General features: G+C 39.5%; 1 protein-coding gene across 6 annotated transcripts; it reads left to right on the top strand.

Moving 5' to 3' along the window:
- Positions 1-36,161: 36,161 nt before the first annotated feature.
- C1H20orf96 (chromosome 1 C20orf96 homolog) lies at positions 36,162-66,935 on the top strand. Of its 6 annotated transcripts, none has more exons than XM_016428577.2 (11): positions 36,162-36,277; positions 36,882-36,927; positions 37,563-37,677; positions 40,001-40,125; positions 41,162-41,320; positions 44,641-44,740; positions 50,679-50,836; positions 50,934-51,035; positions 51,189-51,275; positions 51,879-51,997; positions 66,760-66,932. In XM_016428577.2, the coding sequence occupies exons 1-11, from the start codon at positions 36,261-36,263 to the stop codon at positions 66,827-66,829; spliced, it is 1,098 nt and encodes a 365-aa protein (XP_016284063.2). In that variant the 5' UTR covers positions 36,162-36,260; the 3' UTR covers positions 66,830-66,932. The 6 variants fall into 6 exon arrangements, with proteins under 6 accessions (XP_016284063.2, XP_007474542.2, XP_007474543.2 ...); XM_007474480.3 differs by lacking the exon at positions 66,760-66,932 and adding an exon at positions 64,145-65,504 and having other exon boundaries at positions 36,164-36,277; XM_007474478.3 differs by lacking the exon at positions 66,760-66,932 and adding an exon at positions 61,075-61,363 and having other exon boundaries at positions 36,166-36,277.
- Positions 66,936-72,089: the final 5,154 nt, after the last annotated feature.

Here is a 72,089-nt window from a genome sequence, read left to right as displayed (position 1 = left end):
AATAAATAGATATTGCATGAAAGTGATGGTACAACCGATTTCAGACTATTTAATGTCTTGGGGAAGAAGGGAAAGAGAGAGAAAATCTGAATCCTAAACTGTCAGAAAACAATTCTCAAAAATTGTTTTTTTTTCATGTTACTGAGAAAATAAACAAAGAAAAAAAATTAAAATCCTGTGTCAGAAAAACTGAAAATCAAAGAAAACATAGGACCTTGGCTTGAGGTGGAGGGGATGATGACAACTGACATTCTTAAGGGAAGGCAGAGCTATTCAATCCTGATTTTGTTTCTGTTTTCTCCGAAAGTAGGACAACTTTACACTGAACCTGTCTGAATAGCAATGACTAACAAAGAGAAAGAGATAGCATGAGGACAAGTATCTGCCATTGATAAATTTGAGTCACTTGTCCCAGGTCCTCTGGTCCTGAAAGAACCACCAGTTGGTACTGCTGAGCCTGAGATATCTGAGGGATTAGAGAAAATAGGAGAGGTGTCATAAAATTGGAAAAGGACAAATGCCATCCTGAATTTCAAGAATGGGAGGGGAACAGAGTCTTTGAAATGTACATTTGTGAGTGACTTTGATGCCTGGAAAATTTCTATAGCAAATCCTCACAGAAGCTATTGTCAAATGTCCAGAAAGGGAAATCATCATTCCCAAGAACTGGGATGGCTTCACCAAAACTGTCATGCCACATAAAGCTCATTTCCTTTTTGGGGCCAAGATTTTTAACCTAGTAGATGAAAGGAAAACTGTGTATGTAGTTTACCTAGATTTCAGGAAAGCTTTTGGCAGATTATTTCATAACATTCTCATGGAGAAATATGGATTAGACAGTAATATAATCACATAGTTTCAGCACTGATGTGTTGACTGGATTCAAAGATTAAGTGAAAATGGTTCAATGTCTAGATGGTACATCTGGTCTTGTGCTGCTTAACATTTTTAAAATTTTATTTTAAAAATATTTTTCTATGTTTACATGATTAATTTTCTTTCTCTCCCCTCTTCCCTCCCCCCCTCAAAGTTGACAAGCAATTCCACTGGGTTGTACAAATATTATCACTTATATCTATTTCCATATTATTCTTAACATTTAAAAAAACCCTTACTTTCTGTCTTAAAATCAGCCCTGTATATTGATTCCAAGGCAGAAGAGTAGGAAGGGCTAAGCAATTGGAGTTAAGTGACTTGCCCAGCGTCATACAGCTCAGAAGTGTCTGATACCAGTTTTGAACCCAGAACCTCTAGCTCTAGGCCTGGCTCTCAATCCATTGAACCATCTTGCTGCCTCTTTATTTAACATTTGAATCAATGTCTTGCATAAAATCATTACACCTGCTCATGACACATGGCTGGGATGAATAGGTAAGACATACTCTGAATCCAAAAGGATCTTGAAAACTAGAACATTGGGCTAATTTAATAAGATGAAAGTCAAAAGGGATAAGTGTTAAAGTACAAAAAAATTAACTTTAGAAGTATAATATGGGGAAGGTGTAGATAGGTATGAAAGTTCTGAAAAAAATCTGAGGGTATTAGTGGACCACAAGTTCAGTAAAAATCAGTAAGGATATGGCTTAAAAGTTCCTTCTTGAACTTGTGTTAAAAAGAGCAGAGCTTCCAAGAATTGGAAAGTGATAGACCTAATGTTCTCTTCTGGGCACTACAATTCAAGGACACTGATATATCGGTGAGTGACCAAAGAAGGACATTCAGGATGGTGGAAGGTCTTAAGTCCTTATGAAGGTTTGAAGAAGGAAATGGTACCATTTAACCTAAAAAAGAGAATATTTGATAGCTCTCTTCAAGTATTTGGAAGGCTGTTATATGTTACATGGATTAGATTTTTTTTTCTCATTTAGCCCCACAGGGTAGAAAAGAATGATGAGTAGGAGTTTCAAAGTTACAGAGGAAAATCAGCTTTGATCTCAGGAAAGTCTTTCTGACCATTAGAGCTATCTTCAAGGAGAATGGCTTAGTTTCAGAGGTGTCCAACTCCTTCTTCTTGGAGGATTTCAAGGAGGTCTCCACTTTGTTAAGGTAAGAATTCCTTTTGGAGATGGGTGGTTCTTTCTAAGTCTCAAATTCTGAAATTTTGTGAAAAATTTCAGGACTAAATGGCAATAATTATTTTTATTGTAGGCTGTAAAGCACAGATGCCAAAGGGAGCTAGATTTATGATGATTTTCCTACTATCTTTTGAGTTTCATTTAAGGTCTTGGATACTGTCCCTTGGACTGTATGTATGGTTCCCAACCGGTGGGCAGAAGACCTCTGGGGGGGCTTCAAAATTATATGCATGGGTCTAAGATTCCATATATATACACCAGGTGTTATCACTTTTATTTTCAGTTAGCTTCAATGAAATTTGAACCATAATTCAACTTTATATATATATGAACATTAAAAAGGAGTCACCCATACTTCAAAAGGCTGGTGGGGAGGTCCAGTGCTTAGCACAGAGTCTGCACATAATAGGCACTTAATTAAATGTTTATTAACTAATGGAATAAGAACTCCTGGACTAGGGGGCAGCTGGGTAGCTCAGTGGATTGAGAGCTAGGCCTAGAGATGGGAGGTCCTAGGTTCAAATCTGGCCTCAGACATTTCCCAGCTGTGTGACCCTGGGCAAGTCACTTGACCCCCACTGCCTAGCCCTTACCACTCTTCTGCCTTGGAACCAATACACAGTATTGACTCCAAGAAGGAAGGTAAGGGTTTAAAAAAAAAAAGAACTCCTGTACTAGATGATCTCTGAGGACCTGTCCAGGCAACCACATGGCCCAGTGGGTAAAGCACCAGTTTGGAAGACTCATCTTTCTGAGTTTAAATCTGACCTTGGACACTGACTAGCTATGTGACCCTGGACAATTAATTTAACCCTGTTTGTCTCAGTTTCCTCATCTGTAAAAAGAGCTGGAGAAGGAGATGGCAAATTACTCCAATATCTCTGTCAAGAAAACCCTAAATGGGGTCACGAAGAATTGGACATAATTGAACAACAAGTTCCTGTCCAGCTCTAAATATAGATCTATTCCAGTCCTCTGATTTTATAAGTAAAGAAAAAGTTCTGGCTTTGTCTCTCAAGTAGGCATACAACTCTCAAATGATTATCAGATTTAAAACTGGAAATGACTTAGAGCAGGGAGATTCTTTTTTATGACATAGAAATAATTTTTAACTTTTCTTTTCTGATATTTTTTGATTCAAATTTCCTCCCTCCCTCCTTCCTCCTCTCCTCAGATGGTAAATAATCTGATATAGGTTATACCAGTGCTGTCATGCAATACATATTTCCATATTCTTCAGGTTGTGAAAGAAGACATATACCATATACAAGAAAAAATCCATAAAGGAAATAAAGTGAAAAATGGTATGAGGACTCCAAGAGCTTCTTCTATGGTAATAGATAGCATTTTCCATCATGAGTCCCTTGTGGTTATCTTAGAACCTTGCATTGCTGATAGTAATTAAGGTCTTCACAATTGATTATTGAACAATAGTACTGTTACTGTATACGGATGTTTTCTTGGTTCTGCTCACTTCACTTTGCATCAATTTATATCAAGTTTCTAGTGTTTTCTGAAACAATCCTGTTTGTCAGTTCTAAGGCAGAATAGTATTCTGTTAACAATCGTATACCACAACTTCTTCAGTACAACAATTCTACAGCCAATGGACAACCCCTAAGTTTCCAATTCTTTGTCATCACCAAAAGAGCAAGCAGGGAAATTCTTAATCTGAAGAAGTTGGATGAAGGGTCTATGAACTTGGTGAGAAAGAAAACTACATCTTCATATTTAAGAACCTCAAACTGAAATTTAGAATTTTATTCAATTATTTAAAACTTTTTTAGAGGGGCATCTGGGTAGCTCCTAGCTTCAAACTTGGCCTCAGATACTTCCTAGTTCTGTGACTCTGGGTGAGTCACTTGACACCCACTGCCTAGTCCTTACCACTCTTCTGCCTTAGAACTAATATACAGTATTGATTCTAAAATGGAAGGTAAGGGTTTAAAAAAAACAAAAAAAAACTAAAAAAAAAATCCTCTTTTAGTACTGAAAAGGTCCGTAAAGGCAACCAGATCACCAATGGGGTTCATGATACAAATATTCCATACAGATATTCCATAGAATGAGGAAAATGACTGAGAGGGAGATTAACTTTCCAAGTCAAGGAAGGTCACTGACTACAATTGCCTAACTCTTTCTTTTCTTTTCTTATCTAAACGTCTACCTTCTGTGTTAGAATCAATATTAAGTATGGGTTACAGAGCAATAAGGGCTAGGTGATTGGAGTTAAGTCACTTGCACACTGGAGTTACAGATAGAGGTAGTGTCTGAGGTTACATTTGTTTTGTTTGTTTGTTTTCCAGGCTGAACTGGGTTATACTTGTATAATCATGCAAAATTTACTTCCATGTTCACAATAATATTCTTTTTTTTTAAATTAAAAATATTTTTCATGGAAAAGACCTCCAGGAATTGATGCAGAGTGAAAGGAGCAGATGTGAATCTTAAAACTACTCAGACTCTACTTTAGAAGATTTGATTAAGGTATTCCCCATTTTTAACAATGGAGATACTTAATCAGGAATGTATTGGGAACCTTTAAAATTACTCCACCCTACTCAGACAGTGCCTTAGGGGAAGATAAAGTTGCAAATTCCTGAAATGTCCCTAACTCATACTTATAGTAAAGCTAGAACCTTAAGCTAGGTCTATTTTTAGATCTAATACAAAAAGGTGCTAAGTACCTATAAAGGTTAAATTAATCACTAAAAGGTCAAGAAACTTACAAAAGGCAAACTTAACAAAGAGGTGTGAAGTACTCAGAGGATTTAATCTAACCAGAGAAGGTGAGAACCAAAGAAGATGAGAACTAAGAATGGGCAGTCCTGGGGAAAAGTGTCTACTGTGATTGGTAGACATGAAAATTTAGGGGAGGTGACATAAGAGAAAATTTCTTTAAAAGGAAGGGGTAAAAGGAAATTTGGTAGTTGGAGTTCGGAGTTGAAGTGAGGACATTTTGAATGGAGTTCACAATTGAATTCAGTGTGGAATTAGACTCTGAACTCAGTTCAGGAGATTCAGTGGAGGACTGGAGCTTGCTTGGAGATGATCTTGTGGTGAGTGAAAAAGACTGACTCACTCTCTCTTAGGCTCAGGCCGAGGCCATTTTGCCCTAGGCCCTTTTCTACTGCTTGGCTATTCTCTCTCTCTCTCTCCCCCTCTCTCTCCTTCCCTTAATTCCTTAATTTATATTAATTAAAATCTCCATAAATCCCAGCTGACTTGGGTATTTTCATATTTGGGAATTTCCCATGGCGACCACTTATTTTATATTTTAAGTCAAAACACTAAAAATTATCTTTACAGTTTGGCCAAAACCTTTACAGAGTTTGGCATTTATAGTTTTTAACATTCTCACAGAACCAGGAGAACATTTTACACAGAGACTGATATACTGTGGTACAATTGAATGTAATGGACTTCTCTAATAGCAGCAGTGCAATGATCCAGGATAATTCTGAGGGACTTATGAGAAAGAATGCTATCCACATTCAGAGAAACTGTGGGAGTAGAAATGCAGAGGAAAACATGATTTGATCATGTAGTTTGATAAGGAGATGATTAGGGTTTTGATGTTAAAAGATCATTCTATTGCAAGTATGGATAACATAGAAATAGATTTTGAACAAAGATACATGTGGAATTGTCACATGGAAATTACAGCTCTGGGAGTGGGGAGGGAAGAAGGGTGGGAAAGACCATGAATCATGTAACCATGAAAAAATATCCTAAATAAAAAAATATATTTTTCCATGATTCATTTTCTCTTCCTCCCTCAGGTTACATTTGAACCCACAACCTCTTGTCTTCAGGCCTGACCCCATTCCCTGAGCCATCTTAATCTCTCCTCTTGTTCTTCCCATATTATTGTGGGAGGAGACTTTGGAGAACACCACCCAATCCCTCCTCATTTTAATTTGGGGAAACTGAGGGCCGGGTCACACAGACGATAAATTAGAAGATCTGAGACTGAATCCCATTGTGGGGAAAAATGCTAATAAACATTCCATGCATCAGCCCTTCTCTTTTTAGAGTTCAGTTTATTCTTGAATGGAATGGGTTTGTAGTAAGTCTCTTGCCCTGTTTTTGTCTCCCGTCCCTAAAGGTGTAAGAGGAGAGGACTTGGGGAGGTGATCTCAAAGGGGGAGTCCAGCTCCTTTGGTCACTGTTCCACGTGAAGGCCCTTTCAGCTGCGACATTCATTCTCCAGTTTTGCGGCCAGGATTGGTGAGTCGAGGGACGAATCTCTTTGGGCGGGCGTCAGGACGTTCCGGGAGTTGATGTAACCGCGTAGCATCCTCTGCCTTTGTTAGGAGGTGCTCAGAGCCGGGCTGCGGACCTGAGATTGGCAGCTCGGGTGGGGCAGGGTTCATTCTGGACCGGAAATCTCCTCCCTCCCTCTGCTGGGAGCACAAGATATTCCCCGGGAATTGCCCCGCGAGTCCCCCCACCTCGGAAGCGAGAGCTCCAGCAGGTGAGAGCTGCTCCTCTACCGCCCCTCCCTGGACTTTGCTCTGCAGAACCTGATAAGAGTTATGGGCGTGGCCCGGAGCTGGCGGCCCGGGCCTGCGCACTGGCTTGGATTCTGGCCAGAGGCTCGAGTATAGCCTTTGGTGAGCCTCCTCGCTGCTGCAGACTTGGTCCCAGAAACCCCTTCTGGCGAGATCTCTGCTCACGGACCCTGGATCTCCCATCTCCAGGCCTGGCTGTCTATCCACTTAATCACCTAGCTGCTCCTACCCATTTATACTTCTTGTCAAATGCCCCGTTTTTCTGTGAGGCAGGAGCCAGTTGTCTGGGCTAGAGAGATGGACCTGGGCGTCTTATTTTATTTTTGTGGCTTTTTTTCCAACTCAGATTTGTAGGGTTACCGGATCCCAAGATTTAGAGTCGGAGAGAAACCTTTGAGATCATCTGGTCTAATTCTGCAGTATCTCTTAGCCCCACTTTTACAATGGAGGAAACAGACTTAGGAAGGAATTTTAACCCACTGAGAGTTTGGTTATTCATTAAGAATTGCGATTGATTAATTACTATTATTGATTGATCTGATTTAATAGTAAGAGATAGTCCCAGCTATTAATAGATTTAGCAGCTGAGTAAAACAAACTTTAGCATTTAGGATTAATGGAAAGGTAATCATTTAAGTATAGGAAGATAATCATTTATCTTTTGAGAATCACTGAAAGTGATTGTGGGTCAGACTATCTGGGACTCACCTGCCATGGGTGAGTATGCTAGCTAATGACCTTTCCCTTCCGAAATACCCTTCCTTTCCTATTTCTTGACAAGTGAAGGGCAAACGGGCCAGGGGGATGGAGATTTCCTGGGCTACTGAGACTTAAGGTCCTCTTTTCCCAGGAGGTTGTCAAAACCCCCTTTCGAAACAAGATAACCACCAATCCAATGTTAGGATTATCCATGGCTCTTTCATAGACGCCCCACCTTGCACATTCCTGTTTGTTTTTTGTGGTTTACATTATTCACATTGTGATTTTGATGTAACCCCCCTGCTCCACCCCAAACCTGGTCCTCTTTTTCTATGAAAATCATGTGGATGCTAACACTCAGCAAACTGGGTGTGTCTGCAGACCCACTGACTTTGTATAACTCGAGCCTCATATTAAAACCAACCCAGATCCTGGGTTCATGTACTCCGAAGTTTTGTTCTATTCTCTTTTTTTTTTTCTTATACCATGGTTACATGAAGTTACTAGATAGTTCCCAGCCTTCTGAACCTAGAGATGTAAAATCCCAGACTTTCAAGGGGTGAAGGAATCTTGTAGAATCTATCATGTAATAATACTTTTATAAGGATCCACTCTTACCCAAGCAAATGTTTTTCAGCCCTTACTTGGAGAACCTCAGTGAAGAAAAACCCATTACTTGGAAAGGCAGTGAGTGTGGTTTAATGATTGGAGTGCTGGACTTGAAAGGAGGAAAGCAAGGGTTAAAATCTAGTTTCTGACCCTTATTAGCTGTGGGATCATAGACATTCTCTCTGAGCCTGTTTCCTCATCTGAAATGAGGATGATGCCTCTGGTAGCTGCTTGAAATGGTTGTGAATTCTGAATTTTAAGTACTATGTAAATATCAGTTATTATTACTTAAGGCAGATCGTTCCTCCATGGGGAAGTTCTCACTGAAATTTCTCAGCATGTCTCTGTACAACTTCGAATCATTATGATTAGTTCTTCTCTCAGTGACTAAGCAGAACAAGTCTAATCTTTCCTGGGACAGCCCCCTCAACTACTTTAAGACAGCTGCTATATATCTCCTTTAACTCTCTCTCTCTTTCTCTGTCTGTCTGTCTGTCTGTCTGTCTGTCTGTCTGTCTGTCTCTGTCTCTGTCTCTCTCCTTCCACCCCCTCTTAAAAATAAACCCATCTTCAACAATGGTTCGAGGGCAGAGGTGCCTTCAGAAGGGCCAGGCAATTCAGGATAAGTGACTTGCCCAGGGCCACACAGGAAGTATTTGAGGTCAAATTTGAACCCAGGATCTCCCATCTTTAGGCCTGGCTTTCAATCCCTTGACCTACCTAGCTGCCCCTTAAGCCTTCTGATTTTAAGGCTAGATATTTCTAGTTCTTCTTAGATGGAGAGATCTCAAGACCCTAGAACATTCTGATCACCTTTCTGGGGACAATCTTCAGCTTATCAATGCCTTCCCCAAAATGTGCCTCATAGAACTGAATATGACAGTGATGGGCAACCTTTTTAGCTTTGTGTGTCAAACTTCGCCAAAAAACTGAGCATAACTCGGGTAGTGTGTCACTTTGAGAAAAAAATGCCCTCAGCATGCGGCCCTATACTTCTCTGTATGCGGCTGTGTGTCATAGAAAATGGCTACGTGTGTCAGTGCTGACATGTGTGCCATAGGTTCGCCATCATGGGAATATGATAATCCTGATTTTGTCTGACCAGGGCAGAATACTGTAGGAGTGTGTAAACCTTAAAATTCCTTAGACTTATAAATGTTGGAAATTTCACCATTGGGAAATTTCATACTTGAAAAATTTCCTATTGATAGTGGGTCTTGTCTATTGGAATGTGAACCCCATTGGCATGGGAGGTTCCTCCTCCTCCCTTCTTAAGATTACTTTAGGACAGAAACCTTTTGCTGAACAATGGAAAGGACTTTGACCTATGCTTAAGCATAGAACAGGAATTTCTTTTTGTCATGATTGATTTTAGAATTGATACAATAGAGATACTTGGAATGACAGAATCAGGTCTTGGAAAATACAATTTCCACCCCACTCAGTCCTAACAGGATTGAGGAAGGGCTGCAGCATAGATCAAAATTTAATTATTCCAATCTCTACCCTACTCAGGTTAACAGGATTTAGGAAGGGCTGTAGCAAAGGATCAAAGATTTAATTATTTGAAAATATGACCTTCAACAGACATGTGCAAAGCCAGAGACCTCTGGGCGGTCCTGGGTTAAGCTAGAGCCTCCATTGGCACAGGGAAATTGATGGACAGTGATTGGTAGATATGAGAACTGAGGGGAGGGAACTTGGATGGTTTCCTTAAAGAGAGAGGGGTCTGAAGACTCAGGGGTGGTGGTTGAGGAGTTTGTCTAGGTGGTTGGAGTGTGCTCTGAGAAGCTTGCTCTGAAGGAAGCTGAAGGTGGGGGCCTCTGAGACTGTTTCTCTATTTTGGTCACGTGAGTAATAGGGACTGATCTCTTTTCTTTGCCCCAGCTATCTAAGGGCTTGGGCCTTTTGGCCCAGCCTAAACAGAAGGGGTATTTAAGCCCTATTCCCTTCTCTCCCTTCTCTCTCTCTCTCTCTAATTCCTTTCTTCCTCCTGTTGTAATTAAACTCCATAAAAGGTTGACTGCTGACTTGAGTTTTCATTTAGGAATTACATAGCTGAATTCCTTGGCGACCTTAAATTAATATATATCAGTCTTTTAAAGTGATTTCCTTGTCACAAGTGTCACCATCCTAGTCTTAGATACTATGCCTCTCAAAAAAGCTCATAGGAGGTTTTTGACTATATGGAACTTGCTGTTCCATAAAACCTTCATATCTTTATCAGATGTACTGCATTCTAGCCACTCCTTTTCTGTTTTGGATTTGTGAAGCTGACTTTTTTAACCTAGTTGTAAATTTCATTTTACTAGATTAGCCCTCATATTTTATCCTGTTTAATTTTATCAGGGAGAAGGGGCAGGTATCCTGACTTTTTACAGTATATTAACTGGCCTTCCTAGCTTGATGTCATTTGCAGATTTGATAAGGATATTATATATGCTTTTTTCTAATATTTCTTCAGAACTTCAATAATCTGTGATTTTATTAGGGACAGGTTCCTCCTCCTCTGATAACCACTGAGAATTGCTGCAGATGAAAACTGAATTACTCTTTAGTTACTCTGATAATGAGCATCTTGGAATTTAGCTAAGCTGCTTGTTATATATCGATGAATAAGCTCAATCAAATGGCACTCAAAGCATTTTTTAACTTATTGGTACCTTTCAGAACTTATGTTTCACTGGTATAGCCCTCAAGAACCCAGGATCATCTCCACCTCTAATGAGGTCCCAGAATAGGAAAGCTTGGAGCCAATAACAGATCCCTAAGGTGCTCTAATGGAAAACTCCCTCTTAAAATGGTACCAAACCAATTACAACTCTTTGGATCTGTTCATTGAATCATTTGCAAATCTATGAAAATAAACTATCATCTAACCCATGTTTCCCTAGTTTGTTCATGAGAATAGTGTAAGAGACTTTGTCAACTACTTAGCTAAAATGTATAGCATCCTCTGATCTACTAGATTAGGTTACTACCTAGTCAAAAACAAAGTGAGGTTATTCTTGTATTAAATTTTTTTAACTTAAAATGTTTTCATGAGTTCTAAATTTTATTTTTTCCTAGAATCAAACATTTTTTTCCTCCCTCCTACCTCCTCCCCACTGGGAAAAAAAGCAAAAGAAAATCCCTCTAACAAATAAGCATAACTAACTAAAATTCCCATATCATCTATGTCCAAAATTTGGGTCTCATTCAGCATGTTAGTTCATCATCTCTCAGTCAGTAAGTAGAAAATATTTTTCATTGTTGTTCTTTTAGGTTCATGATTGATCACTGGGTTTATCAGTCTTCTTAAATCTTTCAAAACTGTTCATTTTTATAATATTGATATTAGAGTATGAATTATTCTTCTAGATCTACTCACTTTGTTCTGCATCAGTCCATACAAGTCTTTCCAAGTTTCTTTTTTGTTTGTTTGTTTTTTAACCCTTACCTTGTGTCAAAGAATTTGTATTAATTATCAGTTCCAAAGCAGAAGAGCAGGAAGAGCTAGGGAATTGACGTGTTATGTGCCTTGCCCAGGGCCACATAGCTAGGAAGTGTTTGAGACTAAATTTGGAACCAGGCCCTCCCATCTCCAAGCCTGATCCTCTATTCTTTTGGGTTACCTAGCTGCCCCTCTTCCCAGGTTTCATAATTTTTTATAGCACAATGGTGTTCCACTACATTCATATGCCATAATTTGTTTATTCTCCAATTGATGGGAACTCCCTTAATTTCCAAGTTTCCACCACAAAAAGAGCTACTATATTTTTGTACCTGTTATAGAATCTTTTTCTCTTTCTTTGATCTTCTTGGCATATGGGCCTAGAAGTGAAATTATTGGGTTAAAGGAACCATTAAGTAACATTTGGAGCATAGATATGAATTACTTTCCAGAATGACTAGTACAAGTGCCTGTTGGCCCCTGAAACATTTATCATTTTAATATTCTTGGTTAACTTTGCTAATATGGGGGCAGGGAGTAGAAGCTCAGAGTTATTTTAATTTGGGTTTCTGTAATTCAATACTTATCAAAATGTAGCTTGGGGATCCCTAGGGGGTTTATAAGGTCAAAACTATTTTCATAATAATAAGACATTTTAATTTCTAATATCAGTAAATATGACCTACACAAATAAAAGCTCTCTGGAGGTCTTTGGTAATTTTTAAGAGAGCAAAAGGTTTTGGGGATTAAAAGGTTTGAGAATTATGAGTTATTTGGAGCATTTCGTCATATGATTGTAGAGCCTGCATTTCTTCCCTTGAGAACTTCCTATTCATATCCTTTGATCATTTATCTGCTGGGGAATGGCTCTTATACATTTGAATCACTTCTTGAGTTGTTCTTGATGAAACCATATTGCCACTCTGTGTTCATTGGTTCCTTTTCAAACTTCTCTTTTGTGAGGGATTTTAGAACTTTTCCAGAAATCAAACTCAGGCTTACTGCCTATATTTTATTGAGGATACTCCTTGGTCTTTTTAGAAAATCTGGACTGCACTTTTCTAGTTCTTCTTCATGAGCTTTTAGAGATCACTGACAGTGGGTGAATCACTGAACATATTCAGCTAAGTCCAAATCTAGTGTTCATCATCTGAAGTTTAGAGAAAGAGAGGCATAGGCCAGAGTAGCATGTGAAACCACATTTCTGTATCTTATATTTCTAGGTAGGAACTAACATATTTTTGTTGGAGTTAAAAAGTAATTTTCCTGGGGGAAATTGGGTGGCTCAGTGGATGGAGAACTAGACCTAGAGGCAGGAAGTCCCAGGTTCAAATGTGACACTTCCCAGCCACGTGACCCTGGGCTAGAAGTCATTTAACCCCCATTGCCTAGCCCTTACCCATCTTCTACTTTGGAACCAATACTTAGTATCAATTCTAAGATTGTTCATTTTAGAAAAACAATTATGAAAACATTGGTTTCATTCCATCCCCCTTTGCCATGGTTACTCATGTGACCATAGTAAAATTACTGACTCTCTCTGGGGCCTGTTTGCTCAAATAGTCTCCTTTGCCTGGAATGTCCCTCCTTCCTTCTCCTCCACTGAAGAGCCAACTTTCAAGATCAAGCTCAAATCTCACCTTCAAGATGAAATTCCTGCTCACTTGATGCCCAAATTCACAGGATTATGAGAAAGCATCAGAAGTACTGAGTTCAAGTTCAAAAACCCTGAATTTCTTCATTTGTAAAATCACAGAATTGTATAGTTGGAGAGGACCCATGTATGCATCTGTTATAATCCATACTTAAAGGAGTTCCTACTCCACAGCATATTTTACAAGTGGTAATCTAGACCCTTCCTGATGACCTTCAAGGAAGGAAAACACACAAATCCATGCCCCTCACCCCTCACCTCCGCCTGACTTCCTAAAGCAGTACATTCCACTTCTGGATAATTCTAATTGTTGGGAAATTTTTCCTGACACCAAATCTAAACTGGCCTCTTTGCAACTCCCCCTACCCCCCAATTTATCTTGGGGCAGAAGCCCTTGGTTTGGCCCTTGTGCAACTAAATAGCCCTTCTAATACCTGGATATGGCTATCACATCTTCCTGAGTCTTCTCTTCATGCTAAAAACCCTTAGTTCCTTTAACTAATCATCCTATAACCTGGTCTCATTGCCCTTCACCATTCTGGCTGCTCTCCTCTGAATACTATGTTAGTAGTGATTTTCCTAAAGAGTGGCTCCCAGAAGGGAATCTAACATTCTATATGTGCTTTAACCAGGATAGAATGCAGAGAGACTAGCCTTATTCCTGGAAACTGCTCCCCTTCTAATGTAGCCCAAGATCGCATTGACTTTGTTGGCTGTTACACCACACTTTTGTCTCAAGTCAACCTTTCAGTTCACTAAAATGCTCAGAACTTCTTCATACTGCCATCTAACCAAGCCTTCCCATCTTGTATTGGTGAAGTTGCAGAGAGGGGTTTCCATTTATTGCTATGGAAATATATCTTACTATATTCAGACCAGTGTTGTAGCCTGAGAATGTTGGCTATCTTTCCCAGCTTGGTGTCATCTGCAAATCTGATAAACTTACTTTTGTCCTAGTTGACAAAAATGTTGACTAGCACAGGGCCAAGTGTAGATCCTTGGGGTATTCTACTGGCAATCTTCCACCATGTTGACATTGAACCATTAACCATTTCTCTGAATCTGGCCATCAGCTGGTTCTGAATCTATCTAATTTTTTTAAAACCCTCTAGTTTATATCTTCATCTCTACAAAAAGATAATGGGAGATACTTTGTCAAAAGTTTTGCTGAAAGCCAAATAAACTATTATGGAATTGCCTCCATCTTAGTAACTGTCAAAAAAGGAAATCAGGTTTCCTAATTTCCCTTCTTCTGTTGCTGCCATGATTGTCTACTTTTCCTTGGAAATCATCTTTGTTCTCTTCTCCCACCACCCTTACATCTAATCATTTGCCAAATGCTGTGGATTCTTCCCTCCCTCCCTCTCTCCCTCTCTCCCTCCCTCCCTCCCTCCCTCCCTCCCTCTTTCACTCTCTCCCTCTCTCCCTCCTTCCCTCCCTCCTTCCCTCCCTCCCTCCCTCCCTCCCTCCCTCCCTCCCTTCCTTCCTTCCTTCCTTCCTTCCTTCCTTCCTTCCTTCCTTCCTTCCTTCCTTCCTTCCTTCCTTCCTTCCTTCCTTCCTTCCTTCCTTCCTTCCTTTAACTGTGTCAGTTAAAAGAGTGGTTGCCTTAAACTGTGACTGTGAAAATATGGTTTCAAATAAAAAATATAGTGGTCACCATGGGAAAATTCCCAAATATTAAATATACCCAAGTCAGCTGGGTTTTATGGAAATTTTAATTAATACAATTAAGGAATTAATGAAAGGGAGAGAGAGAGAGTAAGAGGAAATAATGAGAGAAGGGCTAGGCCAGCCTAGGCTTAAGCCTTAAGAGAGAGATCAGTCAGTCTTTAATCCACTCACCACAAAATTTGTCCCAGGCAAGATTCTAGTGTTCAGAGAGACCCACCAGTTCAGCTCCTCAGCTCAACTAATTTCAGCCACTGAGCCCTCTAATTCAGCTTTGGCAAGTTGCCCCCCTTTCAGAGGCCTTCTGGACTCCTTTTAAAGAAAATTTTCTCCTATGTCACCTCCCCTAAGTTCTCACATCTACCAATCACAGTAGATGTTTTCACAGGACTGACCATTCTTAATTCACACCTGAGTAGACTAAACTTCATACCTCTTTTGTTAAGCTTGTCCCTTGCAAGTTTGCAAGTTGCCTGATCTTTTAGTGATTAATTTGACCTTCATAGGTACTTAGTACCTTTTTGTATTAGATCTAAAAATAGACCTAGCTTAAGGGCTTGGCCTCACTATAAGTATGGGTTAAGTACTTTTTCATTGTTCAGTAAGGAGTTCACCACTTTATCTTCCCCTAAAGTATGCTTAAGTATGGGTGGAGTAAGGTTAGAGTTCTCACATTCCTGATCAAGTACCTTCATTGTTTAAAATGGGGAATGGTCTTAACCAAATGTTCTAAGGTAGAGTCTGAGAATTTTTAATATTCACAAGTCTGAGAAATTTTAAGATTCACACTTCCTCCCTCCCTCCCTCTCTCTCTCTTTCTTTCTTTCTTTCTTCCTTTCTTCTTATATTTGTTAGTTCCAAGGCAGAAGACTAGGTATGGACTAGGCAATGGGGGTTAAGTAACTTGCCTAGGGTCACATAGCAAATATCTGAGGCTTGCTTTGAACCCAGGACCTCTAATCTCCAGGCATTCCTCTCAATTCACTGAGCCACCTAATTGCCTCCTGTTGATTCTTTCTGGTAGTATATCACTTCTTTTTCCTTTTCAACTCTGATGGCTGTTACCCTGGGTCAGTGAAAACTAACCAATGGCATGTGTGCCAAAGATGGCGTGAAGAGCACTCTCTGTGGGCATGCACCCCGCTCTCTCTACCCCATTCCCCCCCCCCAGTTCATTACTAAAAGGCAGAGGGCCTCTGGTGGAGCTGCGTCCCTCCTCTTCTCCACTGTGCCTGATGACATTTTTCCACATCCCCTGCCCCTCTGCCCAGCAGCCAATGGGAGCACACAGGAGGTAAGGTGGGTGGCTCACAGGTTGCAGAGCTGGAGAGGCCACTCCCCTCCCCCTCTCTATACTCCATGAGGACATTTCTCATTTCCCCCACCCTTCTACCAAGTAGTTCAATGGGAATGCTTCCTCCTTCCCCTGTGTGGGGTAAGGGGGTGAGGCAGGATGCACCTGGCACTCAATAGGGTGAGGCCTGGCACTTCATCTCTAAAAGGTTCACCATCGCTGCCCTAGGTCATATCCTTTTGCTGGACTATAGAAAACTCAAAGACCATTTTAAATGGTCTCCCTGCCCTTCTAACCCAACCTGTAAACATTGCCCAAGTTATTTTCTTTATGCCCAGCTGAAACCGAGCCCTTCTCTTCCCTTGTATGGACATTTTTAAAATCCAAATTCCTTCTTTTGGCATTGGGCAGGGAGGTTGTCAAAAAGGTGAAAGGCAGTTGTTAAGAAGGGACTGCTGTTGCCAAGGTGGTTGGTTGCCCAGGACAGTGAACTGAAGAGGAGCCCTGCTGCCTGAGGAGGAAGCTGGGGTTGATGTTATTATTCCAGGCAATGAAGAAAACATCCTACTGGCCAAAGCTACAGCTGATAAATGCCAGGGTGCTTTCTCTAGCTGATGCAGCCTTCTGTGGTGCAGGTATCTAGGGACATCCACAATCTGCATCACTCCACCTTTCCAGCCTTATCTCTTCTGATTCCCTTCTATACATGCTAGGCTTCAGTCAAGCTGAGCTACCACTCACCACCCCTCTTAAATGTGCCCTGCACTCCCCATCTTCCAATGTCTGTTCTTCTTCTCCTTCTTTGCCTTTTCTAAACAGTTTTTATTTCTTAAAAACCTTACTTCCATCTTGAAATCAATATTATGTATTGGTTCCAAGGTATAAGAGTGGTAAAGGCCAGCAATGGGGTTAAGTGACTTGCCCAGGGTCACAGAGCTAAGAAGTATCTGAGGCTAGATTTGAACCCAGGACCTCCTGTCTCCAGGCCTGGTTCTCAATCCACTGAGCCACATTCAAGATTTGTATCCCAAGTCATCTACAGTAAGTAGCCAAGAGATCACAAGCCTCTTGCAGGCTACCTGTCCTGGGGTATGTTCATGAGACATTCTGTATCGTCCTATCCCAGCAGTCAGCCCTCTTACTCCTTGGGAGCCCTATCTGGGTGATGATAACTTTCTTCCAGGTAAATTCACAGATACCAAAGTTAGACAGAGATGCTTCTCACCTCCGTCATGTGACCTCTCAATAATAATAATGCTACCCAGCATATGATTGGGAATGTAGACTCTAAATGATCACTCTATTGCAAATATTAATACTATGGAAATAGGTCTTGATCAATGATACATATAAAACCCAGTACACCTATGTGGATCAACTCAGGATTCTGTCTAAAAGCAGACCCATCCTTATCCTGCAAATATTTCTAGAGACCAGATCCAAGAAACTGCTAGAACAGAGAGCCCTCCAGTCCATTTGGTCACCACTGCCCAGGAAGCAGTGTAAATGCACATATTGTCTTTCCTGTCCCTTAAAGCTCTCTCTCACACCAGCTATAGGGCCTGCAGTTCAGTCCACTGGGAGGCCTTGCCGAGGATAACCATCCCTCAAGGTATCCTTCCTGCTAGATTTCTGGGCACTGAAGTCCAGTTATGCCTGCCTCTCTGGCATCTGGTTGAGCTCTTGGCAAACCAGGCATAATGGAAACTTCAGAAGTTGGGTCCTTAAAGGCAAGGGCCCATTGGGCCAATGGGGGAGGTAGGCTATTGGAGCCTGAAGGGAAGTCCCTGGACTCTAGCCGAGTTACAGACTCTTAAAGTGCACTGACACCTAATTCCCAAGGCATTCAAGGGAGCTTCGTCCTAACGGTCCATTTCTATTTAAACTATGTCCTACCTATCTTATTGTATCTTGTATCACCTAACTCATAATAAGCAACCCTTGATAAAGAGTGCCCATTTGAGGGCAGCAAAGTGGCTCAGGAGATAAAGAGATCCAGAGGACCAGAGTTCAGAGGGCAGCTAGGTGGCTTAATGGATAGATAACCAGGTCTAAAAACTGGAGGTCCTGGGTTCAAATCTGAATGCAGATAATTCCTAAATGTATGACCCTGGGCAAGTCACTTAATTCCATTGCCTAGCCTTTTACCATTCTTCTTCCTTAGAACCAATGTATAGTACTTCTTTTAAGATGGAAGGTAAAGGTTTAAAAAACAACAACAACCTGAGTTCAGATGTGGCCTTAGACACTAGTAGCTTTGTGTCTATAAACAAGTCCTGTTTACTTCAATTTCCTCATCTACAAAATGGGAATGATATCTACCTCCCATGCTTATTATGAGGATCAAATTAGATATTTGTAAAGCACACAATGCTCTATAAACATTAGTTTTTTTTCAGTTCAGTAATATTTTATTTTTTCTCCAATGACATGTAAAAACAATTTTTAACATTTGTTTTCTAACATTTTGAGTTCCAGGTAATTTCCTTCCTTCCTTCCTTCTCCTCAGCCCTCTCTGAGATGTTAAGCAATTTGATATAGGTTATACATGAGCTGTCATGCAAAACATATTTCCATGTTAGCCATGTTGTAGAAGATACATGTCAAAATAAAAAAAACCCCAAACATTTTAAAAACCAAACTCATGAAGAAAATAAAGTGAAAAATGGAATGTTTCAATCTGCATTCAGATTCCATCAGTCTTTCCCTGGCAGTGAATAGCATTTTTCACTGAGCCCTTTAGAATTGTTTTGGATCTTTGCATTGCTGATAATAGCTAAGCCATTCACATCTGATCATCATACAATATTGCTATTACTGTGTAGAGTGTTTTCCTGGTTCTGCTCACTTCACTTTCCATTAGTTCATAGAAGTCTTCATAAATTTTTCTGAAATTATTCTGCTCATCATTAAAAAAAAAACAAACAACAAAAAACTCTTACCTTCTGCCTCGGAATTAAGGCAGAAGAGTGGTAAGGGCTAGGCAATGGGGATTAAGTGACTTGCCCAGAGGCACACAGCTGGGAAGTGTCTGAGGCCAGATTTGAACCTACGTGTTCTGTCTCTAGGCCTTGCTTTCATATCCACTGAGCTACCCAGCTGTCCCCCTGCTCATCATTTTTTATAGAACAATAGTATTCCATTATAATCATATACTACAACTTCAGCCATTTCCCAATTGATGGAAATCCCCATGCTTTCCAATTCTTTGCCCACAAAAAAGAGCTGCCATAAATATTTTTATACAAATGGTCCTTTTCCCCTTTAAAAAATCATCTCTTTGGGATATAGACCTAGTAATGGTATTGCCAGGTCAAAGTGTGCACAATTTGATAGTCTTTTGGGCATGGTTCCAAACTGCTCTTCAGAATGATTGGAACAATTCACAACTCCACCATGGGGTGTTGTGTTACAATTCTCCTACTAATTTAGCTGCTTTTTTTTTTTTACACCCTTACTTTTTTTTTCAATAACAACTCTAAGACAGAAGGCAAGGACTAGGCAAATAGGGTTCAGTGAATTGTCCAGGGTCACAAAACAAGGAAGTGGAGGTCAAATTTGAACCCAGGTCCTCCCAATTCCAGATCTGGTACTCTATCTACTGTGCTACCTAGCTGCCCCTATCATCATCATCATCATCATCATCATCATCATCCACTATGATAGTCATTCAGTGGCAACTAGGGTCCAGATAAACAAAACTGGTATAATAATTGGATGCATTTTGTTATTTGTGGCTCCAGGATCCTTGTATTTGTTTGATCTGGCTACCCTAGGTGCTCACCAAAGGTTCCATTCATCTTGGGTTTTTTTAGACAGAAACCTAAAGAAACACAAGCTCCATGGGATCATTAGAACCCAAGGAAAGAAATTGTTGAATGGCCTGCTTTAGGTCTTCCAGGGCTGCAGTCTCTTCTGGGCTCCACTCAAGAGGTAGATTTGTGGGTGACTTGATAAATGAGAACCATCATGACATCCAGATGGGGAATATGGATTCTACAAAACTCATGTCCAATAAATCTCAGGGCTTCCTTTCAGATTGTGGGAAAGTGATTGTCAATAGCTTACTGTATACCACATTTGGAATCATTTGAGATATCCCCAAAGACTGTGTGTTCCCTGAAGCTTGACTGAGCAGGCGGGACCCTAATTTTTATTAGGTTTGGTTTCTCTCTACTAGTCTCAAATTGGTAACTATCCAATCTCAGGGCTCTGTCACCTTGGCCTCATCTGACCTGGTCAACATTATGTTATCAATGCAGTATCAATACTTTTAGTAGGGGAAGCCTTTTCCAGGTCTTGCCCCTCAGCTTGTGGGAGAGTTCAGGAAACCCAGGGAAGGATAGTGAAAGTAGACTGGACTTCTTCCCAGGTGAAAGCCACCTGTTAGCCTCCGCCAAAGACCTACAGAAGAAAACATTGGGCCAGGTTGATAACTCCACACCACTCACCCTGGGCCTAGCCTACCAGGTTTACCATGTTGATGAAGTCAAAAATAGACAGGCATGGTAGCTTTGTTCAGCTCTGTTTTAAGCCCAGGCACAATCTGTCTTCCTCTTAGACCACAAAGGAGTCATGTTGTAAGGGGAGTTGGTTTAGCAAAGTACTTTATCCTTCATTTCTGTTTCCAGGGAGGAAATATCTTTCCTTCCTATATATCCCTCCATTCTCCACCCCCAATCTCCCCACCATGATATTGTTTGGCATTAATTAAAATAGATGTATTTGTGCAACTCTAAGGATTTCTATTCCATTCCACCTAAAATAATCATCATAGATATTGCCAAAAGGACCTTCAAATGGGGTGAATGTTAACTTGTAAGATATCTTATAGTAGGGATTTCTTTTATGAATGGGCCTTTGAGGTTCTGCAAAGGGCAAAAATGGATCTGACTTTCAAACATGGGAAGACTAGAGAAGGAGGAATCAAAGATGACTTAAAGGTTTCTAGCTTGGTGGAAATGATCAAATAAAATATTATTTAAAGAAAAAAAAAGGTTTCTAGCTTGGGTGACTGAGGGGAGAAAGGTGGTACTATTAACAGAAGAACCTTGAGAATAATGGACAAGTTTGGGAGGAGAGTTGAAGAGTTTAGTGCTAGGCATTTTGAGTCTGAGGTCCTGAGACATCTAGGTATGGAAGGGAGCCTAAGCTAGAGGAAGTGCTAGATATGCAATTAGAGGACTTGGGTTTGAATTCCAGCCCTACCACTTATTGTGTGATCTTGGGCAAGTCAATTAACCTCTCAGGATCCCAGTTGCCTCATTTGTAAAATGAGGGAGTTGCACTAGATGGCTTTTAAAGGTCTCTTCTAAATCTAAATCTCTTGTCCTGTAAACAGGCAGAATGGTCCAGGAGGCATCCTAAATTTAAGAGAGATTTTGGATTGAACAAAGCTTCAGTGCCCCCCCTCCCCAATTGCCTCTAGGACAAAATATAAATTCCTCTTGATGTTATTGGAAGTCCTTAACAGGTTGCTTCCAGCCCAATTTTCTAGATTGTTTATTATGTACAATATATTACTTCTCATACAGTCCATGTTCCAAACAAACTGTGTTCTAAACAAAAATTACTTCTCATACATTTTGTGTTCCAAACAAACAAACTTACTATTTCCCATATGCAGCATTGGATCTTCTGCCTCCAGGTCTTTCTAAGGATTAATTCTAATGCTTAAGATATCTTCTTTCCTTATCTCTGCCTCTTGGAACCTCTAGCTCCTTCCAGGTCTTAATTAAGTTGCCACCTCCTGAGGTGGAGCCAAGATGGTGGAGAAGGAAGACAGACAGACCCATCTGATCACTACTAAATTACCCTCCAAAAAGCTGCTGGAGAATAATGGAGCAAAAAGAACTCTGGAGCAGCATATCCCAGAAAAAGATGGGGTGAAATAATTTTTCAGTCCAAAACAACTTAGAAAACTAGCACGAAAGATTTATTGCAACAGAATGGAAGTAGAGCAAAAAGCAGCACACCAAGGTAGTCCCTACTGCAGCAATAGGCCTGGGGAAGCTGAATCAGCAGCAAAGGCTTCTAAATCCCCCAGCCACAGATGGTAAGGTGGGATTGGTCAACTGTTCAGAAGGAGATTACAGGGGTCTCTTTCCTGGCTTTAGGTGCAGATCCAGGTCTTTTTTCTTTTTTTAAACAAAGGAATCATGTTTTATTGACTGGCTTGACATTGATACAAAATGAAATGTTAAAAAAGGTCTGCTCTAGGGAGCAGCTGGGTGGCTCAGTGGATTGAGAGCCAGGCATAGAGATGGGAGGTCCTAGTTTCAAATCTGGCCTTAGACACTTCCCAGCTGTGTGACCCTGGGCAAGTCACTTGACCCCCATTGCCTAGCCCTTACCACTCTTCTGCCTTGGAACCAATACAAGGGTTTTAAGAAAAAGACTCTAGTCCCATAGGGAAGCAGGGAAAAGAGAGGCAGAGTGAGGCTGGGGGCCAGAGTATAAAAGTTATAAATGAGGAGTGTCCAAAATGGCAATAGACAAGGGGCAATGCCAGACCTCAGGCATACAGAAGTGCCTAGCTCAGCTCCAGCCATGGTTGAGGGTTGTTGGGGCTTATGACAACAGCGCTTTAGATAAGTGATGAGCCTTTCTTCCTAGGATTGAGGAAAATGTGAGTGAATAAGGAAACCCCTACTGAGCATGACAAAGCCCCAGAGAAGGGAACTAGAGGTTCACAGTCTGGTTGAAACTATAGCATTGAACTCCAGCTGGCTTTATCTGGGAGCCTGTAGTTAAGGGGTGCAGTAGTTAGGGGATGGGTTTGGAGTGATTTCTGAAATGGGCTCCTTCACTCTGGTCTGTGGCAGTCTTTCCCAGCTTTCTGTTCTCATTAAACTGTCCCACACATTCCACTCTGTGGATTATGCCAATGTCAATGTTCAAGAATGTGGGGAGATGAGAAGAGCTTTTGGGTAAGAGAGTGATGGTGAAAAGATGCAGGAATAATCAAATATAGCCAAGTCTCAACTGATTCCAAGCCTTCTCCTTAGGTTGAACAGGGCTGCAGGATAGGGAAGCATCCCCTTCATGGAGGCACAAATCTCTATATGGAACCAGCAGTAGTCTGGAACCCAGAAACAAATTTTTATAACCCACATGGAATCACCTCAACTCTGCCTTTTAAGAAGTTCTCTCTCCTCCACTCATAATTATCTCTTCTAAAACTCAGCCCTCTATCCTACATGACTTTCTATTCATAGCCTCTCTGCCCTAAACCACTTAACTATTCCACTTAGCTTTTTCCCAAAATGTTCCAGAGTCACTGGGTCTAGGTCTCAGAGGGAGGAGGAGTGCTAGCATACACCAGAGCTTGCAGCCACAATAGAGCAGGGGACCCTAGTCACAGCTCCAAGAGGGAAAAGAGTGCTTGGGGTTATTCACAGAACAGAGCACAGACCAGAAGAGTATTAAACACACCTCTCCTGACATAATACCACCTCAGAAGAAGTGAAAGCAGATAGATTCTCAGAACCAGCTCTGAAGGTAGATGCACAAAGAATCCGAGGGATGGAACAATGCTTCCTTCAGTTACAGAGTTCAGTTACAGTTACAGAGGCCAACTTTAACATTTTTTTAAGTTAAATGAAAAGGAAAAGGCTGGAAAATGAGCAAGCAACAAATAAAAGAAACTCAACATAGAGAATTATTTTGGTGACAGGAAGACCAAAATTCAAACTCAGAAGAAGATAACAAAGTCAATACTGCTACATCCAAATCCTCCAAGAAAAATAGGAATTGCTCTCAAGCACAAAAGGAATTAATAGAGGAGCTCAAAAAGAATTTTTTTAAAATAAGAGAGGTAGAAGAAAAATTGGGAAAATACATGAAAGTGATACAGGAAAATCATGGAAAAAGAGTCAATAGCTGGGTAAATGAGGCACAAAAAATAATGAAGAAATCAATAGCTTAAAAAACAGAATAGGTTAAAGAGGCACAAAGAATCCATTGAAGAGAAGAACTCTTTAAAAAGCAAAATTGGCCAAATGGAAAAAGACATACAAAAATGTTTTACTTCTTAAAAGGCAGAATTGGCCATATGGAAAAAGAGGTACAACAATTCATTGAGGAATAGAACTTTCTAAAAAGTAAAAATGGAAAAGGAGGTACAAAAATCTTCCTTAAGACAACAATGCCTTAAAAATTAGAATTGGGCAAGTGGAAAATAATGACTATATGAGATATCAAGAAACAACCAGAGTCAAAAGAATGAAAAATAGAAGAAAATGTGAAATATCTCATTGGAAAAACAACTGACCTGGAAAATAAATCTAGAGAGAAAAGTCTAAGAATTATTGGACTATTGGAAAGAAATTATTTTTAAAAAGAGCTTAGACATCATATTCTAAGAAATTATCAAAGAAAACTGCCTTATATTCTAGAACCAGAGGGTAAAATTGAAATTAAAAGAATCCACTCATTACCTTCTGAAAGAGATCCCAAAAGAATTACTCCCATGAATATTATACCCAAACTCCTTAATTCCTAGGTCAAAGAGAACATATTAAAGCAGCCAAGAAGAAATAATTAAAATATCATGGAGCTATAGTCAGAATAACAGAAGATTTGGCAGCTTCTACATTAAAGAATCAAAGGGCTTGGGATACTATATTCCAGAAGGAGCTAAGACTTCAACCAAGAATCATTTACTCAGAAAAACTCAACATACTGCTTCAGAGGGGAAAATGGCTATTCAATAAAATAGAGTATTTCAAACATTCCTGGTGAAAAGACCAGAGTTGAATGGAAAATTCAACACTCAAATACAAGACTCAAGAGAAGCATAAAATGGTAAACAGGAAAGAGAAATCAAAAGACATTCAATAAGGCTAAACCACTGATATACTTACATGGGAAGACAATTCTTGCAGCTCCTAGGAACTTTATCATTATTAGAGTGGTTAGAAGGAGTATACATAGAGAGCAAGGGTGTGAGTTGAATATGATGGAATGATATGAAAAAATGAAATATTAAGGAGTGAGAAAAAGGAATGCATTGAGAGAAGGGGGCAGGGAAATAGAATGATATAAGTAATCTCACATAAAGGAGTCATAAAAGATTTTACAGTGGAGGAGGGATGGGGGAGATGGGAACAGGAGTACATGAACCTTACTTTCGTTGGAATTCACTCAAAGAGAGAATATACACCAAATATTGGGTATAGAAATCTCTTACTCTATAGGAAAGCAGAATGGGAAGAGGATAAGAGAAGAGAGTGGGGCTTGAAAGAAAAGAGGGAAAATTGGTGGATGATCAGAAACTAAACTGGGGTTGGGGAATTGGATGGAGAGTAATACACAGTAGTGATAATAGTCCAAAGGATTTTTATAAATCTCTAATAAAAGCCTCATTTCTCAAATACATAGAGAAATGAATCAAATGTATAAAAATACAAGTCATTTTTCAATTGATAAATGGTCAAAGGATATGAACAGGCAGTTCTTAGATGAAGTAATTAAGACTCTCTATAGTCTTGAAAAAACAATGCTCAAATTCACTATTAATTAGAGAAATGCAAACTAAAACAATGCTTAGGTATCATCTCACACCTATCAAATTGGCTATTATGATAGAAAAGGAAAATGACTAAACTTGAAGGGGATGTGGGAAAATTGAAACATTAATGTTCTGTTGGGGGAGTTATAAATTGATTCAGCCATCCTGGAGAGCAATTTGGATCTATGCCCAAAGGGCTATAAAACAGCACATACCCGTTGACCCAGCAATATCATTACTAGGTTAGTATCCCAAAGAGATAAAAAGCAAAAAGGGGAAGGCTCTATATGTACAAAAATATTTAAAGCAACTCTTTCCATGGAAGCAAAGAATCAGAAAGTGAAGGGACAACGATCAATTTGGAAATGGCTGAGTAAGATATAGTATATAATTATAAAGGAATACTATTATGCTGTAAAAAATGATGAGCAGGAGGAGCTCAGAAAAATCTGGAAAGACTTATATGAAGTGAAGCAGAGTGAAATAAGCATAACCAGGAGAACATTGTACAGAGTGAGAGCAATACTGTGAACATAATGGAACAACTGTGAATAACTTAGCTTTTCTCAGCAATACGATGATCCAAAACAATCTCAAAGGACTCATGATAAAAAATGCCATCAGTTTCCAGAGAGAGAGAACTGATGGAGTCTGGATCCAGATGAAAGCAAACTTTTTATCACTTTCTTAATTTTTTTGTTTGCCTTTTCCCCCACAAAAGAATTAATATGAGAAAATATTTTACATAATTGCACATGTAAAATATATATCAGATTGCCATCTCAATGAGGTGGGAGGAGAAGGGAGGATGGAGAGAATTTGAGACTCAAAATTCTTTTTAAAATGTGCTGGAAACTATTTTTACATGTAATTGGAGGGTTAAATTAAATTAAATTAAATTAATTTATCATAAAAAAGAAAAAAACTTGCCACCAGGTCCTACAAGAATGTTTTTTCTATTTCCCTGAGTTATTAGTTCTTTTAACATTATTTTGAATTTGTTTTGCATATAGTTTGCACTTATTTCTTTATGTAGCATTTGGATTTAATCAATAAAGCACATAAGGCTATTTCTCTAAGAAGAGCATTGTTTATTAACAGATGCATATGGTTCGTTAACAAAGAAGGGACCCCTTTCCTCTTGCTTATAAAGGGAGTTTTGTCCTCTTTCTAATTGGTCTGATAGTTCCTTAGGACCTCCTCTGACAGTTACCATTGGTGCATATTTCAAAAAAGGAAGTGGATTTAGACATCAATTACTCCCTCATTTCATCACAGGGTAGGATTTTGTTCATACAAAAAAGACACCATCACAAGATTCCCCAGCCATGTGGCTGGATTATTTTACTTTTAAAATATTGCGATTCAACATTAATGAATATGTTGCAATCACTACAATAAAATACAAGCTCTCAGGAGGGTAGACACTGTTTCATCTTGGCCTTTTTTTTCTTTCAGCACCCAGGACAGTGCTTAACACATAGGAGCTTAAGTTAATCTTCCAAAGAGGAATTTGGAGCCAAAGGAGTAGATGAGATCTTCAGGGAGTAAAAGGGTAGATAGAGCATACCAAGAAGAGAGCTGAAAAACTGAGCCTGTGGAAATACCTATGTTTAGGGAGCTGGAGAAAAAAGTGGAACCATAGAAGGAAACAAATGAAGAGGAGAGAAAATAAAAGAATAAAAACGAGGCTTCTATCCATCCCACCTCAGAAACCAAGATAGCACCAAGGAGGAGGGGTTTGTAAGCAGGGTCTACCTTAAGAGAAGTCCAGGACAATGAGGGTTTGGAAAAGTCCAATAGATTTTTGTCATTAAGCTATCTTTGGTAACCTTTAAGAGAGCAGTTTTAGCAGCACGATGGAGGTGGAAGCCAGATGCAAGGGGTTGAAAAAATAAGTGGGTGGTGAGAAAATAGAAATAGGATGTGTAGACTATTTGAAATTTGTCATAAAGTGCCCGAGGAGATAATTGTGGGGTAGGGAGGGTATCAGAGATGAAAGATTATTTTTAGGAAAGGGGGGAATTTGAGCATGTTCATATCCTAAGGGGAAAGAACCAGTACACAGGAAGAGATTGATCAGTGCAAAAGCAATTGGGAAAAATGGAGCAGGGTCTGGGAAGAGGTTAAAGAGACAAGGAGATAGTAAATATATAATTCTTTTAATGGCAGCTGGAAATGATGGGCTGATGGGTAGAACTATAATGAAAGTTATCTCTGCTGTAGAGGAAAGAGCCTGGTTTTGGAGTCGAGAGGACCTGGGTTTGAATGCCGAGTTATTACTTACTAGCTATGTCTTCTTGGGCAAATTCCTTTTATGGACCCCAACTTCTTCAGCTATAAAATAAAGGAATTGGCCTAGATGGTTTCTAAGGTTGTTGCTGCTCTCATAGTTCATATTTCTGTTTTAGAAGTTACACAGTCACAGTTTACAAGGGTGAAATTACTTCCTCTCTTTCTTTCTCCCTGTTGAAGCAAGAACGTTTTAATACCAGTTTAGCACATGAATAATCTTTTAGGGGAGAATTTTTAAAAAAGAGATCTCTGAGATCCCTGTATATATAGCAGGTGACTGGGTTCCAAAGTTGACTCTGTGTGTGTGTGTGTGTGTGTGTGTGTGTGTGTGTGTGTGTGTGTGTGTGTGTGTGTGTTTTATCCCTTTCCTCCAGAAGCTGATGTGACACAATTGTGCCTAGTCTATGATTAAAAGCTAAATTGTGGAGTAGAGACTGTGTTGTAGAAGTTCAAAGAAGAGAGAAATTAAGAGGGGTTGAAGTGCTTAAAAAAGCTGTCCTGCAGGGCAGCTAGGTAGCTCAGCAGATTGAGGCCCAAGTCCAGAGATGGAAGGTTCTGGGTTGAAATCTAGCCTCAGATACTTCCTAGCTGCATGACTCTGAGCAGCAAGTCACTTAACTCCCAACTGCCTAACCCTAATTCCTCTTCTGCCTTGGATCCAGTATTTAGGATTAAGTCTAAGACAAAAGGTAAGGGCTTTTAAAAAAAGGCTATCTTGGGAGAAGATGGGATGCGAAGGTGGGGAGGATTTGGATAGGAAGAGACAAGAGATTATTCTTTTAAAAATTATTTTACTTTTTCCTTCAGTAATATTTTATTTTTTGCACTTACATGTAAAAACAATTTTTGGCATTTGTTTTCTAACATTTTGCCCCATTCTCTCTCTCCCTTCCTTCCATCTTCCCTTCCTGAAGAGGCAAACAATTTCATATTAGTTATATTTCCATATTTGTCATGTTGTGGCAGAAGATACACACACACACATGCCATGAAGAATGTTTTGCTTCAATTTGCATTCATTCAGATTCAATCAGTTTTTTTCTTTAAAGGTGAAGAGAATTTTCCTCATAAATCCTTTGGGATTATGATAAGAAAACTGTGTGTGTGTGTGTGTGTGTGTGTGTGTGTGTGTGTGTGAGAGAGAGAGAGAGAGAGAGAGACAGACAGACAGACAGACAGACAGACAGACAGACAGAGACAGAGAGACAGAGACAGAGAGACAGAGACATAGACAGAATGAGAAACCTTTTCCCTTTCCTTGGTTCCTTAAATTCTCCTACTCTGAACCCTTCCTTTTAGTTCCCGCACGGTAGGCAAAGATTCAAATATTTGAAGGGTTTTGTCATATGGGTAAGGATTGGATTTGTTCTGGTTTGTCCTAGAGAGTAGGTCCAGCCCAGGGGAGCTCTGTGAGGTGGAGAGGTGGGGAGTAAAATAAAGAGAGGTTATTTCAATTCAATTCAAAGGAAAACCCTCCTTACTTAGAGCTACCCCAGAGTGTAAAGCTACTTTGGGAAGTGGGCTTCCAGTCACTGAAGGTCTTTGGTTAGAAGTAGTTCATGACTACTCATCTGAGGTGCTGTAGAGGGGATCTCTGTTCAAATTGGTCTCCTGATGTCCCTCCCAGCTCTGGGATGAGTTTTCTGATATCTGAAGAGTTTTCATGTAAAAGAAGGATGAGTCATATTAGAGGGCAGGTCTAGGACTAACTGAGGCTGTGTCTAGGAGACAGATTTGAGCTCAGTCTAAGGAAAACTTCCAAATAGGACTGTTGTCTGACAGTAGAGTGAGCTGTTCACTCTCCTCCTCTTATGGGGATCCAAGAACCAGAGCTAGAAGGACCCTGGGAATCAAGCACCCTCATTTTATAGAAAAGGATTCTGAGTGAGGTCCAGGGAGGTTTTGTGATTTGCAGGACACACCACAAGAAGAAACATTTATACACAGGTAGTATTAGGGGCAAGATTTGAGCCTGTTCTCTGACTCCGTTGTAGCACATAACCTCCCTTTCATTTCCAAACAGATGCCAAATTTTGTTGATTTTATCTTGACTCCATCCTCTTTTCTCCACTCAGAGCCACCATTCTCAGTTGAGGTCATCACCTCTCCCCTAGACTATTGCAGTAGCCTCCTAATTGGTTTCTCTGTCACCACTTTCTCCCCTTTCCAATCCATGCTCCATAGAGTGGCCAAAGAGATGTTACTACCAAAGGGATGTTGTCAAACACAGGTTTTATTATGTCACTCCCTTGATCATGAAAATGCCAGGGACTCTCAAACCATAGGGAAAGGGAGAGGGCAGACCAGTGATTTCATCAATATCAAGAACTCTCAATATAGAAGCTGACTTCACTGATGCAACTTACCAATACTTCTGAAGTCAGCCAGAGGCAAGTCATTGAACCCATTAAAGACTCACCTAGATGCAGACCCAAAACACCCTACTGAGGGTTATCAGGTAATTCAGATGATGAGAAATTGAGCCTATCAGGAAAGTATCTGAAGAAATCCCTACGAAGCAAAGTTTGGCTGTGAAGCCAAAATTGGCCTGGCTACTACAAAGTTACTGAAGGAAGTTGTCACTCACTTCAAGAATAGAGGAAGATCTGAAAGGCAGTTGGAGAATAGTCTTCGGGGTCCACAAGATGAAGGCAGTGATACTGGATGTGACAGTAGAATCCTGGGGAGCACTTTGAGGCAAATCTTGAAGTGATTGCATAAATCACTCCTACCAAAGGGAATCCAGACTTTCCAAGAGAAAGAATGCCTGAATATCTGCCATTTCTTTGAGCAAGGCTGTTACAGCCATGAAAGCTGTGGTGTGATGCCTGGTCATAAGTCAGGACTATAGAGTGAGATTACTTGTACTCTTTGTCACAAGGTCATGATAAAAAAAAACATGATAAAGACATTGTACAGAAATTCACAGCAGCTTGCTTATCCAGGCTTCCAAAATGATAAAACAGTAAAGAGTCCAGGACACCAGTTGTGCATTTAAGTTCGGTAGAGAAAAAACCATACAAATTTGGCCAGATTACAATGTGCTGAAGCAGAGTTTTGTGGGGAGCCAATTTTTTAATTATTCCCCAAATCTAATGACTATGGGCAGTACCCTCCAGAAAGAGCAAGCACTGCCCTGGATAGCATCCAAATAGCCTTGTACTAGCAGGGGATCAGGAATCAAAGCTTGATAGGTAACTGAGAGGGAGGGTTCAAATAAAGAGGAACACCACTTCCCTCCCAGGCAGAGCTGTCCTAGAGAAAATGGAGTTGGATCTTACCAGAACTGAAGGGTAAGAGAAAATTCCCTTCAATCTCTGTTACTATTTTCTTCTTTAGCTGATTGTATCTATGATCCCCTTAGTACATTGAAGAAGATATCTGGTTTCTCAGTTATTAAAAGATCTATTTATTAAAGGAGGGTTTTGGTATAATAGGTTAGGAAAGAGGGAACAGGAAGTACCTGATCTATATTTCTACCTAGATTTTTTCAAGGGTTGAAGCTCAAGTCTAGGGACTAAGTCCCATTAGACCTTATGATCTTTATGTATTTAAGATGATGTATTTTCTTGAGTCAGAGATATAGTTTTGAAGGAAATCATCTGGTAGATAGGCTATTGCCTTCTCCAAAGGGAAAAAGTCTCTATCCAACCATTATAAGACAGATGGTTAGTCTGGATCTCTTCTGTTCAATGAGGGATTTTGTAGCCAGATAATCACAGTGAGAATTGCTCCTTTCTTCCTCAGTTCAAAAGGGAAAAAGCTGAATCCCCAACTGTTCACCTCCTTTTCTTAGCTGGAGATTCCAATCCCATTCCCTGTTGGCAGCCAGAGTTCTATCTCCTTCTTGCATGAGATATCACTGCAAATCCAGTCCTTGTATTTTCTTCAGTATTTCTCTCTCTTCCACAGCCTTCAGTGGGAGGGAGGGGAAGATAAAGTGCTCCTGCACTCAGATGTGTTACTCCAAGAGATGCAAATGTAAATGAGAGGCAGTTTTGGGTAGTTCTAGAAGTCATACTAGTTTTAGATTATTGTAACAAATGAGAACCAAACTAAGTTGTGTGTGTGTATCCTAATTAAATATTCACTTTAAAAACATGCTTTCTTGTTTTGTTTTGTTTTTGTGGGGGGAAGCAGGAATGGGTGGGGTTGGGGCACGTGTAGAGTTAGGCATGTCTACTATAAACAGGTTACCTGAGGACCTGGGCTATTACATTAATTTATCTGTATTTGAGTGGCATGGAACAGGAGAGAAATCCAGAAAGGGTAATTTGGGCCATGGAACAATTTAGTTTTTGCAGAATTAAGAGATATAGAAGAATATAAAATTAGTCTAGCCCAACTCCTGTGTGACCATAGGCAAGTCACTTACATAATTTCCCTGGCCTGAAGTTTCTTAACCTGTAAAATAAGGGTGCTGGACTAGATATGGGCTCTGAGGTCACTTCCAACTCAAAAGTAATGAGATGTTTACAGAGGAAGCTGAGACAGGTCACCCGGAGGGCAGCAGAACCAGAATATGAACCCAGGTACTCTGGTTCCCAACCTAGTGCTCTTCCCAAAATATTTTGAATCAACATCCTTGGGCTTTGTTTGAAAGATGAAGGAAAAGAAGAAGAATACAGAGGGCTGTTTAGGGAAGGGGGAGGGAATGGGGGGGAAATCCAATAGATGAACTGGGATTCCTGTACATGGTCTTAAAGCAAACCACTTGTCAAAACCATAGCAAACCACATAAACTTGGTAAAATACCCAAACAAATCTTTAATTAAGAAAAAAAAGTTAACAGTAAAACAGTAAGAAGGTACTGAAAAAAAACCCAACTAAAGCCTAAGACAATGCAAACCAATTCAACCAAGCACTGATCATAGTTGCTTTCTTTTTTGTATAGCATTAGTCTTTAGTTTATATAAATTATACATATATATAGATATATGAAATATATCTATATATATATATATTTCAGTCTGCCATTTCTCCCTCCTACCTCGAAACCTCCAAATCCCAAATGGGAATGAAAGAAAAACAAAACCTTACACAAATGCTTTCTAAAATGAATGAATAAGAAAAATATAAAAAATGTTTTCCTAAACACACCACATCCCATACCCATAGCATTTTAAGGTATACAGGACAGTTTTTTAAAAAAAATATAACTTGCTGAAGCAGGTAGTACGTGTGTGTGTGTGTGTGTGTGTGTGTGTGTGTGTGTGTGTGTGTGTGTGTGGTCTGGGATTTCACCTTAGGGAATTCCTAGTGTGAAAACTCTATTCACTAAGGCAGATCAGCATCTTTGGTAATTTATAGATTCTGGAGAGTTGCCTGGGCCACTGAGAGATTAAGTGACCTGTTCAAGGTCTTCTCAAAGATATATGTCAGAGATGGAACTTAAACCCAAGTCTTCCTGATTGAAGCTAGCCATAGCTCTCTATCTATGATACCACAAATACTTTCTGCTGTATTATCTCCGTTTTATAAATGAAGAAATGGACAAAAAGTAGCAATAGGATGCCTGAGGAGAAGAGATCTGAGAGATAATCTAGACTAGCCGCTTTACTTTAAGGCTGAGAAAACTGAAGTTCAGCGAACTGATTTATCCAAGGAACATAGCTAGCAAAGGATGTAACTGATTTGAGTCTGGGTCAGCTAATACACATTTTCTGCTCTACTAGGATGCCTCCTAACATTGCTGATACCTCAAATAGTTTATCTCCCTATATACCAAAGAAAAGAAGTTGAGTTGAAATCTCCCTCATTTAGCCACCTGCACTGAAAAGTGCCATCTAGCCTTTTTGTCAAGGTCTAGTGGTATTTGGTATTAGGCAGGGGAATTGTTTTAGGAACTCGAGCAGTAGGGAAAAGCAAATTTTTTTGAGGGGGAGGTAAAGAGTAAGATTTGTGTTTTGCAGGCACCAAACCAAGAGATGTATTTGGAGGGTGCTGAGTTCAGGAATAAAGTATGCATTTGGGAGATAGAGCTGAAGGCAGGGAGCAAGGTGGGAGCACCTGAAAAGAGGAAGCATCTGGGGAGGTTGAGAAGTGGAAGGTATTTTTTCAGTGGGCACACCAATACAGCATAATAACTGAAGTATAGAGTCAGAGCCATAACCAGAATAGGAAAAAAGCAAGGCTTAGCTATAAGACATTATAGACTGTAGAGGGCACCTTACTGATTGCAATAATGTGAGTGTGTGTGAGGTGGGGAGACTCATATACATTGAGGAAGATAAAAATTGTTGAGGCTGGACTGCCAATATTTAGTTCCTCTGGCAAATGTGGTTCATTTGCCACTGAAGATACCAGATTCCGGGATGTTGGAGTCAGCTACTCTCTCTCTGTCAGGTCAGGTGTAGTTTTTTTCTTTAACCCTTACCTTCTATCTGTAAAATTTAAATTAATATCTGATAACTCCAAGTATTATATTTTATAAGGTTTATTAGTAATCACTTGAAGTGGAAAAAATACAACAAAACCAAATGACACGTCGGTAAACTTTCCTGCCAAGCACTAACTCCCAGCTTCCACAGCCCATTCCCAGGAGAAGAGAGAGGGTAAGGGCAGAGCTGCACAAAACTTATATCCTCCCTATGTTAATACATAATGTAGGAAGGAACATGGGAAGCTGGGAAAGAGAAATCCGAGGTTCAAAATTCTAATTAAACACATCTTAGAATCAATATCAAGTGTCAGTTTCAAGGCAGAAGAGTACTTAGGCTAGGCAATGAGGATTAAGTGATTTACCCAGGGTCACACAGCTAGGAAATGTCTGAGGCCAAAATTGAACCCAGGACCTCCTAGGCCTGGCTTTCAATCCAGGGAGCTACCCAGTTGCCCCCATATCCTGACTTTTTGAGGACAAGAGAGTAGCCTCTGGCTTCAACTTCCTGCTTTATCTCCTGGCAGAAATGAAAGTCTCTCTTAGAGAAGAGTGGGAGGAGAAGAGGCTGGAGATGTCTATTCTGCTTCCCTTGAGGCAGTTGTGACTTTGAAAGGGTTATGACTGTCAGCTCTAAATCTTGGATGAAGAATGAATAGAAGGGATATATGAGGTCAATTTTCTGCTCCATCCCCACTTATACTACCGCCTCCTAAATGAACTCTTTGTTCCTCTTCTCTTCAATACATCCTCCACATAGTGGACAAAAGAATCTCCCCAAAGCCTGTCTGGTCCTGCCTTCCTCTCACTCAAGAATATTCCCATGCCTGCCCTTTGACCCAGCCATGCCACTACTGGGTTTGTACCCCAAGAGATAATAGGGAAAATACTTGTAGAAAAATATTCATAGCTTTGTTCCTTGTGGTGGCGAAAAATTGGAAAATGAGGAGATGCCCTTCAATTGGGGAATGACTGAACAAATTTTGGTATATGTTGGTGATGGAATACTATTGTGCTCAAAGGAATAATAAAGTGGAGGAATTCCATGTGAACTGGAAAAACCTCCAGGATTTGATGCAGAGCAAAAGGAGCAGAACCAGGAGAATGTTGTACACAGAGACTGATACATTGTGGTACAATCGAAGGTAATGGACTTCTTCTCCATTAGTGGCAATTCTGGACAATTCTGAGAGATTTATGAGAAAGAAAACTCATTTGGGGGAATGGCTGAACCAAATTGTGGTATCTGTTGATAATGAAATACTATTGTGCTGAAAGGAATGATGAACTGGAGGAATTCCATGTGAACTGGAACTACCTCCAGGAATTGATGCAGAGTGAAAGAAGCAGAACCTTTCAGATTCTGGAGAACATTGTACACAGAGACTGATACACTGTGGCACAATTGAATGTAATGGACTCCTCTACTAGCAGCAATGACAATCCAGGACAATCCAGAGGAATTTATGAGAAAGAACACTATCCACATCCAGAGAAAGAACTGTGGGAGCAGAAATGCAGAAGAAAAACAACTGCCTGATCACATGATTCGATGGGGATATGATTGGGGATGTAGACTCTAAATGATCACTCTATTGCAAATATTAATAATTTGGAAATAGGTCTTGATCAGTGATACATATAAAACCCAGTGGAATTGCTCATTGGCTACAGGATAGGGGAAGGAAGAGGGGAGTGAAAGAATATGAATCATGTAACCATGGAAAAATATTCTAAATTAATTAATTAAATGAAAAAGAATATTCCCTGGTTTCCTTCTGCTCCTAGGTAGAATAAAATGAAACATGGTCTTTCACCAAGCTGGTGCTTAATAAATATTTGGAAGACGCCAGCTGATCCGTCCTATGATTTGTTTCTTTTTCCTCGGTCTTCCCCTTTCCTTTCTAGAAGCAAAATTTCCCCGTTATGGCTCTGGAGCTGGGGTGTTTGGGATGGGGGTCAATACTCAGAAAATGTCTGGAGCCTGGAGAACGGCGCTTGGGGTGCGGTGGGGAGGGGGCGTTGCGCCCTTGGCTCAGCAAGTCCCATTCTGCGCCCCTTAGCGCTGGTGCTGTCTCCTTGGAAACGTCAGCTAACCGTGGCAACGCTTGGAAGGAAGAGCCTGCGCCATGCAGCCTCCGGAAAAGTGAGCAAAGCGGCACCCTGCTGGTCCTCCACTTGCTTAGCAAGCCTTCCGAGCGAGCGGAAGCCGCCTCCATTATCACTGCCCCTCGAGCTCTGGGCCGCCTCTGCTTTCCTCATCCCTCACGGTCCCCCGCTACGTTCTAACCTGGGGAGGAGAAGCGCTCGTGGGCGAGCGCACAAACGAAGAGTACACACTAATTTCTCTTACCTCGGCCCCCAAAGCCCGGGCTACCCTTAGGTGCACTTTGGCAACCGCGGTTCCACCCAGGGGTAGAGCGCATACTCCCGGCCGAGCCTCATTCTCAGCTCCATCCTCTTATTCATATTTATATTCCAGGGAGAGGCGAGAGCGAAAAGGAGCATGCGCATGGCCTCACTCCCGACCCCTGTCCCACAATCTCTGTCTGTCTGTCTGCCCTCGGCCACAAGATGGCGCGCAGGCTCTTCAGTCTCCCTTTAACAAGGGTTCGAATCCTGAATCCTCTCCGTGAGCCTGAAATTCCAGTTTCTTCCTGGGAAAGAGCAGTCTTTTTTTTTTTTTTTTTGAGAATAGCCTGATGCATGGGACAATTCATTGTCTCATAGGATTCTTTTGCTCTTTTCAGAAAGAAAAGTCTCTTCACCATTAAGACTCCCCAATTCCAGCTCCAGGTGAGTTGGGAGTAAGGGGATGACTGCTGTGGAGTGGTCCAATGGTAATGACCAGGCAGGTTGTATTGCCCCCAATTCTGAACCCCAAAAATCACAACCCACCCCATTTACCATGCCACGTGCCACCCATTATTACCTAAAATGTCCTCCTTATCTAAAGGCTACACATGCCTTATCCCTACTTCAGGCTCCACTAGATTCCCCTTACACCTTGCCTCTTCCAGGAAGGCTTCCCTGAGCTTTCTCTGAATCTTCATATACAGTCCTGAGCAGGAGTCAGCCCTTGATGACTCTTTATGACTTTTTCATGAGTGGGGTTGGTGGAATGCATTGTTGTAATGGGAAGAAGTTTAGTGTCAAAAGCCTAGGCTTCAAGACTTGACTGCCTTCCTAGCTTTAGAGCTGAGATAATTTTTGTAAAAAGAGGGGGATTTATTTAATGATTAGTAGGACTCCTAGCTCTGAAGATGCCACTTCCCTTGCCATTCTTTTCCTGGATTGACAGAAGGAATGGGTTATGTCCGATGCTTCTTTGTATCCAGCAAAGCATCTAGCCTTCAACTGGACATAGAGATACTTTTTGATGGGATGATTGATACTTTATTTGATTGCTTTTTTTTCCTTCTGGAAATTAGGATTATGACCGCTGGCAGCAGACAAAGAGGAGGCCCACATTCAACCTGCCTGATATTAAAGGCGATGTTGCTTCAGAAAAGCAGAAATCAAAGAAGAAGATTAGTGCTGGATTAGGTGGGCAGAGGTACATGGTACCTTTGAGTGACGCTAAAGCCCTTTTCCTTTTCCTAGAATGACTGAGACTGGGTTGGAAATAGAGGGGAGACTCTTCATGTCCTTTGAAGAGAAAGGGTAACCAGAGCTCCATCCAGTGAGTGGTTCCAAAATGTTACAGAGATGAGACTACTAGATATACATCATGACAGGGTGATATATCAGACTGGAGGAAGATGAGCGGGGAGAACTAATATAAAAGGAATAAATCAGCTCTTTCACCAGGGCAGCCTGAGCATTCTAGAGTTAGCTGTTTGTTAGGCGTTGTTTACACTCACTTTCACATATGCTGAAATCCATGTTTTGCCAAAACATGCCACCTACAGTGGGTATATACAGTCTAGTACTTGTTCAGGTTCTATGAGGCTTAAACGTGTTATTAGCTGTGAGACCTTGGCCAAGTCATTTAATCTCATTTGGCTCTGTTACCTTATCTAGAAAATAAGCTAGAGAAGGAAATGGCAAACCACTCCATTTTCTTTGCCAAGAAAACTCCAAATGGTATAACAATTAAATTTAGGTTTTGACTCAATATGAGAGTTATAAAAGTGGTCACTGATTATAAAATATTAGCCCCCCAAGTTAAAAATGACTATTAGCAGCTTTTATTTACAACAAGGTAGAGATAGTGAAAGTGGGAAATATAGGAAGGAGGCAAAACCTGGTCTAGCCTATCAGCCCTAAGTGCTGCTCTGGTGAAGTCTGGCTCAGTCCACAGCAGAGGCTTATCCAAGTCCAGATCTCCACAAGGATTTCCCTGTAGTCCTTAGCCAGAATTCCACCAACACAGAATGACTCCAAGGAAAAGTGTATCTCTTCAGCTCTACTCACCAATGCAGAATCCAAGGGAAGAGTCTCTCTAAGGAGCCAGCCTCTCCAAAACCAAGGAAGCAAAGAGGCCGGACCATGTTGGTCTCTTCTTTTATGCCTCCCCCCCCCCCACATCATTTCCTGTCCCTCCCCCTCTTCACAGAAACCAATTGCAGTCTTTCAATTTGCCTAGCATTGCCCAAGAGGGGCCAGTGCTTGTGACCTTTGGGAGTGTGAACTAGTGACTTGTGAGCTTTCTAACCTAATGGTTAGCTAGCTACTAAGTAGGGGTACTTTAAGTTTTTTTTTTTTAATATAAAACCCTTACCTTCCATCTTGGAGTCAATACTGTGTATTGGCTTCAAGGCAGAAGAGTGGTAAGGGCTAGGCAATGGGGGTCAAGTGACTTGCCCAGGAACTGCTATAGGGAAAATCACCTTGAAGATTGTTATAATATTAATTTATGGTGGCCAAGGAATTTACCTATGAAATTCCTAAAATGAAACACTCAAGTCAGAATGGAGTTTATGGTGGTTTAGTCACGACAGGAGTAAGAAAAAAGGAGAGGGAGAGAAGGAAAGAAGAGGAAAGGGAAAAAGGTTAACTCAACCTTCTGGCAGAGCCAGAGGGAGTTTAGGCCTGAAGGCCAAGGTAGAGAAGAGAATCAGTCCTTGACTCACTGACCAATCTGAAGGAAAGCTGTCTGCGGGCCTCCTCTCTGCTCAAGCTCCTAGCACGAACTGCCTGCCGCCTAGCCCTGTCCACAGGAAGTGAGGGAATTCCAGAGGCTGTTCCCTACCTCACTTCTTGTGCCTCACAAGTGCCAATGGTGGCTCAAGCTTGGCTTGGGACAGCCCAGGTGGGCAGTTAGTTCTTTCTGATTTGTTATTGACTAGCACATGCCCGTGTAGTGTGGGTGTGCACAAATTTGGGTGTTAGACCAAGCAAGATGGAGATTTTTAAAATTCACAGGTCACACAGCTGGTAAGTGTCTGAGGCCAGATTTGAACCCAGGGCCTCCTGTCTCTAGGCCTGGCTCTCAATCCACTGAGCTACCCAGCTACCCCCCTGTACTTTAAGTTTTTGATTTGATTAACTAAAAATAGACAAAGGGAGAGGTAATTCTGTCTTTACAATGGGATCATAAAGATTCAGACAGGACTGAAAAACAACTAAAAAACAATGTAGTGTTGTTGTGAGGATGAAAAGAGATAACTCATGCAAAGCACTTTGCAAACCTTAAAACCGTATTTTAATGTTAGCTATGATAATGAACATTCTGCTTTCATCCTGTAGAATGCTCCATAGGTAGTTTTGGAAGGGAACTATTTCTTGCCTACCACATACTACAAAGAAAGGATGTGAGTGGCCAGTTAGCCCAACAAGTGACCTATCTGTTGCCCTACATTACCAGTGCATGATGTGGGGCTACCTTGGAGGACTCAGCAATTTTTGACTAATAGATTTCTCTTAGACATTTTCCAAGGAAGGTCTATAGCATCAGGGCCTTTTGGCAGTCCAGGGAAGAACAGTTCACAGAAGATGTCTGGGAAAGAAACGGAGCCAGAATACATCCAAACCAACATCCAAATACTCAAAGTAAGTGGTTTTTTGACTGGATAAGGCAGGGGAAACTATCTAGTAGTGAGATGCATAGCTGGTCACCAGGAGGGAATAGTGATCTACTGAGAGCATTAGGGCCCTGGAAGGCTTGGGGGAGGGACTCTGTACCATGGGTCCTTCTTCAGGATAAGGAGGACTTGGAAGAACAGCAGTGACTTGAGTTTCTAGATTCAGCCTGGAAAACACATTAGGGATACAGGGAAAACTATAGATGAAGGATATTGAATGTTAGGAAGAATAAGTTATTAATGCATTCAAGAGCAAGGCAGGGGTGAGGAGTCAAGTGATAAGCCTGTCATGAAGGAGGTAAGAAGCAGAGGGAAAAAAAAACCCCTCACCTTCCATCTTGGAATCAATACTGTGTATTGGCTCCAAGGCAGAAGAGTGGTAAGGGCTAGGCAATGGGGGTCAAGTGACTTGCCCAGGGTCACACAGCTAGGAAGTGTCTGAGGCCACATTTGAACCTAGGACCTCCCATCTCTAGGCCTGGCTCTCAATCCACTGAGCAACCCAGCTGCCCCCAGATGGAAAATTTTAGGCAAATCTAGTGCCTTAATGTTCTGTGGAATTTTGCCAACCAGAAAGTAAAGGCATATGTTTTGCTCTTTATATAGCAATGACAGATCTCTCTTTTTCTCTATCACAATACAATTTCCACTCAAGGCCACAAGAGGGCAGGGTAACACCAGTCATTAGTCACTACCTGGCATCCTTTGAACAAAATACCAGCCCCAAGGGATGGTTTTTAGTAGAGGTTCTTAACTTTTTTTTGGTATCTCAGATCCCTGGCCCTTTATCTGGATAATTTTCTAAATGTATAAAACACAACATGTAGAATAACAAAGGAAACTAGTTCTATCAAAATATAATTATTAAAATAATTTTTAAAAATAGTTCATTGACTGCAGATAAAGAATTTTTTATTCAGGAGGCAGTCAGCAAACCCAGGGACATCAGTGACACTGTCTGGGTCTCAATTCACTCTGTTTCCTCTCTTTTCTGACTCCCACAGGCAATGCTTAAGTTCAGGCGGGCCTCACTAGAAGAACTGAAAAAGCATGTTGGCTCCCTCACAATAACCAACCAGGAGCTGGCAAAAAAGATCCAGGACATAGAAGCCAGAACCACAGGGAAAGTGCGGAAGCTTCTGCAGCAGCAGGATTTGTTTGGGGTGAGAATGAGTGACCGAGAAACTTCTAGCCCTTTGGAGCAACTTTCCAAGGCGTTCCCCCTTTCCCCCATCTACAAGTTGCTGTGGGACATTGCTGAGGACCTGATGTATTTCTGGACTTTTCCCCATCTGTAAAATGGAAACTCTTCTTCCTGCTTTGAGGTTATTGTAAGGGTAAAATAATTTAATCATCATGATTTGTTTTGAAGAATCTTTCCATATTGATTCTCTTATGGCTGAAGCAATGAGTTACTAGATGGTAATCAAGAGAGACCTGGGTTTGAATCCTGCCTCTGACCCTTATATGTCTGTGTGAGAACAGGCAAGACACAACCTTCACCATCCTCCGTGTCCTCATAGAAAAAATGGGGATGATACTGGTGTCTTGGTTTACCTCAAGTCATCAGGCATTGATTAAGTGATATTATATAATCACTTAATTCTCTCTCTCAGAAGTTTACATTCTAAGGGGGAGAACAACATGCATATAGCCTGACAGATAGATATACACAGAGTAGAAGGAAGGCAATCTGAGAGGGTTAGCCGGTAGGATCTGGGAGGATTGGGAAAGGCCCCTGAAGTAGGTAGAATTTGAGCTGTCTAAAAGAAGTCAAGGAAACTAAGTGGCAGTGGGGAAGAGGGCAGAGCATTCCAGGCAGAGGGGCAGATACAGAAGATGAAGTGCTGTCTTCAAGGAACTGCACATAGACCATGTTGCTGAATCTTAGAGTGTACGGAGGAAAAAAGGAGTAAGAAGGCTAGAAAGGTAAGAAAAGGATGCATTAGGAAGGGTTTAAATGCCAGCCAGAGGAGCTGTGATTTGATTTTGAAGGTAAGAGGGAGCCACTGGTGCTTGAGAGCAAGCAGAAAGAGGAGGGTGACAGGTCTATGCTTTAGGAAAATGTGCTTGGCAGCTGAATGGAGGATGGATTGGAGTTGGGAGAGACTGGAGGCAGGGAGTCCTTGTTGGAAGGCTAGTTCAGGTGAGGGGTGATAAAGGCCTCAACCAGGATTGTAGTTATGTGTGGAGAGAAGGAGATCTATAAATATGAAGATCGAAACTATAGTATTTGACACTGTACTGGACATTGAGGTGAATGGAAGTGAGTTAGGATAATGCTGAGATTGTGAGTCTCGGTGAATGGGACAATTTGGTGGCACCATCAATAGTAGGAGAAAGGTTGGGAAAAGGTTAATGAGTTTGGTTTTCCACATATTGGGTTTAAGATCCCTGTGGGACATCCAGTGGAGAAGGGGGAAGTGAAAGAGAATAAGTATGTATATAGCAGCTATTATATGACATATGACACTCAAAACAGCCCGAACAGCAGATAGATGGTTGTTCAGTTATTTTTTAGTTGTGTGCAACTCTTCATGACTCCATTTGGGGTTTTCTTGGCAAAAATACTGGAGCAATTTGCTGTTTCTTTCTTCAGCTCATTTTACAGATGAAGAAATCGAGGCGAACAGGGTTAAGTGATTTGCCCCAGGTCACACAGCTAGTAGTGTCTGAGGTCAGATTTGAACTCAGGAAGAGGAGACTTCCTGACTTGCAGCCTGGTACTCTTTCCCCAGGACTACCTAGCTGCCCTACAGGAGACAGGACAGAGATTATTTTACATATTGACCAATGAAGAAACTAAGGACCACATGACTGAATTACCAAGGGTCAGCCCAGGAGCAAGTGACAGAGAGAGCCCTGGAAGAAGGCAAGTGGGATCTCATTCCCCTTAACCTCACACTGCTGTCCCTCCTGGGTGCCTATTGGCAATTCCCTCCCAGCTGAACAAGCCATAATAACAACAGTTCACATGGATATAGTCTTTATGTTTGCAAAGGCTTCCTTCACAAAAATCCAGGAAGCATAACATATGTGTGTATATGTGTACACAGATATACTTAGTATATATACATGTTATAGAAGTATATATCTGTATATATACTTATATCTGTTATAACATAGATGTTATATATGTGTCTATACTTATATATTATAATTTTTATGTTATATAAGTATGTCTAATCTTATACCTTATATAAGTATATGTATCTATATACTTATGTGATAACATATATTGTTATATAAATGTGTGTATATATGTATACACATCACAACATAAATAAGTATACACGTACATACATGTTATAACTCATAGGTGCATATAGGTATACGTATATGTTATATCACATCATACAAGTATATGCACACATGTGTTATAACCTACACATACGTTATACACGTATATATGTAAATATACTTATATGTGTTATATAAGTACATGTGTCTATATAGTCATATACAACACATAAGTTATATAAGTAAACACATACATATATATGTTGTTATGCAAATATAGGTGTATATACTTATATATTTTATACCTTATATATGTTATATAAGTATATATGTGTATATTTATAACACATTAAACAAGTATATTTGTATTAAATACTTATATATTATAACTTACATATAAATTATATATGCATATATGTATTATATACTTCTGCGTTATAACATATATAAGTCATACATATATATGCATGTGCATATCTACAAATATATGTTATAATATATAAGTATATATGCAGCATATATGCTTATATATGTTATCCTACCTAAGATTTTGTGAGGAAAGCCTTTGCAGACCTCTAGCAATTCAGGAATGTAGGCCTCATTTCTATAAAATTAATAACAATGATATAATTATAATAAAAGTCCATATTTGCATAAGCACTTTTCTCACAACATTCCTTTGAGTTAGGTAGCTCAAATATGAGCTACAGTTTTCAGAGAAGGGACACAGAGTGATTAAAGGACTCACCCATGGCCACACAGATCAACTGTGGTAAACTGCAGAACCACAGGGGGGGAGGCAGCTGGGTAGCTCAGTGGATTGAGAGCCAGCCCTAGAGATGGGAGGTCCTAGGTTCAGATCTGGCCTTAGACACTTCCCAGCTGTGTGACCCTGGGCAAGTCACTTGACCCCCACTGCCTAACCCTTACCACTCTTCTGCCTTGGAACCAATACACAGTATTGACTCTACGACGGAAGGAAAGGGTTTTAAAAAAAAAGAACCCCAGGAATTCAAAATTAGGGCTTCTGACTCCATATTTAGTGACCTTTTCCCTCCACCCATGCTGCCTGCCATAAATTAATTTTTGCTGCCCTCCGGAGTGCTGACTGGAGAGTATGTTGTGATCCGGATGATTCACGGTGAAGAAGAGCATACGGACTGGGGAAGGGAAAGGTGTTGGCCCCCAAGAGGGCTGCCCAGAGCCATCTCACCCACACCTGCTTCTATATCTGTGCACACAGACTCTCATTAGCACCCTGGACTTTGCAAGTCATAAGGAAATGGAAAGAATAAAAGACAAACTCCAGAAGTGGGAAACACAGGCATCAATCAAACTGAATGGTGAGTGCCTCTGTGGGAAGGCCATGCTCTTGGCCTTCCTGATATGGGTTGTCTTCTGTGGTCACAGTTTCATGTGGTTTTAGGGTAGAGGAAGCCATCTTTTTTTAAAAATTATCTTTTTTCCAGATTATATGTCAATATAATTTTCAGTAATCATTTTCTGACTTTTTTGATCCATGTTCTTTCCTCTCTCCCACTACCTCTTTCCTGAGATGGCAGGTTAAAATGTGATATAGGTTATACATGTACTATCATACAATACAATTTCCATATTCATCATGTTATGAAAGAAAATACATATTACTTATACTAGAAAAAACTCATTAAGGAAATAAAGTGAAGAACAACATGATTCAATTTACATTTACTCCATGAGTTCCTTCTATGGCAGTGAAATGGCCTTTTTTTGTCATGAGTCTCTTGAAGTTGACTTGGATCTTTGCAGTTCTGATAATATTTAAGTTATTCACAGTTGATCATAGTACATTATTGCTGTTACTTTGGATAGCATTTTCCTGGTGCTGCTCACTTCATTTTGCATCACTTTATATGTCTTTTTGGGTTTCTTTGTGATTGTCTTATTTATCACTTTTTATGGCACAACAGTATTCCAATTCAAATCTTATACCACATATACCACAACTTGTTCAGCTATTTTCCAGTCGATGGACAACCCTTTAGTTTCCAGTTCTTTTCCACCACACACACACACAAAAACCCTGCTGTAAATGTTTTTGTCCAAGAAGGTCCTTTTCCCCATTCTTTGATCTCTTTGGGATACAGAAGTAGTAGTGGTATTGTAGTAGGATATGCACAATTTTATGACCCTTTGGGCAGTATTATGCCCTAGAGTGGTGGTATCAATTTATAGCTCCATCAACAATGTATTAGTGTCCTGATTTTCCCACATCCCCTCCAAAATTTATTATTTTTCCTCTTTTTTTGTCATATTAGAAAGTCTGAAAAGTGTGAAATGGCACCTCAGTATTGTTTTAAATTGCATTTCTATAATCTGGAGATCTGGAAATTTTTTTCATATATTACTAAAGAGAGTTTTAATTTCTTCAGCTGAGAACTGTCTTTTCATATCCTTTAATCATTTATCAATTGGGGAATGCCTTGTATACTTATACATTTGATTTGGTTCTCTATATATCTGAGAAATGAAGCCTTTGTCAGAGACATTCGCTATAAATTTTTTGCCCAGTTTTTTGTTTCCCTTCTAATGTTGATTGGATTAGTTCTGTTTGCGCAAACAAATTTAAATTTAATGTAGTAAAAGTTATTTGTTTTACATCTTGTAGTGTCTCCTACATCTTGTGTGGTCATAAATTCATCCTTTGTTCATAGGTCTGACAGGTAAAATATTTTGTGTTCCCCTAATTTATTTATGGTATCACCATTTATTTCTGGGTTATGTATCCATTATGATTTTACTTTGGTATATATGGTGGGAAGTGTTTGGTCTTAGCCTAATTTCTGCCATACTATTTTCTAATTTTCTCAGCAATTTTTGTCAAATAATGTTCTTCCAAAAGCTTGGATCTTTGGGTTTGTCAAACACTAGGTTACTATGATCATTTACTACTGTGTATCGACTGCCTAATCTATTCTATTAATCCACTACTGGATTTCTTAGCCAATACCATATTGTTTTTATGGTGGCTGCTTTATAATATAGTTTGAGATCCCTGTAGTAAAGCTACTTTCCTTCATATTTTTTCATTAATTCCCTTGATATTCTTAACCTTTTGTCTACCACCCTCCTATCTTCTCCTATAATGTATTAACTCTTATTTGCCTCCTCATCTGAGATAATTTATCCTTGTCTTTCTCTTCTTTTTCTCTTTTCCCAGTGTGTTCCTCTTTCTTATTCCTGGATCTTCAAAAAAATTTTTTTATTACCATCTCATCATATACAGCTTACTCCCTTCTCTCTTTCTATGTATGCTCCTACTCATTGTCATAATAGTGATAAAATTCTTAAGTATCTTCAGTACCTTAAGTATACTAAAGTACTCTGGGTATTTTAAATATCTCAAGGATGATAGATATCTTAAGTTTCTTCATTATTACCTTCCCATGTAGTAATATAATCAGTTTGACTCCATTGATTTCCTTGAGTACCCCAACTATCCTAAATCCTTTAAATACCTTAGAATACTTCAGGTATTCTATAGATATCTGAAGTATTTTAGTTATCATCTTCCTATATAGTAATGTTATCAGTTTAATTCCACTCATTCCCTTAAGTAACTTAAGTACTTTAAGTACCTTGTGTCTCTTGTATCATAGAAATCTTAAGCATCCTAGTTATCACTATCCCAAGCAGGAAAGTAATTTGCTTAACCCTGCTGAGTCCCCTGGATGTTTTTTATTTTCTGTTTATATTTTTATGCTTCTCTTGACTGCCTTTATTTTTCTTTTCAGCTTGTTTTTTTCCAAGGATGCTTCAATATCTATTTCTTCTCCTAGAATATTATGCTCAATTTCTCTGGATAGAACCTTTTCATCCTTTATCACAGTAGGTAATTCTTAGTTGTAGTCCTACATTCTTTGTCTTGCATAATGTCATATCCTGTACCTTCTGATCCTTTAATATAGAAGTTCCTAGGGCCTTTATATTTCTGACTGTGGCTTCATGATATTTGAATTGTTGGAGGTTTTTTTTTCTGGTTACTTGCAGTATTTTCTCCTTGGTTTGGAAGTTCTAGAATATGGCTTTAATAGTTCTTGGAGTTTTCCATTTGAGATCATTTTTAGGCAATACCAATGGATTCTTTTAATTTCTAATTTCCCCTCTTGTTTGGGACCACCATATTTCCTGATAATTTTTTACAATATATGTCCAGGCTATATGTTAAAGATCAAGTCTGTTTCTGGGATGAAATAGGCCTTGAGCTTTACTGTTGCCTATTCTGATTCCTGGGGCCAACTGAGCTAACTTAGGTTATGGAGTGAGCACTCTGTGGGGGAGGCCTATAGCTGTTCCGTCCATTTGTGTTGGGTTCTGCCCTCTCCTACTTTGGGTGGACTCTGTTGGGCTATGTTCCCCACTGCCTCCTATATTGAATCCAGGTGGGCTCTGCTGGGTACCACTCCTCCCATTGCCTACACTTTGGTTTCTGCTCTTCCTCCCTAGCCTGAAGCTGAGCTAAACCTTTCTGTGCTCCTTCTCTACAGCTGCTAGGTGATGTCCAAATTCCTGTTGCACTGGACTGTTCTCCATTTCTACCTCAATTAAAAGGGCCCTCCTTATTGTTCCTCCATGCTGTCCTATAATGGGGCACTGCTTCTTTCTGTCTTTTTTTGGTTCCACCACTCCAAGATGCAATTTGGGGATTTTTTGTGGTTGTTTGGAAGTGGTTTTGGTAAGCTTATAGTGCACTTTACTACATCCCTTTGGCTCCTGGAAGTGGAGTCTAGAATAAACCTTTGAACTTAAGCCTATCAGAGCTGGAAGGAACAGAGCATGGAATTTAATCAGGCAAAGCAATGTACATAGAATGAATAAATGAACAAAGAATTTTGGAGCTAGAATGGTCCTCTGAACTTAGAACACTGAATGTTAGCTTGAAAAGGATGTTCATTTAAATTTCCCACTTTACATAAGGAAATGGTGGCTCTAAGAGGTAAGTGATGTGCCCAAGGTCACATAGCCTTTTGATGACAGAGCTAGAACTTATTCAGGTTTTCAAATTACTAGTTTAATTTTATTCATATTTCCTTACATCATATTATATGTTTCATCTTCTACAATTAAACAGAATTCTGAAGGCAAGGACTTTGATTTCCACTTTTCTGATATCGCAAGCATGAACCTAGCACACACCATCCTGATCTATAGAGGAAATGGGCTTTTTCTTTCCTTGGAAGTGGTGTGATCTGTGAAACCATTAGTCTTGTCAACTATACCCTCCCCTGAGCTCTGAACCCTCTTTCTTTCTTTATTATCTAGACTGATGCTATACCTATCTCTACCCGGTACTCCTTGGGAACCCATTCACGAAATTTGAAAGAGCAGGTTCTCAACTCCTTGATGGGACTGTATTTACCAGTAGACACCAGAACCATTAAATAGTAGATTCCTTTTCCTTGACCTTTCTGCTTCATCTACTTGTCTCTCTGTGCTAACTTGTTTTCCTATGTTTAAGTTGTGGGCATGTTTTCCTCCCCAGGAGAGTTGCTTAGTACAATCTATATTTCATAGTTTAAAAGAAAACAATCCAAACCTACTAAAACCATATGGTAAAGAAAACATAGTTCTTTTTCCTTAAAAGCAGAGTACTACTTGGGGACATAATTCTGTGTGTAGTAGGTGCTGGTGTAACCATGAAAATATGGTTTGCCAAGACTGTGAATTGCCAAAACTGTAAAGGTTTCGGCCAAACTGTAAAGATAATTTTTAATGTCTTGATTTAAAAATCTAAAAATTAAGTGGTCGCCATGGGAAAATTCCAAAATATGAAAATACCCAAGCCAGCTGGGTTTTATGGAGATTTTAATTAATACAAATGAAGGAATTAAGGGAAGGATAGAGAGAGAAAGAGAAAATAGTAGAAAGGGCCTAGGCCTGAGCCTTAAGGGAGAGAGAGTCAGTCTTTATCACTCACCACAAGATCGTCCCAAGCAAGCTCCAGTCCTTCACTGAAATCCTCAACTCCTGAACTGAGTTCAGAGACCCTCCTCTGGACTCCTGACCTCCTCAACTGAATTCAGGATTTTTTTTCTTTTAAATTAAATTAATTAAATTAAATTAAAAAAGATTCTTTTAAAGAGAATTTTTTCTTATGTCACCTCCCCTAAATTTTCACATCTACCAATCATAGTAGACGCTTTTTCCCAGGACTGCCCATTCTTAGTTCTCATCACCCTTTAGTTCTCACCTTTTCTAGGGGTATTATATCTTCTGAGTATTTCACATCTCTTTTGCTAAGCTTGCCTTTTGTAAGTTGCTTGACTTTTTAGTGATTAATTTAACCTTTATAGGTACTTAGCACCCTTTTGTATTAGATCTAAAAATAGACCACCTAGCTTAGGGTTTTTGCTTCACTATAAGTATGAGTTGGGGACTTTTCATTGTTCAAAAAGGAATTTGCAACTTTATCTTCCCCTAAAGCACTATCTGAGCAGGGTGGAGTAATTTTAAAGTTCTCAATACATTCCTGACCAAGTACCTCCATTGTTAAAAATGGGGAATAGCTTAATCAAATCTTCTGAAGTAGAGTCTGAGCATTTTTAAGATTCACACTGGATAGATATATGTTAACTAAAAATAGTATTGAGGTAGAAGCAATAGGAGAGACAGCAGACAAGTTGATGTAGGTGACTCCAGCCTTCTTATGACTGGAAGTTTCAGAAGTATCCTCTTAACAGAGTAAGGCAGGATTTTTTTTTTTTACTTGGGCTAATTCAGAAATGACTGGTAGGAGAAGAGGGATGGGAGAAAGAGGAAGATCACCAGTGTTGAAGGTCTTTTTTAACCATAAAGCAACTTCCCACTATAGAGAGATCAAGGAAATAAAAGTTATATTCTATTTGAAAGTAAACTTCTTGAGGGCAAAGGCTATTTCATTTTTGTTAGTGTCTGGTGCACAGTAAGAGATTCATAAATGTTTGTTGAAATAAAGTCAGACCATTCTGGAGCAGAAGAGTAGACCTGGTCCATAAGTTATGTCCAGACTCCTGTGGACTACCCTCCCCAGGAAAGGGGAGCTGGTGAGACCTTGGACCACGGAGTCCAGAATGGTCAGCATAATATAGAGGGGAAATCCCTAGACAAGGAATTAGATTCTAGTCTATTCTGCCACGCATTTGCTGTGAGATCTTTAACAGGTCATATAATAGCCTTAGGAAGGTAGGCTTATGACTAAGGGGTGTAATTTTTGGTGACAGAAATATCCCCTTTTCCTCTCTTCCTCCTCCCAACTTTTAACAGAATTGCAACGGCAGATGACAAAAGTGAAAGCTAAAATTCATAAGACCAAAGAGGAGCTGAATTTCCTGAGCACCTACATGGACCAAGAGTACCCAATTAAGTCTGTGCAGATTGAAAACCTTATGCGCCAGATCCAGGATGTGAAAGATAATAATCAGGTAAGGGATCTCTTGCCTCTCTGTTTTAGGCGCTTCCTCCCAGGACCTGAGATGTGATTCCAGGACCAGGATGTGACTTTCTTCTCTTGGCTGGTAGGAAGACCTGGAGGAACTGGAGGAGTTGGGCAAGGAAGTGCTTCAGATGTTGTCAAAAAAGCTGATGGTGAATTCAGAGCAGGTTTTATATGTCATGGCCAAGGTGAGTTAATAGGGCTCTGTGGACCTTCTGAAGACCCTACCCATTGGCAGGAGTGGGGTGTGAGGCACCAAGGCTTCCCTTCCTCTCCCTACCTCCTTGTATCAGAGCTGCTTATGGGAGGGGCATCCCGCTGATCTCTTCTACCTCCCACAGAAAATCATCAGTCCCTATCAAGTGGCTCTTATGAAGAGGACCCTAAGTAACCAGCAACTTTTGAAGCAAATGGTTCAATTCAGAGTGGTAGGTGAGATCTGGGAGAAAACAGTGATTAGCTGGGGAATGGGCCACATGCCAAACAGCTCACACTCTGATTTGCCCAAGACTAAAACCTAGAAGGTTTACTGGAAACAGTCCAAATGGAGGAATTCTCTTGACTGGACTTGACTCTTTTGATTAGGATGTTTGTAGGATTTGGGGCAATATTTAGGAGTCCAGGAAACAATACTGCCCTGGTTCTCTAATGATAGGGATTGACTAGTTCAAGGCATTCTTCATCACTGTGATCATTTCTGATTTACAATAAACACTTGTTTGGGGAAGAAGTTGGAAATTCATCATTAAAGCTTCACCATTCATCATTATACCTCCCCTCCCCAATCACCCATCATGCCTATTACCCCCTTCAAGACCACTTTGCAATTCTTCTGCCTTTCTGTCCTAAGGGAGTGCACACTGATACAGACTCATGGTGACAGCTCATTGCAATTTTAAATATTTCTTTGTTTCTTCTTTTGACTTATTTTGCTTTTCCTGAGAGATGTGGATCTCTCCTCTGAAAAGGAGAAAATTATTTTTCTACTCCTACTTTACTCTTCCTTTCCTCCTATTTCTCTGCCCCTTTAGCACATTGACTATATGAAGGAGCAACTTCCTAAGCTGAAGGCAGAGGTGAAGGCTCTTGAGAGACATAGAAAGCACCCTCGGGAGGTGATCTTTGAAGATATCTTGCTCCGGAAACCCAAGTACGTGATCTAACAAGTAGCCTGGAATATGCTCCCTCTGGAGCCCTGCCCTCTCCAAAGGGATTCCTTCACCATCCTGAGGGATATAGTAGTTATAGGAGCAAGATCACTAGAAAGGAAATTTAGAGTCTTGAAATTTATTCTTAGCTCTTCCACTAAATGGTCAGGTGACCTTGAGTTAGAAGAGAATGAGAAACCCAAACAGGAGAGTGGGTGAATTAATTGGTTTTTAGATGAAGGGACACCTCATTTGGGATTTAGAGGATGGGAAAGATTTCAACAGATGGAATTGAAGATAGAAGTAATTCATAGCAAGCATAGGAGAGAGCATAATAAAGGCAAAAGGATAGGAGAGGGGCAGTATTAGATTGAAGGCAATTCAAAAACCATTCAATGAGGACTCAAGAACTTGATAATTATCCCATCTACAGTACCACACTCCTCAGAGTTTTATGGAAAATATACCTAAACATTGTTCCTGTTCCTTGGGGGAACCCTGAAACCAACCTATCAAACTAATTTTCCAAAGATTTAGATTTAGATCTTAAGTCATTGCTCCATATGTGGAGTAATTTGGTACTGGGTTTTGTGGTTGTGTAATTTTTTCTAACCACAGGTACGCAAATGATAAGCAAAATATTCAAGCCATAAAGAAAGGTAGGCTTATTGTAGGGGGGACAGTCCCACTACAAAACCAGGTCCCTGGTCAAGACCAGAGGACCCCAAGCACTGTGAGGGACCTTCCTTTATACCCCCCCAAATTAGACAGCTTTTATACCAATATAAAAATAGTACAAAATAGTCATACCCCTCAAAGAATAGAGACACCCAGAAGCAATATTCATTGGTTAAGTCAGCTAGGATGCACTCCTTATTTGCCCATAGATTAGGTCAACTAGAATTCACTCCTTATTTGTCTATAGGTTAGGTCAATTAGGAAGCACCCCTTATTTGGTCAAATAAATCTTTTGACTATGACTTAAGAATCACTTGATGGAAAGGGGGGAAGCAGTGGTACCTGGGCTAAGAACCAAAGGTCAGGCATCCTGACGTATTAATGGATCACAAGCCAGGGTGCCTGACATAACAACTTTGAAGGGTGGGGCTGGCACTAAGGCCTATGCAAAAGCAGTTATTCCCTTAATCCAAAACCTTAATACTTATAATATTCACAAAGCCTGCTAAATTAGTGACTTATGCTATCTTAGAATTACAATGATTATCTCAAGACTACTGATAACATTAAAATCTAATCTTCCTATAAGGGGATAGAGAGATTTTCTCTCACATTATCCCTCCTCTGATCCAAAGAAAACTGCCAGCAAACAGTTTTCTGCTGGATCATCACAATCTACATAAATTGGGGGCACTGAATAGAACGATATTGTGAATGGGTACAACTTAAGTAAAGGTACATCATCAAATCACCTTAAGTACAATAACAGAAAGTAGTAAATGTTCCAGAAAAATGAAAGCTACTGATTTTACAGTCTAGGAGCAAAACAGGTTGAAGGATGCCTGAGGTTAGACACATGTCCAGTGTGTGAGCAAAAGATAAAGTTCATTACAGTATAGATACAAGCTAGCTGAGAAAAGTCCATTCCAAGGGCTGAAGATGAAAGAGTTGTTTGCCGTTGCCAGCTGAGGTGTTCCATGCACGGCTTTAGCATCCTAAAAAGTACAAGTATCTTACAGGCAGAGTAATATTAAACAACAATATTAGGAGGCAGATAACTCCTGCACTGAGTCCCAGTTCACTTCCTGCAGATGCTTTGCATTCTCTGGGGTTCCATGTTTGAACAGAGCCATATCATCCTCCACTATTGTGGATCCAGTATTAAACAATACAGGTAGTTGAAAAAAGATTTCATGTCTGAAGAACAATCTATAAGATATGCTTAGAAGCGAGCTAACATTTAGAGTAATACAACAGATTATAATTATGAGAATTTAAAAAAATGATTAGGACCCATTTAAGAATGAATTACAATAAGCCACCACTATTAAACCATGTGACTGTCCATAGAGATGGGCTCCACCTATATGTAATACCCTCATTTATATGAGTGTGTTGTGCTATTTGCAAAGTATCATTTAGTAATTTTTATAATTCTCCAATATCATTAATGATAACAATGAGACACATATGTGACCAGTATAATTGATTAATTATAATTATGATATAATTAATTATAATTGATTAATTAAATGAGCACAGGCTCATTTCATACCCATATGAACAGAAATTCACCTTGAAGCTGGTTACAGAGCACTAGATGTATATAATAGAAGCTGTTATATTATGAGCCAATCCCTCAAATTAAAAGAATGATTTCCTTATAGAATCTATGACTGGTGTAATTCTGATTTTTGGAACCAATTCCTAAAAATTCATACACAGGGCTACTTCCATGTGCTGCTATTGGATTAGTACTTTCCTAAATAGATCTCTTGTTTCTATGTCCTCATGCAATTAAATATCTTGTAAAGTGGACCTTACCAAACCTTCTGTATGATTTTGCATGGTTAGAGTAAGGATTACTTCACAGGTGCCATCCCAATGTGAGGGAAGAGAGGAAAAAGCTTGACCAACAAAGTTAAAAAATTGTCCAAGGATTGCCAATCCACAGGATTATTGTTTGTGTTGTTGTAATTGACAGTTACAAAAGCAAAATTATTTCCTCTTCTTCTTGAGATATGTGTAACAGCACAGCTTAAGGGAGTCAAACTGCTTTCAGGAGGGACTTCAAAACTAAAACCTAAGTTAATGTAGAAATGAATGTAAACTTTAAAATTGACCTGAATGTTGGCTACTATGTAGGAATAGATTCTCCAGAGCTCACAGAGCCTACCACTCATCTCTGTGAACTTTGTCTGTAACCTCATAAAGTGACTAGAAAGTGTCCTCTCATTCTATGTGTTTGTTATTCTTATGACTAAAGTGATGACTGTGTAACATTATGAGCTGGTAGAGTTTAGCCACCAAATCACACCATGACAGGGTGAGATTGAACACCACCAATGAATGCTGTCCAAAGTCTGAACCATCTATTTTAATATGGAATGTATATCTATAATATAATCCATGATAGCATCTAGGAAATGTGCACATTTGGATGTTCAGAAGCTCAGAATGACAGACAAGATCTAGGTAACAGAGACTTTCTTAAGTGTGGGAGGACTAGGAATTGATTTCATTGGATCTGCTCTAGATTTCATGTCCTGATAAGTATATTCATTTTCATGATTTCATTTACTATCAGTTTTTCCAGTTTCAGTATCTAAAACACTTTGAGTTTACAATATGTTCCTGATTCCCTATTGATAGTGTGTAATTAGAATTTTGTACCCTAGGACTCCATTTCCCAGAATTCCTCTTTTGTCTCCACTACATGTCCTTATGTTTTGTAGATAAAAGTTTCCGTAATTCCGCCCTCTCTTCTCTTCTCCTGCTATCAAGGCCTGGAAAAGTTCTTTTTACTCAGCATTTTTCTATTTCCTCAACTTCAAGTGATTATTAATAAATCTTATAAAATATAATACTTGGAATTATTGGATATTAATTTTAATCTTACAATAGTCTATAATTCACAAAAGGATTCTCTTGGATCTGTAGGTACTATATTCTGAACTGCCAATCTATTATAGGGATTTAGAATAGTTTTATCCTAGTCAGTGTAGCAATGGAAAATTCCCTAAAAACATAGGAGAAACTATACTATACTTAACATAATTATCAGAGAAATCCATATGGAGCAAGATGTTTTACTTTTTCTAAAAGTTGGAGGAAGAATCAATTTGCTAGGTTTGATTAGGATCTCAGATCTTTTCAATTTCTTACATTAAAAATGAATTTCTAGACAAATTTTCAAATACAGACCAAAATAGTATTTCTTTTAGTACCAAAATAATTTCTGTTATAAAACAATTTCTATAAAATTCTTCTAAAATTTGTTTCTCCTATATTTTCTATAAAGTTTTTCTATAAACAATTTTTATGACATTTCTATGTTATCATATACCAAAGTTAACTTTTAAAATCTATATTTCTATGACTCAATTTTATTTCTAATTTTGTTCCAAATATTTTATTTCTGATTGTTTTTCAAAACTATAACTATAAAACTACTTCAAAACTATATTATCCCTCAAAACCAATTTTCAAACTATATCATATTATTATTATTATCCATCCTTTTAGGGATATATAGTTGTGTCATGGACTTAAACCAAAATATGAATGGTCCCATGTGCAAAAACCAGATCAGACATACTTGCAAATTTTCTTCTATATTCAAACTTCTTATTGGTACTCTGTCTTTCAAACTTTCTTATCTGTTTCTTCCTCACCTCACTTGCTTAAAAGAAAAGCCCTTTCAAACTAATTTTGAATTCTCATTCTACACTTCTCTTACCTTCTTCTACTTGCTTAGACCCTCTAGTTTTTATTACTCAATTGTATTCCAGTTTATCTACATATCATGTGCAAACAAATTTCAACTCAATTTCTGCTTCCTTTTAATTTATGTGCCTTCTTTAATTCATTAGGATCTCAAACATTCCTAGTTAGCTTTTAGAAGTAAGGAGAGTTTCCCTCCTCTTGTTAAGTTGTCAAGAATAACTAAACAATATTATAGTTATCCAATTTATAAAATCGATTTGTATAGTAAGCAATTTATAAAATTCATATGTAAAGACTCCCCTTTTGAACCATTTATTAATAAACAATAATATCCAGTAATGTTATACTGGAAAATACTTAAGTGATCCGAGGAGCCACCCCTGCCCATTTTATAGTGACTGGGATTGCCTTGTATACCAATGACCTCCAACATGAATTGCCTGGTGGGCTTGGTGATAACATTTTTAGAAAGTCTTGCCTTCAGTACTTACCCAGAATTCCTGAAATCTGATTTTCATTTTACCATTATATCTTTGCCTTCTTTATCTATATGGGTGTCTTCATAGATGATGATTGGCCATATGCCTTTGCCATCTCCAGCCTCAGTGTCCCCAGCAGCACCTCCAGCAGCTTGAAGTGCCATTGCATAAGCAGAACCTTCTTTGGCGCTGAATCAGTTCTCTTTCTCAGAAGGGCAATACATTTAGCTGCCTAGGCACTTAGATTAGGCAGAAGAGAGGCTGATCCACTGTACCCCCAAACCATGGTAGTTCCTGTTAAACTGCATTTATCTCTTCCAACTCAGGATTAGCAGGGGGTGAGGGTGGGGTGGAGTGGAGAATCCCCCAAAATAGGTGAAGATCAAGTAGGGATTTGAAGTGTTCTTTCTCTCAGTAATAATATTTTTTCATTCCCCAGCAATTTAGCAAGTCTCTGGTCTAAGAAAGCCTGAGCTTGGTGGTATAATAACTTAAGCCACTAGGCATGGGGGGAAATGCAAACTGGGCCAGGAGTGGTCATGAGTCATGCTTTTGCCACAGAAGCTGCAGTGAGTACAATTACACGGCTTCACAGTCTCCTCAAAAATTGGAACCATGCTGGTAACCAGCTGCCTCAGGTATGGAATGTATCTGTCTCCTGGTCCTGGATACTTACAGGTCCTGCTAAGGTTCATTGGGAAAAAGTCCTTTTTCCTGGTGCTTGGGATGTTTTGCATCCCTGCTGAACTAGGGGAAGCCCGGAACAAGTCATTTTTGCATTGGAGTTGGTAAATCCTTCAATAGAAATCTTGTGGAGAGTTTATGAGACTTGTAAAATTGGTGATTTAATCAGGTAAATGCAACAAATATGGAATTCAGGTTTGATAATGGTAGCTTGGAAGGCTATATAATACACCAATCAATACTGAAAAATAAGCGGCATTAACAAGGAAATCACAGTCACAGTAATAAATGGGCTTGCTGTCAGGACAAGTAGAACAACTGAGGCACAGATGGTGATTTTCCTCCTTTGGTAACAATAGAGAGTTCACTCAAACCTCTTAGGTAAGAATTCTAGGATTGAGAGGCTTTTATCCTGGTCTAACAGTGCAACATACAAATTCTCACCATTATATTTACTTATTTCATCAACAAGTTTTCATCAAGCAAATTAACATCAATCATCATAATATTGTGTGGTATAACAAATTTTCAATTTACACAATAGGTATCTTATAATGATGTTCCAGTATTAAGTAAGAGCATTTGTACCAAATAACATTAGCTAAAAGAGAGTCTTATTACAGATTATGCATTCATTATCTGCTTCTTTCCCCACACTTACAGGCTAAAGCAACTTCTCTATTTTGATTACATTTTTTAGTCTGAGTCAACTCATGTTGTTGCTTGTTTTTGTTACCAAAATTGTTCCTTTCAATATCTCTCTTTTTCTTATAATAGTATTGAGCATTATGTTCTCTTATTCTACAATAGTAACAACACTCTGTCGATCTTATTCTACAATCTTGAAGTATTTGTTGAATAGGAACTAAAACTGCTTTACTTTTCTGACTCAACTTTGCGATTACTTCCTTATTTTTCTCTTCTTAAGCAATAGATTTCCCCTACCATCCTGGGCAGTATTTCAGAAAAGTACTCCTTGATATTTTGGAGTGACTGATTTATAAGGCTACATTAGTTATTTTAGCATTTCTTTGGTTTATGTGGTCTAATCTATTCTCAGATCTTATAGGGGTCTTACTATAATTCTCTGGTTTATCTGAGAAAAACTTCATTCCTCTAATTAAGTTACCTCTAATGTTTCTCATGTCTCCTACAATATTAGAGTCCTGTAGGGGTACTTCTTTGTTGTTGGTTAAGTTTCCTGGAAAGGGAAAGTAGGCAGATACCTTCTCCTTACTCTTTCCCTTATTCTAATTCTCCTTCAGCTCAGGGAGAACAAAAGGGGCAATTATTATTCTTTCTCTGGTTGCTTTCTTTAAAAATCATAGTAGGTAATTTTTTCAACAAATCAAATATTTTCCCCACTTTTCTTATTTTTCTAAAAAGGATTTCAATTTGTCTATAGCATAAGAATTAAAAGTTCCAAATTTAGGCCAGAAGTTCTTAAATGCTTTACACCAATTAAAACAACATTCACTAGATTTATCTATACTTTTTCCTTTGCCTATTGGCTCATCTCCATTATCCTAAGCTATCAAGAATCTGTCTAGGGAAGAGTTCACTGGAATTTCTCTCCTAGTAAGCCTAGAGCCCATTTTAAGGGACATCTATCTCCCTGTCAGAGCTGCAATCCTGGAGAAGAGGAACATTAATCAATTTGGGCAGACTAGGCTACTTGTACTGCCCCAAAAACCTATTCAATGGGGGAGACCTAAGAATGTATTTTGAACCCAAAACTTAGTGAGCAGCACAGAGCTACCCCTAGAGCTTGTTACCCAAAGTTGGCTTCAAAAGGAAGAAATCCAACTTAGTGAGCAGCAAGGGGATAACTCTAGATCTCATTATGCAAAGTTGGCTTCAATAGGAGAAATCTAGTTATATTTCACCTGTGATGAGGCAGCTGTTTTTGTGAGTGAGAACAACATGGTTATCAGTAATCTGGATAAACTTCTTGAAAGAAGAGACAAGCTGGATGACCACTCTAGCTATTTTTTTCAACTTTGTGACCCACCTGACCCCAAAACCTTTTCCCAGGTACCAGTCAACAACAAAATAAAACAAAACCCAAACCCAAATTATCTGCTTAGTGCTATTTGCCCAAAAGTGAGAGTAAATCCCAGACTGGCCTTAGATTCAAAACAGAAGAACCAATCACTTTGATCAAATAATTTGTAGTCCTAGACAGATTTCAATATTGAACCATTCACAATGTTAAGCATAAATTTCACATACAGCTTGGCAAAGTTGAAAAAAGCAGAAGTTTAACTTACTGCAGTCTCCACTTAAGTTAGGCTTTAAAAGAAAAATCAGGAAGTATGGCTTATTTAAAATTTGACTATTTTGAAATTTTGAGGTTAGTAGGATTAAAGGAAAAGAGATAAGAGTACATTTCAACCTGTGATTTGAAATATGCCCACCAGCTTGGATGTGGTCTTGGGGTTCCGACTGGTGAAGTGTTTCCACTCATTGATCCCCTCCCCCCTCAACCAAAGGGATTGGGAGCAAAAAGTCTCCAAAGGTGGGCACCTAGAAAAGAACCCCTTGTTGTAGGTAGGACCCCAGAATGGCACATTGCCAATCCCACCAGAGGCAGAATTCTTGCATAATTTTTTTCTAACCATAGGTACACAAATGATAAACTAAATATCCAAACAACAAAGAAAGGTAGGTTTATTGTAGGGGAGCTGGTCCCACAACAAAGCTGGATTCTTGGTCATGACCAGAGGACCCCAAGCACTGTGAGAGACCTTCCTTCATACCCCAAAGAATTAGACAATTTTTATACCAGTACAAAAATAGTTCAAAATAGTCATACCCCTCAAAGAATAGAGACACCCAGAAGCAATATTCATTGGTTAGGTCAGCTAGGAAGCACCCCTTATTTGTCCATAGTCAACAGGGAATCACCCCTTATTTGATCAAAGAAATCTTTTGACCATGACTAAAGAATCACTTGATGCAAAGGGGAAAAGTAGTGATTCCTAGGTTGAGTGGATGGTGATGAATGGTACCAGGTTCTGAACTAAAGGTTGGGCATCTTGACATATAATGAATCACAAGTTAGGATGCCTGATACATCAACTCAAAGGGGTGAGGCTGACTCTAAGCCCTATGCTAAAGCAGTTCAAGAACTTTACTAAAATATTAAGAAAAAGGCTTTAAAAATCATTACAATTATGCTATCTTATAATTATAATTATGATTATGATTATCTCAAGATGACTGATAACATTAAAATCTAATCTTCATATAAGGGAGTGGGGTTTTTTCTCTCACAGGACAGTTTTTAGAGCCTTTGGGGAGGAGGCATCTCCTCTGTTGCCACCCTATATCCCTGGTACCAACCTCCTTTGAAGGAAGGACTGAGAAGGCTCCTCACCCAAGTGTCCCCAACTGCCCATTTTCCTGAGGCCTCTATGGTAGCTTTGTTCTAGAGACCACTGAACCTATAAGATCCCTTCATTGTAATGTGCTTAACCTCTCATTCCTTCCTCCCTTGGCTTTTCTACCAGGTGCACTCCAGATATGGATGTCATCCTTAACATCCCCCAGGAAGAAGTACTTCCCTTTTAGCCTTGGAACAGGACAGGACACCACCCTGGCTGATCATGTTTGAGACCCCTTGTTTTTCTTCCCATCATCTTTGTTCTCCATCTTGGGATTTGTATTCCTAGCTTCATGGAGGACATTATAGTCCAACTAGGGTAGTTTTCAGCAGCTTGTTGTCCCTCTGATTGTCATTTCTTTTTTACTTGATGTCACACAGTCTCAAGTTAACTAATAAAGTAAAATTTTCATTTAGGTAGTATGTTATTTTCAGCTGTTGGAGGTATGAGTTTCTGAACTGGCCAATGATCATGTATTCCTAATAGTTGTTATACTTACTCTACCTCTCTGTTGGTGGTTCTGGGCTCTCTCATCTTCTGGTCTATGAGGAGAGAGATTGGTGTCCAGGGATGAAGGGTCACCTTCATAAACTGAAGGGTGCATAATCTAGCTCTCTTTGCTGGGATGCACTATTCCATTTCAATTGGGACATAACATTTTCAATTGTAACATAAAGTGGATTTGAAGTTAAGAGATCTGGGTTCAAAAGGCAGCTTTTCTCTTTACCAGCAGTGTGACCTCGGACAAATGACTTCCCCTCAGTTTCTTCTTCATTTTTGTTTCTCCCCCAGCTTTGGAACTTCAACCTCCTCTCTAGTATGGCCATGTGCAAAATCAGTCCCTGTGGTGCCAATTGTTAGATAGACAAGGGAACAACTCAAGGAAGCCGACTCCAGCAATCAGTTTAAGATTATTATCTAAAGCTAGCAGTTCCCAAGTCTTTTCAACCTATGGTTCATATGGGAACCTTTTATGATGTCTTCTAAGTTTCAGACAGCTACCTGTCCAATCACAGTCCTTGTCTCAATGATATTTGTATGGCCATCTCCATGTAGCTATGCACACAAATACAAATAATACCAAGGTACCACTTGGAGATACTCCGGTTTTATAATCTTCATAACATGGGATGTGTTTCACTGATATACTTCTTTGTTAGAAACTTCATGCCAGTGTAAACAGAACTTGAGGGGGGACATGGAGACCTTTCTTAAAACAGATTCTTTCTTTATCCTCCAGTTAAGTTAATATTTAAAGTAATCCAGGGCCCCAAGATTGGTTCAGCTATTCCATTTATACTTTCATAGATGGTCTTAGTGAGTTAATGTGACCAAAAGAAAAGTTCATCACTTGGTGGACAACCTTTTGGTGATGTGCTTCTGACATGGGCCATTTTGGAACTTGTATTTTAAGTCTTGCCAGACCCATTAAAATCCTCTGATCATTCTTGAGGTCAGAGCACAGGATCCGTCATTTCCTACTGGGTTAGTAAAAAACAGTTATTCTTAGCATTATCATTAATATCTACAGAGTGCTTTAAGATTTATAAAATGCTTCCCTGAGGCTCATTGGCTTATAAGAGGTAGAGATAGGGTACTCCTATGCTCTCTAAGACTAAACATAGCATAGCCTTGGCTATGTGACTTCTGCACACCTAGCTTACCAGTTCTTTTAAATCACAAGATTACATTTTTCTCCTCAGCTCTGGAATACAAGTTGTACTGCCATTGACCCAATGCTGATATTGGAACTTCCCTTAATCCTCTTCATCCCTTGGCTACTTTTTTTCCTTTGGGATTTGTTAAACAAGGTAGACACATACTCAGACATACATACATCTGAACTATCTATCCTTTACAACAAAAAAAGACAGATACCTCTAATTACTTTTTCTATCTTTTATTTTTTGAGTTCCAAGTTGGCAAAGGGGAGTGAGAAAACTCAGGATGGCATGACTGCCTCCCCCTCCCCTTATATGTCTTTCTGGCTATGAAGATTAAATTTAACTGTCCCCTGATTCTAACAATGAAAATACTTAACTCTCCCCTGATTGTGAAGATTAAATTGTAACCCTTGTCTGTTTTTAGATTTAATTCCCATAAGTGTAAACACTGTACTTAAAAGTTAAGTATGGAGATTTACCCATTTTTAGATTAAGTCACCAAAGGTGCAAACACCCCATTTCACACATTAAGTGGGGAAGGTCTGTGACCCATGTGTGTGATAGTGGATGATGAATCAGAATCGACTGACTGCCTTCTGGGCAGTCCTAAAACAAAGTGTCAACTGTGATTGGTAGATGTAAAATTAGGGGAAGACACAGGAAGTGATGCAAAAGAAGCATCTTGAAAAGGAGCTGTTACTTCCTGTGAGAGTTCAGTTCTTCATTTTTTGGAAGTGGAGACTGGAGGAATTCTTCATGCTTTTGAGTTGAGGCTGGGGAAAAGGGGCAGAAGGATCTGCTGATTGAACTGACACGTGGTGAGTGAAATGCCGATTCTTAACTGTTGGTTTTTCTCTGAAGAGAGCAGCCTCAGGAAAGACTTACTCTAGAGAGAGGCTTCCCCAGGTCCTTGGCTTTGCCGGGGCTGGCTGAAACTAATTCTTCTTGCCCAGAGGGGCCAGGAGTAAATGACTTAGTGCTCAGGCTAGATATCTTACCTTACCCTCTCTCTGATTTCTTGCTTCTTTTGTAATTTCTTGCTTATTTTGTAAATAACTTGTAAATAAAATCTCTTTGGAATTAATTAAATTCCTGGTGACCACACTCTTAAATAAGTCCAACCCTTTAAAAATTAACCCCATTTCCCCCCTTACATGGTGCTCCAAATATACAATTAGAGTAATAGAATCTGCCTTAGTTTATTTTTAGCTCTTATTTAGGTTTTGGATATCAAAAGTCATGAGCAAATTTAAAATTGAATCCTTTAAACATTTTTAGGAACTTAAAAAGATAAATATATAGCTTATGTGTGTATATTACATGTGTAATCATTAAAATGGGTTTGACAAATATAAGAATTAAAAAAATTATTGGGGTCTCTGTTTATAAAAATAATTAACTTCTCAAGTAAAAATGACTAAGCAGCTTTTATTTATAACAAAATAGAGATATTAAAGTGGGAAATATAAGAAAGAGGTAGAAAAAAATCACCTAGTTACAAATACCCTAAATCCTAATCTTAATGCCTCCAGACCACAAATGAAAATCTGAAAGCGAATCTCGACAGAATCCAAAGCCCTAATCAGGAAGCTGAAATCTGAAGAGTCAGGAGACCAACAAAAGTCTTTATCAGAGCTCAAGCTGAAGAGAATATCCCACTGAAGCACCAACTGAGAGAGAGAGCCCTTGCCAAAGAGCCAAGGAAGGAATGTATTCTTCTCCTCAGTCTCACCTTTTATAGCCCCTTTTCCATGTCACTTCCTGTCTCTCTCCCACTTCATGGGAACCAATCACAGCCTCCCAATTTGCCTAGCACTGCCCAAGTTGGGACAGTGTTTGTGGCCTTTGGGGGTGTGAAATTTTTTAATTAATTAAATTAAAGGTTTCTGATTGATTACATAAAAAATAAACAAAGAGAGTTTAATTCTGTCTTCACAATTCCCCTTGTGATTCTATTGGGAGACAAGCATGTTGAAATCTCCCAGATTTACATGCCTAGTCTCCCCAGTGAACCATTTCACATAATTAGCTTTTGTCTCTAAAGATCTTTTGGCTAGAGGTGCATATGGTATTGGCAAGCTAGCAATACAATAATCATATTATTTGTGGTAGCTAGAGAAAGAACTGTTGGAGTAGAAATGCAGGAGAAAATTTATGATGTATCACTTGTTTATATGAGTATAGGATTGGGGTTTTGGTTTTAAAAGATTACTATATTACAAAAATGAATAATATGGAAATAGGTTTTGAGTGATAATACATGTATAAGCCAGTGGAATTGTTTGTTGGCTTCAGGAGTGGGGAGGGAGACAACATGAATCATGTTATAATGGTGTGTACGGTGAGATTCAGTATGTAATTCTTATAGTATTTGGCTTGTTGTAATCCCAATTCTCAAGACCCCTTAGTGTTACTATTCCTTGAACTAAAACTGCCTGCCCCCCCCCATCAAACTTCTAGTATTCCTGACCTATTTTCAAAAATATTGAGAAGAGTTTATCTGTACCCTGGGTGGAAAGCCAGACTATAAGATAAGCTGAATGAGGGAAAGTACAGTGAGTTTCAAAATTATCATTATAGTTCCAGTCTGGGAATCCCATGTTAGTCACAGGTTTTCTTGATCATGGGGGTCTTTAGGGGATACATAATGTTGAAAATCACACACTCAAGACTGTAAATGTACCCCCCCCCCCATTGGACAGAGGGGAGGAGGAGAATCTTGAGACAGGATGATTATAAAAGTCTGTGATTGTATCTAAAAGAAGAGGGGACATTTTTGCCCTGAGCAAGCCACATGGGTGGGTAGAATCCCTTTTCCTCTCCTTCCCCTCCCCTTCCTCATTCCCCTGCTGTCTGCTGTTTTCTGTGAATAAAGTCACTCTTCTCTGCCAACATCTTATCAAGTCTTCTATCTTCTCATTAAAGTGATTTCTAGGGGTACGGGCCTCCCCAAAATTCCACTCCACACAATGGAAAGAAAATTTAAAAAAATTAACAATGAAAAATATTATTGGTGGTGTTGTATGTGTGCAGGGGGAGTGTAGATATTGTTTTACCTGAACCAGTGGTTTCTTGGTGTGTGAAACTAACATAAAAATAGAGCTCCATACTGTTAAACTGGAAAAAACACACAGAACTATTAACTAGTCAGAAAAATCACTCTTTAATTATGGAGAGAAGTTTAGCACTAAATCAGGCCTCCTCACAGAGCTGTACACTCACAGAGTCCCCAGAAGCTGGCATTTCTGGTCACTGAACTCCTGGGAGGGCCTCTCAGGAAGAGGATGACTCTGAAGGACAAAAGAACTTGGGGACCTTATATACCCTTTTAGGGGAACTGAGGATGAGAGAATATAGTTGATTGACTTTACAATGGTAACAAAGAAAATTAAGAGTCTTAGACAGGAATAATAGTGAGAAGCTGATGCTTTACAGTAGACACAAAAGGGAAAGATCCAGCTAAAGGGCTAGGCTACCTTGGTAAAGGACTTTTTTTCTAAGGGGAGAAACCATTGGGACAAAAAGAGATACTTAACACTTGATGGGATTAACCATCTCTACTTAAACTACTTTAAGGTCTATTGTTAATCTAAGACTCATAAAATTGGATGTTTCCTCAGGGAGAAACTCTCCTGTGACAAGATCAAACTTGAAGTTATCACCTTGAAGCTAACTAGGCTGGGGGGAGGGGCGGTCATCATATTTCACAAGGCTACAAGTTTGCCAGTTTCTAGATTCCAAGCTGACAATACCCTCACATGTACATTAAGGTAGGACACCACTGAGTCATGTGATCAGGAGACCACATGACCATTAAGGATCCTGACTTCCTAAATGGACTGGCAGGTTTGCTTGGAGATCAGGACTATGACCTAGATGGACCAATCACAGAGCCTCAGTAGAAATGACATCATTGTCTATCTAACAGATAGGATCCAGGGGCATGTGGAGATCTTTCTCTTTTTCTCTTTGTGGGACTAGAGCTTTCCTGCTCTGCTCAATAGTCCCTGATGTTATCTGGCCCTTGGCCACTTGTGGCTGGCCTTGCCAAAGCTTGAGCTGGAAACTGAGAACTAGAGAAATGCCACACTGTTTAGAGATTTTTTGTAGTTAGCCTGACCAGGTGTTATCTCTTTTTCTCTTTCAGGCTCTCTGTCTTGCTTTTCTTTCTAGATGGAAGCTGCTCTCTGTCTCTCTTGCCAGCACTTGATCTCTAGGAAGTGAACACTTACTGGGAACTGGGTTGAGGCAGTACAACTTGGAGACTTTAATTAGATTGCTCCTGCTTTTTCTCTAGCACTTTTACTAATAAATAATTATAATCCAATATTCAGTCTCCAAGATTAATTTTAATTATAATACTGGCATAGCCATCTTGGCTTCCAGTTTGCTTGTCTCTGGAGGCACAGTCAGCTTCAGATCATGTGTGTCTCTTCCCCCCCCTCCCCACCGCCTTACCCCACACAGGGGAGGTAGGAAGCACTCCCACTGGGCTGCTGAACTGAGGGGTGGAGATGTGAAAAAATGTCATTAGGCACTGTGGAGAGGGGGATGGGAGCAGCTCCACCTGAGTCTCTCTGCCTTTCTAGTAATGAACTCTGGGGGTGGGGGATGGAGGGAAAAGGTGGCTGAGTGCTCACAGAGAGCTCTCTGTGTGCCATCTTTGGCACTCATGCCATTAGTTCACCATCACTTCTCTATCCATTTCATTTGTTGACTACTCATGCCATGATTTTTTTTTTTAGGTAACATAGTAGGTCAATGGAGTCAACTCCCATTGATAGGTTCTAGCTAGTTAAGTGATGAAGTACAGTGAGCGCTTTTGAGGTATTCTTCTATTAGCCGAATTAAATATTTAATTATTACAAGAATAACAGCAGCAAAAATATTAGGCAATGAGTATTTTACAAGACCATCCACCAATTGAGGGATTTCAGATAGAAAATGAGAGAGTGCCCATGTAGCACTATTTTCTGCTGTGAACTTTATATTTACTCCACCCTGCTTAGTCTAACAAAACAGGAATGTCTATATCCCTACTTAAGGATTAAGTATTGAGACGGATGGCCTATGACAGACATGTGCTAGCAAATGACAAATCAGAAACAACTGACAGACCCCTGGGCTGTCCTAAGTCAAGCTTACTATTGGTACATGTGAGATGCAGGAAAATGATGTAAAAATGGTCTATATATTTTGTGTCACTTCCTCTCTTGGGCTCTTTTCATGGAGAGGTGGCTCTGGTGGCAGCGTGCTGAGCATCTTGGCATCTTGGCATGGTGGCAGCTATTGTCTGGGTTTGGTGGTGAGAGTCCTTGATACACTACTGGGGAAGCTTAGTAACCTAGTTCAGGTGAGGCATCTTCTCTGAGCTCTCTTGGAATTTAGGCTGATTCTTTTCTCATTTACCTTCCAAAACACTATCTTCTTAGGAAAGCCTCTAATCTTCTGAAAAGACTTCGTGGTGGAGGTCTTTGAACTCCCCGTGGCACAGGCCAGGCGGGAGAAATCCTATACTCTTTCCCTCTCTCTTCTTCTTAATTCCCTCCCTCTATATTAATTAAACCACCATAAATTTCCAAACTGACTTGGGTATTTTATTTGGGATATTTCTTGGCAACTAATTAAATTTAGATTAAGTCACAACCCTAAAATTTCCCCTTACACTGCTTTTACCAGGGACGAAGGATGAAAATCAAACAGCCCAGTCCAACATACATTTGTTAAGCACCTACTATGTATCAGGCATTGTGCTAGCAGACCAGGAATACAAAGGCAAAATAAAAAAAAAAAGCCCCTACCCTTAATTACCTTACCTTCTACTTGAGGTGTATATAAAATTTAAATTATAATCTCTAATAATAAAAATATTATATTTTACAGAAGTTTATTAAAGATCATTAGAAATCAAGGAATAAAGGGGGTACAAAATAAAAACCACATACCCATGGCTGGTTAGCCATTTTGAAAATCCCTACTCACCACCATCACCACTGGCTGCAAGCCCAAGAAGAGGTGGGACTCTTCCTGTCCTTGCATTATATCCTCTGTCTACAGGAAGTACGTAATGACAGGAAGTCAGTGGGCTCTTGGGAAATGTAGTTCTTTTTTTAGGGTAACATTTTCAATTATACAGGTACAACATATAATCAGATAACAAACATGATAATTTGAGTAATTTGAGGTGGAGAGAGTCTTAACAGGTATCAGGACAGGTTTCCTGTAGGAGGTGACTCATGAATGGATACTTAAATGAAGTGAAGGATTCTAAGAGGGGATGGAGAAGAGGGAGAGCATATCAAGCATGGGAAATAGCATGGGCAAAAGGAATTGCCCGCAGGAGATGGTATGTTAGATTTTTGGGGAAATAGCAACTAGTTCATATTGAGTAGGAAGGCAAAGTTCCTGAACAGGGTATCATCAAGCCCAGAGGCAGGAAGAATAATCCTTCTGAATTCAAATCTAGCCTCAGACACTAGCTGCATGACTCTGGGCTAGTCATTTAACCCTTTTTGCCTCAGTTTCCTCACCTGCAAAATGAGCTAAAAAAGGAAATGACAAACCACTCCAGTGTCTTTACCAAGAAAACTCCAAAAGGGGTCACAAGAAGTTGGAAATGACTGAAAAACAATTGCACAACACCAGAGTTCTTGAAGGGGAATACTATAACATAAATTTGGAAAGGTAGACTGGAGCTAGATTGTGAAGGGCTTTACACGTTAAAAAGAGGAATTTGTGTTTTATCCTAGAGGTAATGTGAATTCCTTGAATATTCTTGAGCAGAGGAGTGTCACAAAGACTACTTTAAGATAATTTGGCAGGGGTGGGAGGTGGATGAAGGAGGAAGGTAGAAGATAGATTAGAGGAGATACTAGAAGCCTTGTGTTAATTGCAACAGTTTAGGTGGAAATGGATTAAGACATGCTGGAGTGATGGCTGTGTGAATATGAGAGATTGTTCTGGACAAAACTTAGTACCTGGGGAGAGACAAAAAAGCCAAGACTCAGGGGCTCAGCTCAGAGGCTGAAAACATGGGTGCTTGGAAGGAGGGTTGTGCCCTCAACAGAAATAAGGAAGTTTGGAAGAAAGGAGGATTTCAGAATGGAGACTATAGACACCTGGCTTCTAAACTTCTAAAGTACATACAGGAGTAGATGGAGATTCAACTGGAAATTGGTGATATACTTCTGGAGTTCAGGAAGGAGATTAGGGCTGATGATAATTGAACCTAGGAGAGTTGCTGAGATCACTGGGCATTTAGAGAGAAGAGGGTCTATATTAGTGTCTTAGAGAAAGGCCACAGTTAACAGGAAAGGAGACTGAGAAGGAGCAGTCAGACTGATACATAGAAGAACCAAGAGAAAGGAGTGTCATTAAAACTAGGGAAAGGGAGTATCCCCATCATTTGAAAGTGACCGAGAGTCAGATGCTGTATAGCAGGTCAAGATGGCTAATGACTGAGGAAAAGTCATGGGGGTTTTAGTAATTAAGAGATGATTAGTGACTTTGGGGAAAAGAGTTTCAGTTGATCAATGAATTTAGAGACTAGATTATAAATCATTGAAAAAGGGAGAGGGAAGAGGAAACAAGTGTAATGAGCATAATTGACTTTTTCTTGCAATTTGGCATCACAACAGACTCTGAGGTCTATAGAACAATACCTTGAGAGGATAATACATCAAGGAGAGACCTGAGCTCTTTGTAGCTATGAGGAGGAACTAGCAGCTAGGAAGAGTATGAAGGTTAGAGAGGGGATAAAAGAAGAGACAAGCACTAATGATTATAGGAAGCAATGGAACTAAATGCATAAAGAACAATTTGCCTTAACAATGAGTAGCATTATCTCTTCTTCAGATACTGGAGCAAAGTAGGAAAGAATTAATTTAGATGACTTAGAATTAGATGGTTTCTAAGGGTTTTGAGGTAAAATAGGGGAGAAGGGGAAGCTCACAAATGATGTTCTATGTTTTCTGAGGAGGGCATCTAGGAGGCTCAGGGGATAGAATGCCAGACCTGGAATCAGGAAGACTCATATTTCGAGTTCAAATCTGACCAGAGACACTTTTATGAGCTGTGGGACACTGGGTAAGTTGTGTGCCTCAGTTTATTTATCTATAAAATGAGTTGGAGAAGGAAATGGCAAACCACTCCAGTATATTTGCCAAGAAAATCCCAGATGGGGTCATAAAAAGTTGGACACAACAGAAAACAACATTTTCTAAGGAAAGTGTGAGGCAAGATCCCTGGCTTACAGAGATGAAGGAGAAGGTAGGGTAGAAAGCTTGAAAGGAGATTCAATTTTCAAGGGCTTCAGTTGAAAAATATCAGTTAAGGAACATCAAAAGTATTTTGATAAAGCCATCAAAGTGCCTATTTAAGATTAGATAACTAATTTGTATTAGATCAAGAGCCAAGATGGAGAAATAGTAAAAACAAACAAACAAAGCCTAACAAGTATGAAGTCAAGACACCACCTTTTCCCCCTTTATTCACTACACTATTAGAAATTTCAGCAATTGCAATGAGGAAAAAGGTATAAACATTGAAAACAGAAAAGTCATGATCACTTCTGTAAATAATATGATACAGAATCTAGAAAATTCAACTACCTCAATCAAAAATTAATGGAGACGATAAATGAGTGTAACAAAGTTAAAAAATTACTCCACAAAAATAATTCATATTCCTATTTACTTGCAATGATGATCAAGAAAATCCAAAGAAAACCCCTTTAACCATAACAAGAACTATCAGATATTTGGGTATTGACTTATCTAAAGCACACAGGATCATATTAAAGAATAATTCTAAAGCTATAATGAATGAAATAAAAAGTGGATCTAATATAACTTTTGAGATAATGTTCATGGACAGGTCATATGGTAGCTCATTCAGTATTCTTGAGTGGCCATTAGTAAAAATAACAATGACTCCCCAAATTAATTTATGCACTAAGTACAATCACACACTAAGTACAACTAATCAGAATACTGTGTAATTAGAATTTTGCTCCCCAGAACTCTAAATGCCAGCTTCCCATGTTCTTTCTCATGTTATATGCTAATGTAGGGAGGATATATTTTGAGTGTAGCTCCACCCTCTCATGCTTTTTCCGAGAACATGGTTTGTGGAAGTTGAGTGAGTGCCAGGCAGGAGAATTTTACTCATGTGGCTTTTCTTAGGCTTTCATACTTTTGTTCTTTTATTTCTTCTACTTAAAGCAATTATTAATAAATCTTATAAAATATAATACTTGGAGTTATTGGTAATTAATTTAAACCTAACAATACCAATGAGGCTTTTTTAATAGAACTGAATAAAATCTTAATGGAATTTATAGGGAAAAACAAGAAGGCAAGAATATAAAAGTTCATGCTGTAAAGGAAAGTTGGAGACAATGCAACAAAATCAATATCCAACCAAACCATATACCCAAGATTAATGTTTGATAAGCCTATAGAAAATAAAATTAGAGAA

The sequence above is a fragment of the Monodelphis domestica genome, chromosome 1 (assembly GCF_027887165.1).
Source record: "Monodelphis domestica isolate mMonDom1 chromosome 1, mMonDom1.pri, whole genome shotgun sequence".
NCBI lineage: Eukaryota > Metazoa > Chordata > Mammalia > Didelphimorphia > Didelphidae > Monodelphis > Monodelphis domestica.
The sequence above is the reverse complement of the archived record's forward strand: the minus strand, read 5'-3'. Positions and strand labels throughout refer to the sequence as shown.

What these genes read in the sequence shown, in the direction of transcription:
- C1H20orf96 (XM_016428577.2), top strand. An exon ending in CTCCCCAATTCCAGCTCCAG is followed by an intron (nt 36,928 to 37,562) that starts GTGAGTTGGGAG and finishes TCTGGAAATTAG; the next exon opens with GATTATGACCGCTGGCAGCA. An exon ending in ATCTTGCTCCGGAAACCCAA is followed by an intron (nt 51,998 to 66,759) that starts GTACGTGATCTA and finishes TTTCTCTTTCAG; the next exon opens with GCTCTCTGTCTTGCTTTTCT.